Raw genomic sequence first — 69,516 nt, forward strand, 5'->3', positions numbered from 1 at the left:
ACGCGAATCATGGGCATGGCGATGATCAGCTTGGGGAACTGCTAGTAGTTCGTCAGAAAAACAAAATCAGGCCGGTGGTTGCGAATCATGGACATGGCGATGATCATCTACTCGTAGCAGTTGTTTAGTAGTACAAGGCTGCAAGCTAGCAAACACTAGGCTTGGAAAAATGCTTGGCCTTATAAAAAAAAAAGCAGCAGCTTATTAAGTTATTATCCTGTGGAGAAGAAAAGTCGCAGGAACGGGACCAAACCGGAAGCTTGGCCTTTATTGCAAGCGCTGTACCACTACTAGCAGCTAGCTACGGCATCCATGGAAATCACAACCACTCGAAACTGCAAGAACGGAAAGCTACTCCTACTAGTGATGAACTCGCATCAGTGCATACCCAGAGAGCGGCGGATGGGAGCTGAATCGGAGGCGGCGGAGACGACGCTGGGGATTACGGTGTTGCGCTGCTTCGAGGGTTCAGGTGCGGCTGGTCTGCGATGCTGGTATACTCTCGGGGCGGGACGGGGGGCGCCTATATATACACGAGCGAGCTACAAGAAGGAGGCCATGGAGGAGCACGAGTCCAAGTTGCGCGTTGCGGGGGCGTGCGGCCCGGAGACGACGACGACGACCGGTCGTTGCCGCGCGAGCGGAGACGACGGGGTGGGCCGACGAAGGCTCCGCGTCCCTGCCAGCCTGCCTGTGCCTGGACTCGCGCACGTACACACGTCAGCCGCTGCCCGCGGCTTGCGCGCGACGGGGACGCTCGGCGTTGGTTGGTCGGTTGAAGCGATCAACCACGGAAACATGGAGCGCACACGGACAGGGTGGTAGCGGTAGTCCTCCTCCTCCTCAAGGATGGACAAGTACACCGGCACCGCGATGTTTTGTTACCGCGGTCCAGTACATACAGTCAGTTTTTGTTTCTTCCGCTGGTCTCTTGCTTGGACCCAGAGACTCCAAGAGTTAGTTACCGCGTTGTCTCATACCGAGCTCGAACATTTACTCCCTCCGTCCAAAAAAACATGCAACTCTCATTTTCTCTGAGGAGTCCAAGAGTTACCGCGTTGTCTCAGACCGAGATTATTGATCATTTACTACCTATATGTCGTGAAATGAATACAAGTCTGACTAAAATTATGTAAAATAATATTAACATTTGTGTTAAAAATAAATATCATTAGGTTAACCATGTAATATATTTTCGTATTGAATTTATGTGGAGGTATAAATGTTAGTAATTTTTTTGTACAAATTTGATTAAATTTAAAATTGTTTGACTTCTCGGGAAGCAGGACCTGCATTCTTTTTTGGGACGTACCGTTAAAGCCAAGGTATAGTGTTCTTCTAGATCATGAATAAGCATTGTTTTCTTAGCGTGCACAAAAAACAACTTTGTTCATTAAGTTTAGTTTTCATGTATCTAGAGCGTTGAAAATAAATGTGGTCTGTGAGTTTCAGTGTCATTTAGACCGGTCATTAAGACATTTAGATTATGACGAAAAATTGTAGGGCTGCTTCTTTATTAGCAGAAGGAACCTTCTACTCCTAATTTACTATAGGATGTACTCCACCTGTTCTAAAATGGAGGTGGTTTTCTATTTTTTTTTATGCACTTACATATACTTTATATCTAAGTACATAACAAATACTATGTATCTAGAAAAGCTAAAACAACCTACATTTTGGAACAAAGAAAGTATTAAAAAAAGAGCAAAATATGCTCCATCTATCTCCCCTTAAACAAATAAATATATGTTTATTTAATCTAAATGTTGATATAGAGATAGTCCTGTTGTAGAGGATAAAGCTGACACAAAGAAACTGGAATTTTTCATTGTGTTTCTTTCGCTACATGTCAAATTCTGTATCATCTACTTTTACAATTATCTTTTCTTTCATGGATTGTTGACACGCCATAGCATCTATCAAAATATTCTTGTAATCTAGCTTAAGGCGGGCCAGCACAAAATCGTGACGTATTGTGTAAACTCTCAAACTTCTTTTATATTAGGCGCAGATCTTCTACGTATTCAAGAAACAACACATGATATTGTCGTTGCTATTATCTTAGATACTATCACTATCACGATGGCCCCTATGATGTGGCATTGATTTAGTTAATTTTATTTGCAATGTCATGCCGCGATGCTTTGACTCTCAACTTCTCTGGTACTACAATATTGTAGGCCTTCTGCACATGCTTCCTTTTGAGTGATCAAAAATATTTCCTAGAGGAGTGAAGCTTACATTTCTCTCCAGTAGAGACCGTCAAAGTTAACATATCAAACAAAATAGAACACGGGTTAAATACCAATAGTATGTGACAACATCACCACTAGTTATATACAAATGTTTTGTATTTAATTATACGGCATTAGTATCCTCACTAGAAGGTTTAGAGTCATTTACATTTTTAAAGGGTACTGAAGATATTTATAGAATTTATTTATAAGCTGATTCACAAGCTATGTACCTTTTATGTCTTACATTACTTTTCTATTCTATTTATTATTGTAGAACATGGTGATACCAATTGCTTAAAGTTTTACTATAGTATTGGGCCATATACGTGATAATTTGCATAAGTTAAATTCATCAGACAACATAAAATAGATAAGATATTATGTTTATCATTTAGTAAATCTTTCCAAGAAGTTAGGCACATCTTAGATTTATGTAATATTATTAATTCTACTCAGTAGGGATATTCCATGAGTCATTTTACAATCATAGTATTTAGGACCCTAAAAAATCTTTTATACTACGTTTTTTTCTGGGTTTGTGTAGAATGGTTTAGATACCAAGACCTAGTCATGGTAGATAGGCCATGTTCGTCACAAATTGAAATTAAGCAAAGCTATTTGTTACACCTAGCTGTATATTTTGATTACTTGCGCATAGGGAAATGCCATAGAATGATATGAATAGGGCTGCTGGTAAGATACTACGTCTATGTATGTTTATATTGACATATTCGTGCATACTCTTATGAGACATTAGATACCTGTAAGTGATAATGGAAGTGTTAATTGTGTCCCCATATTTTATACTGGCACACGAATAATTTACACAATTGATTCAAAGGCTATGTAACCATGAAGATTTATCAAATAAAAATGCAAGCATCACATATTTAATACAAGAAAAATAAATAAAATATGATACCAAAAGTTCATGTGAAAAGACAAATTAACAATCTCATATCATTTAGTTTGTAAGACTAGTGCATGGGAAATGAGAGCTTGACAACTCATTTAATTTTAAAAGTAATACAGGGGCTATATTATTCCAATACATTAAATGAAATTATGGATATGAAAATTTGGAGGTAATATATAAAATATAAGCATTTGATTTTGTATGCCCATATATGTAATAAACAGAAATTTCATTTATTGAGTGTTTGATATCACTTGTCAATAATATTGATACTAATCCCAATCGTTATGAATATTGTGTGAAGAAAAATGTAAACTCATCAATGATCCATGATGCTTGTGGAGGATACTAAGTGCCGAATCAAGTCCTTATACATTCCACATTTTTCACTCCGATCCATTTTGGCAGCATGTTTAAACCTGATTGCAGAGCTGAGCCTTGTTGTTTGACCATGAACCCGCGGTCCGTAGACGCATTTCCGATAGCAAAGCAAAGGAAATGACCAGCGGCCTCATTTAGTGAGGATGTTGATTGGATTAATGATGATAATGACCAGATGATTGATTGTTGGGTGTGAAGGAGGCTAGTTGCATCATATTAAAAAACTAGCTGACTTTGGCCCTGTTTAGTTCACACCCCATAAACGCAAAAAAGTTATAAACACAAAAAAGTGCAAAGGAATCTTGCTAATTTGAAGTACTAAATGAAGTCTATTTACAAAACTTTTTGTATGGTTGGGTTGTAAATCGCGAGACGAATCTAATGAGCCTACGCAATCCATGATTGCAACAGTGATGCTACAGTACCATCCTCTAATTATTGATTAATCATGGATTAATTAGCATTATTAGATTCGTCTCGCGATTTACAATCCATCTGTGCAAAAAGTTTTGTAAATAGACTTCATTTAGTACTTCAAATTGGCAAGATTCTCACGCAAAAATTTTTTGCGTTTACATATAAAACCAACTAAACAGGGCCTTTGTGTATCCATGGGGCCATTTGCGTGTGTTTTATCACACTAAAAACATAAGGTGCATTAGTTGAGAAAATGTACAACATTCTATTTAAAAATTGACTTTCACATGTTCTGGACGTGTTGGATTCGCTGGCACTGTCTGCCCCTTGGTTCTCTTGTCCCCTTCAGCTGCAGCTGCAGCTGCTGCTACCATTATTATTTCCCAATTCGTCTGATCCTACGCCCGAACTCCACTTGATCGATGGGCTGCTCCAGCAGAGTTGTCAGTCAACTAGACTATATGTTCTGCAGTCAACTTGGAGTTGGATCTGGAAATTTTGTGGAAATTAGTCGACGGCAAGCAGAAAGTTTGCATTGGTTTTCTTCTATTCAAAAAGAGGAAATCAGAGGACTTTTTAAAGCTTTATTTGTACAACTTGAGGTTGCATGCGTGCATGGCAGGGCAGGGCACTGGAAGCAGAAAGCACAGAGTTGTGCATGACCGGAAAGCCTGGAAGATGAGAACGGCTTCTCTTGACCTGAGCGGCCGGCCAACTCTGCTCCTCATTTCTGAGCAGCTTCATGCTGCAACTTTTAGCCATTTGATTTTGGCTTCTTCTTCTTCTTTTTTTCCTAGGAGATGGTAAGATTTCCGGACAAAAATTCTCTGACCCTTTTCTTATGCATGCATGGAGTACTACTAGGTAAAGTGCGCGCTGTGCCGCGCCCAGTTCAAAAGAACTCAACGTTCTCAGCTGTTTCGCCTTAAGAGACATTCCATCGAACACATTACCTGCATGGGCATGGCAGCCTGAACAATGGACGCCGTTGCCTTGCTTCATTACGGGGCTTCAGCTCGACGCTGTTCCCATGCTTCGCAGGAGGGCGCGTGCAGCCACACCGCCGCCAGCTGCCGGTCCACGGAGAGGGAGTTCAAGAGGCCCACGCGCCGCCACCCGTTGCTGCCTCCTGCAAAAGCCAGGGGCCACAATCTCTCTGCGCTCGAAGCCGGACGGCCACGCCGCCGCGTCTCTATGCCACCGCAACGCACGTGACTCCGCGGAGCCCCCGCACGGCGCGCGGGCCGGACGTGCCTATCGGCTCGTGCTCGATCAAGCCGTCGCCTGCGGGGCCGCGTGGCAGCAGGAAGGATCTGAGGAAGAGGGGAGGGGCGGGTAGGTGCGCTCCTCGCGCCCCGCTGGCTGCTGCTCCTGCGAGCTTGGTCCCCGCCACGGGCTGCTCCCTGCACGCACCTAGTTCCGTGAGGCGCGCCGTGCGCGCTTGCCGAGTCGGGGAGGAGGGCGAGGAGGGCGCAGTGGCCGGCAAGGTCCACCTTGGGGGCCTGGGGCCGGCATGGAGGCACCGTGAGAGAGAGCTCGGCAGCCGATGAAGCACGTGTCGGGGCAGCGAGGTTGGCAGGGAGGCGCGGCGTGTGGGAGGGCAGCTGAGCGGAGAGAGAAGAAAGCAGAGCAGATTGTGAGAGAGAGACCACAACGGCGGTGCGGCAGATGGCGCGGTCCCACTCACAGCAACAGCGCCGCGGGGCAACGACCGAGCCAGCAGCCCACGGCTCGCGTCGGACGTCTCCCTTCCGCCGCGTGTCGCTCAGAGAGCATCCGAATGCCCTCAGCTCTCCCTCCCCAGGGTGGATAGGAGTAAGAGTAAGTATGTGCCTCTTACCAGTTTCCGTGCCTACTGTGCTCTAGGATCCCAGTCAGTTTGACCTGCTGCCGCTGCAGAATTGTCAGTCAAACAGGATCCGTGTGGAGATCTGGACCATTTTTGGAAAGTGAGAGACTCAGAGAGATTGCCTATGGAGCGACGAGATTGATCCAAGGATCTGATTACGGGCTGCGGTTAATCGGATCCTCTCATATTTTTTAAACTTAACTTTGCTTTTAGTTGATTTGGCAGATTTGTATACGCAGTGACGGAAAGAGACGAAGCTGGTAGCTGAAACCGCTGGATGCGATGCTGCGGGTAGCCGTGGGAACGGAACGTATGGTGGACGACAACTGCAGGCACTGGCGGACCCAAAGGTAGGCCAGGGTATGCCACAGCATACCCTAAGCGGCCCACCCCGGCCCACCCAACAAGCAATCGGCCTGCTCCTTCCCACGAGAGGAGGCGCAAAGCAGGAAAAAAACACGACTCCCTTCCTCCCCCGACTCCCTCACGCCGCCTCGCGAGTCGCGAGCGCCCATGGGTCTCCTCCGCTCGATCTCGGCGTCGCGCCGTCGCCCAGCACTCCAGCAGCGCAGCCGCGCCCCGCGCAGGTCGCCGGAGGACGGACGCCGGCTCGCCGTGCCGGTCGCCGTCGCCCCCGCGCGGCCGCGCCTCGAGGCCCCCTCCCCAACCCGCTCAGTTTGCCGCGCCGTCAGCCACCGCGCGCCCACCGGCACCAGCCAACAGTAGTGCCAACCAGCGCCGGCCGTCGACCATCCTCGGCGCCCAGAGAGGACCAGACAGTCAGACCCTACTGGAGGAAGTATCCAGCCCGCAAAGGTAAATCCCGATTGAGAATTTCATATCCCCTTCTTAACCCATAACCCTAGTGGCCTAGTCAGTACTCAGTAGGTTAGTAGATTATTGATGTATTCTATTTTTCTATAGATCCTATGAACAATGAAGAGGGATGGGATCATCGCATCACTTTTTCAGAAGCATATAGCAAAGAAGCTTGCTGCTTCTTCATCATCTCCTTCACCTGTTCCGGCTGCAACAGTTGTGGAAGAGCAAATTCAAGAGCAAGAGAGAATAATTGAAGAAGATGTGAATCCTAGTCTTGTGGCGTCTAGTGTGCTTTCAGAATCAATTGAAATTGAAGATGATATCCTGCCACTAATTCCAGCGCCAATCCCACCACCAACTGAAGATGTTTTGCCACCACAATCACCGATTTATGATATCAATCGCCTTCCTCGTGATCCAGCTGAAAGGCTCCCCATTGCAAGTTATCCTTTTAATGATCAAGATGCAATTAGAAGGTCATATATTCTTAATGGTCCATACCAACCTTATTCACATGAATTTAAGAAAAGAGCAATTGGAGGTAGAGAGCGGGGTTTCAATTGTGTATGGTTTTACAAATATGATTGGGTTGAATATAGTACAAAAAAGAAAGCTGTGTTTTGCTTCTTATGCTACTTGTTCAAGGACAAACAAAGTAAGGGCAAGGGGACAGATGCATTTACAGCAAAGGGTTGAAACAATTGGAATATAGGAGAGAAATCACTTATGAAACATATGTGTTCTGTTGCACACAAGGCAGCTCAAGAGAAATATATTGGCTTTATGAATCCTAATGCAGCAATTGATGATAAAATTGAGAAGTGGAGTAATGAGGATCATCGTCTTTATATGATCAGATTGAGGTATTCACTGAGATGTTTGAAGTTTTTATTGCATCAAGGGTTGGCCTTCCGTGGACATAATGAAAGTGAAGACTCTAGCAATAGAGGGAATTTTATTGAGCTTCTGAAATTTCTTGCAGCCAATAGTGAAGAAGTCAATAAGTATGTTCTCAACAATGCTCCAGGTAATTGCCTCTTAACCAGCCCAAAGATACAAAAGCAATTTATTCAATGTTGTGCCATAGAAACAAGAAAGAAAATAATTGAAGAACTTGGTGAGGAGCCCTTTGCAATTCTAGCAGATGAGTCTAGTGACATATCACATAAGGAACAATTAGCTCTTTGCTTGCGTTATGTTGATAAATTGGGAAGGCCATGTGAGCATTTTCTTGGAGTTGTTCATCTAGATGATACAACTTCTTTATCACTTAATGAAGCAATTGAAGCTCTAATTGCTAGTCATGGCTTGAGCATCACTCGGATTCATGGTCAAGGTTATGATGGGGCTAGCAATATGAAAGGACATATTAAAGGGCTAAAAACATTGATTATGCAAGAATCATCTTCTGCTCATTATATCCATTGTTTTGCACATCAACTCCAATTAGTTCTTGTTGCTGTTGCTAAGGGAAATAATGATTGCGTGTGGTTTTTCGATCAAGTATCCCTCTTGCTGAATATTGTTGGAGTTTCTTGTAAGCGTCATGGCATGATTAGGAATTCTAGACTTGAAAGTGTCATGAAAGCAATTGAGTGTGAGGAACTAGAAACTGGGAGTGGATTAAATCAAGAGAGGGGATTACCTAGGCCTGGTGATACTCGGTGGGGCTCTCATTACAGAACTATTGTCAACATTATTTTTATGTATCCCACAATTCGAGACGTACTCATTACTCTTGGAGAAGATCCAACACAAAAGGGTGATTGGCCAAAAATACATGCTATAGTTGGAGTATTTGAGTCATTTGACTTTGTTTTTGTTGCACACCTAATGCTTATTATTCTTGGATACACAAATGAATTATCTGAGTGCTTACAAAGAAGAGAACAAGATATTCTTAATACAATATCACTTGTTCGTGTGGCAAAGGCTAGAATGCAAAAACTGAGGTCTAATGGGTGGGATCAATTTCTTCAACGGGTCACTTTGTTTTGCAATAAACATGGTGTCCAAGTTCCTGCAATGGATGGTCAGTATGTGCCTTATGGAAGATCTGCACGGTTTGCCCGAAACCAAACAATAGATGATCACTTTAGAAGAGAAGTATTTATTGGGGTTATTGATCATATCAGTCAAGAGCTTGACAATCGATTTGATGAGGTTAATTTGGAGCTGCTTTCTTGTATGTCAGCCTTCAGTCCTGCTGATTCTTTTGCTTCTTTTAAGGCACAAAAGTTACGTAGGCTTGCTGATTTCTACCCTAATGACTTCTTTGAGTCACATTTGGTCAAACTTGAATTGCAACTTGACAATTATATTGATGACATCAGACATGAGGATAGCTTCAAAGGTCTTAATAATCTTGTTGAACTCTCAACTAAACTAGTTCAAACTGGCAGGCATAAGATTTATGATATGGTTTATAATCTTCTCAAATTGGTCTTGCTTCTACCGGTGGCAACGGCAAGTGTTGAAAGGGTCTTCTCTTCATTGACTTTTGTGAAAACTAAGCTGAGAAATAAGATGGGAGATAGTCTTTTGGATGATTGTTTACACACATTCATCGAGCGAGATATCTTCTTTCAAGTGGATGAAGATTATATAATTAATACTTTCATGAGCTTTAGGAAGCGTAGGCCTGATAAGAAGACATAAGGTAATCTCTTTGAACTATTGTAGGTGTGTAAGCTTATTTTATGTAATTCTAAGACTTAATGTGCTTCTACTATTTATATTGTAATCAAGTGTATGCAAGTACTGAACCTAATTGCTTATATACTGAATTGCTCGTGGATTTTTTTATTGTGTACCGTTTTTTAGATTGTACCGAATACCGAATTGAATGTTGAAATTTTGACCCGGCATACCCTAAGTTTCAATGCTAGGTCCGCCACTGACCGCAGGTAGCCCCGGGGGAACGGTCAAGGGCGCGTGCGTGCGCCCCGCCGCGGACGACGACGGAGACCCGTTTTTGTTGAACGGCGCGGCCAAACTACTCCGAACGGAGCAAGAGACAAGGCACCGCTTTTTTCGCTGTGCTGTACCATCACCAAGGCTTGCCGACTTGCCGTGTCTCCGATCCACAGATCGAACTGCTCAGAGTATCTCCAAGAGTTCTGGTATCTCCATGAGTTATCTAAAAGAAGAAAAAACTCATCAAAACTCGGATTCAACAGGCTTTGTATTTTGCTATGCTAGCTATCTTGTTTTCTATTTCTCCCCCTTCACTGTTCAAAAAAAGAAGACTTGTATCGCTCTCCATCCTTCCTTGGCCCGCTCCCCCACGCACCTCCAGCAGTCTGCTCCCTACCGCGCCCGTGTGCTGCCGCGTCCCCCCGCCCGTGTGCTGCCGTGCGTCCATCCGTCGGAGTCTGCGATGGAGGTCGGCGACCCCATGGAGTCCGCCGCCGGATCTCCAGGAGAGCTGCCGCCCTAGAGCTTCCTCAGCGCCGCCGGGTCCCAAGTCGTTCGGATCGCCGCCGCCCACAAGTCGCCCTTGATTCGTCTGGCCCTCGTCCGCCCGTCCATGGAGCCGGGGACGGCGCGCCATGGCATGGATTTGGCGCCGCCCACCGTGATTTGGCGCCACCCACCGTGATTTGGTGCTGCCCACTTTGGCCGAGGGTGCTCGCCCTCGCCGTCCTGGGCCGCCGGCGAGCGCCGCCCTGCCCTGTCCCGGGCCGCCGCCGAGCGCCTACCCGCCGTCGAGCACTGCCCCTACCACCGCTGTCCCGGGCCGCCCCGGGCGCCGACGCCGCTGTCCCAGGCCGCCGGCGAGCGCCGCCCCCAACCTCGCCGTCCCGCGCCGCCGTCGAGCAGCGCCCCTGCCACCGCCGTCCCGAGCCGCCGTCGCGCGCCGCTTCCGCCCCCGCTATATTGGGCCGCCGCCAAGCTCCAGCCCCGCGGTGCAAGAGCGCCATTGAGCGCCGGCCTAGCCGTCGCCGCATGGAGGAGACCGTGAACCGGCCGTCCTCTCTCTCCCCTTCGCTCTTTCTTCTAGAGCAACCGGTCGGCTCGGCGCTGGCGCCGCGGTTGGCGGGGTGCTAACGCGATAGCTGGCGGGCCGCAAGCGCAGTTGCCAGCTTTGCCTCGTGCGTGCGCCGGCATCTGTGGTGTCGGGAGGGGGGAGGGGGCGCCACTCGGTGTTGTTGCTCGGCATCTGTGGTTGTTGCTCGGTGTCATCAGCGTGCCGCTCACGCCCTTGCACGTCTGCGCCGCCAAGCCGCTGCCACACTTCAGCATCAAGGGCACCCCCATTGTAAGGACCAAACTCCGCTGCTGCTTACTTCCTGCTATCGCTTGTGTGCGTGTTTCTTGCAATCTTGATCTAGATTGGGCTCAGTTGGGTGCTCGGTGAAAGTCCTGAGCTGAAAATTTATACGCTTTGCAGTTTGCATTACCGACGTCAAGATTTGAGTTTCTTGATAGCTGAATGTACCTCCCTTAGCTCGAATTGATGTCTTCTTCAATGCTTGATTCTTGAGCTGCCGCTACAGTTTACTGTGGGAGTTGTTTGATGTTTCCCTCGAAATTTATTCTAGAAAGTTTGTTGGCTCCATAGGGGAAGGGAAAGAAAAAGTCCGTCGTCGTCGAGGACATCGACTGCTCCCTCAGCCTCTCCGACCGCAACAAGAAGAAGAAAGGGCAGCGGCTGTGCCGACGAGGAGACCACGGTGCAGCTCGCCATGGTGTCACCTACCGCCGTCGTGACCATGGCGGTGGTGGGGCTGCTCCAACCACTCGGAGCGGCTGGTCCCGGCTCTGCGCCTCACGGGCCGCATGGACCCGCAAGACCCAGACGCGGTGAGCAGCCTCATGGCCACCCCTACTAATAGCATTTCTAGCTGCGAGAAGTAGGGGTGGGTACCGTATCCGCCTCTAGAAATGTGTTTTTACCTGCTTCTACAAACGGTTTTCGTAGTAGTGCACTGCCCCAACCATAACCAGCTACCTTACCGCTAGCAGCCTCCCTCTAGAGACGGCCATGCCGAAGGCTCGACAACTAGAATTCCAAAATCTCTAACCCTAACCCAGCATACTGTTGAAGTATTGGACAATAGCATGATTAAATTCCAAAATAAATAAATTATAAACATAACTAGATCTAGCATGAACAACTCTATCATACTAGCAATAAGACACAACATGATCATGATCTCAGAAAACATGTTTAAAGCTGGATTAAACAACAATGTATGTATTGAGTCTTTGCCTTTGTAAAGACGAATGGTGCAGATAGAGTGCAGTAAACTGTGTCGCAGATGACGATTCGCTGCAGCGCCTGACTTGGATGGAGGACGAGCCGTGATAAAGACCTTTGAGCAGTCGTGCTTGGTGCTTCCCGAAAACCTTATTCGCCCTCTGCCGATGCAGGATCACAAGAGCAAAAGGTTCTAGAGACCCGCTCTCCCATTCACCGGTGCACATCGGCGCTCGGGATGGGGCAGACTATAAAGACGACGCAACAGCGAGAATGAGGGAAACCCTAACTCGAGTTGATCTAATCTCTAGTGAAGGCCATCGGGTCATATATATAGGGAAGCCAAACCAACCTTACTGCAAAAGCGCAAGGTGAGAAGTCGGATTTCGGCAGACCATTCACACGGACGTCATACGCCCGCGCCTTTTGCCATGCCACGCCCGGCGCGGCGAGCGAACGCGCGTGTGAAACTTCCCTTCTCTCTCAACACACATAGCTTGGGGAGGTGTAGGCAATTTTCATATTTACGTTGGTCATCCTTCACTTTAACTAGCAAGGTGAATGTAAATAATTACACTACTAGCTCACTTTCTTGTACACGCACATGGACCGTTGAGATTTATTTGAAATTTTGAAATGTTCATTGAGTCAAGTCCAAATTCCAACACAGACGACCCCAAATTGGGGATGCAAATTGTGACGTACGAGCAGCGAAAGCTGCAAGGAAGGAAGAGGAAGAAGACGACTAGACGAGTTGGACCCAAAAAATCCTTTTAGACGACGGCTCGCGCTTCTATTACAAAAACTTTATATAGCTCTCGCGGGGAGTATGGCACTGGCGGCAGCAGGGGGGTGGCCGGGTGGGGTGGGTGCAGGGCCGGCTCACAGTTTTCAAAAGGCCTCAGGGCGAGCCATGTAACTAAAAAGAACATTTCAAAGGGCCTTTTAGGTTAGCTATTTTTTATTTGTGATAGTAACTAAAAAGAAGATATAAAATTCTAATAATATATGTAATTCATGAAAAATAATGTCAATATTACAAACAAAAAAGATAGAAACATAAACTAGAATTACCTACAACCTGCTAGAGCGCTAATACTAGCGTCTAGACAGCAGATGCTCGCGTGGGCTATGGTGCCGCCACGCCGGCCGGCCTGCGTTTGCGGGAGTGCGTTGGACTCCAATCTTCGGTGTCGGTGTCGGGTCGTGTGGAGAAGGAAAACATCCGACGTCGGGTCCGGGCGAAAGCAGATGAAAACGAAACAATAAACACCGAGTCGCGATCGCAGCGTGGGGCGGAAGTCCGTAAGATCGGACACTACTAAGACCCCAAATGAATCTATCACAGAAGGTATAATGAGCTATTTTCTTTTTAGATGAGCCAAAAATAAGAAGTTAGAGTTTGTTTGGCAGGGCTCCAGCTTCGGCTCCCTTTTTGCTGGAGCTCTACCAAACACTCTGGAAGTGGAGTAGCTCCATACTGTAGCATGTGAGAAGGTGAAGCAGCAGTTTTGCCTGCGAGAAGGTGGAGCCGGTGGAGCCACAAAAACCAGCTTCATCTGCTGTAGCTCTGGCTCCACCCTTTTTGCAAAAAGCCGGAGCCCTTCCAAATAGGCCCTTAGATTGATCCAACCGTCACCCCGCATCGGGTCCGGCTCGGTGGGAATGTGGGATGCCGCGCGTAGCCGCGGGGAACGGAACGTAAGACTGGAGCTGGCCGGCGACCGGTCAAGGCCGCGTGCGTACGTGCAACTGGCCTTTGCCGATTTGGTTGAACGGACAAAGGGGGACGAGACAACGAACCCTTTTCAAGCTGCACTATATATTATATATATACAACAACGGCCAATGTACTTTAAGCTAATTTTATTTATATTTATATATCCCTCAAGTGCCACCTTGTACTTTCTATAATCATACCAACAGGCGACTGTACTTCATCTTAATAATTTTATTTTACGCCCCATCAAGTACCACCTTGTACTAATTGATAATCTTTGATTGCAGGTCTACTGATACACTAAAGAGGTGTTTAGTTAGTAAAAATTTTTGGTTCAAAGATCACATCGATTGTTTGACCAGATGTCGGGAGGGTTTTTCGGGCACTAATTAAAAAACTAATTTCAAAACTCCCTTGGAAACCGCGAGACGAATCTTTTGAGACCTTTGACCACATCATTAGCACATATGTGTTACTATAGCACTTATGGCTAATTACGCACTAATTAGGCTCAAAAGATTCGTCTCATCGTGTACATCCAAACTGTGCAATTAATTTTGTTGTTTAACTATATTTAATGTTTCATGCATGTGTTCAAAGAGGAGACAAAAAATTTTAGAAACTAAACGGCCTCTAATATTGGCCTTTTTCTGTTATCATCACGCAAGTTGCTAGATATCTTTTTTCTTTTTTAGATAAAGAAGACTAGATATCTTTTGTCAAGACTATTTTCCTATTCCATCTTGACAAGTTTGTGTATACTATATACTACTAGCCACTCACTACAAGATATGAGTTTATTTGCATTGGCAAGTGCACACGTATCAAACGCCCGCGAGTATATATAGTATTTTAATCAAAAGTGATCTTGTCGGTGATTGCTGGTTGGTAAATTTTGGTCGCTAATGTATTATTATCACTCTCGGCAACAAATACATATTTTTAGTATATCTCTCTCGGCCATTAGCTAAAACAGTTAGTAGAGAATGTAATTCCGTTGGCCACCTCAAAGGAACCCTCGGCAAAAGTTATGTTTCTGGTTAGTGACTGATGACAGGCTATCCAGAGTAATCGTTCAAAAATAGAGTCCGTTCCATCTCACAGTCTGAAGCACCCATTGTTTTCAACCTGAAAAAAGAAAGAAAGAAGTTAAACATAAAAACAAACTCTTTGGAGTTACGATTCATACACGGTGCTGCTTCTTCAGATTTGGCATGGAAAACTAAGGTAAATTAGATTTTAGTTCGTCCAGTTGCGATGTCATTCAACAAAGATCACGTCATTAGTTTGAATTCCCACTAAGCTACTGCTTTTCCATTGGATTGCGCAAGTATAAAACTCATTGTGGGCCTGAGTTACTAAATGTAGATACTGATTTGTTGAGATGACAGTCATCGATCCCTTAGGACTTTCGACTTTGTTAGGACAACAACAGAATTGGAGGTTGTTTAATTAGAGGGTACAATTGACACTTAATCCTGTGAAATCAAACAACGATAAGTATTAAAATTTCGAACAAGCTACATAACGTACAAATAAGTTCATTGCTTGGCAAATAAATTGCTACACCAATAGACCAATCCATTTTGCAAACCAGACTGGACTGGTAAAAGCCCGATTGCTTTGCGGACTTAAATCTGTTCTAGGCCCACGTACTAGCTCCTTCAAACATTCAAACTCAGGCCCAGTTCAGGGCTCGACTAGCCCAGTTCGTGCCGATTTTTTTATATAATAAACAAAAACAGACATGATTTTATACTTTTGGATCGGCACGATTTTTTTTCCAATCACCAAAATCAGCGACAAGCTCCGGGGAAAAAAGATTAAGAAAAAACTGAACTAAACTAAAAACAAAACTATGCACTTGAGCTCAGCTTGTGTTTTCAGTCTCCATATGCTAATCTTTATGGAATTTGTATCAATTGGGATTGTGGTGCAGTTGCAACCGTTCAAGTATGACCCAACATTTCAAACATCGTGCATGTGTACAAACTACTCAGCGCATCTTTTTTTAAAAAAAATACCAGACAGACGGTATTATATATATCAGTATACGGTAATGTAAATTTGTAATGCAAACAAAGAACATATTTGCAAACAAGTTGGGTGGGAATCTTGTGCAGAGTAGGTATTTTACAAAGAACCATCGCGTGGGAACCGAACTTTTTATTGCGAATGAATAGCCTAGCTCTGTTTCTAGAGGTGGTAAAGAATCTAACTTTTTAATCTAGATAATTTAAAGATCGAATTTAAAAAACAGACTCTAATCTTATATAATTTTAAATTAAAAAAATTAAAAATCAATTAGGATTGTGAAAAACTTATTAAAGCTATAGCTCATTACCACTACCACCCCAACCCATGTCTGGTCGGCAGAGGTGACGCCAGGCGGTCGCCGGCGCCCGTGTCCATCCACCAAAGCAGTGGAGTACTGTGTACTCTCTCCGTTCTTTTTTACTTTTTTTCACGACACCGTTGACTTTTTTCTCCAACTTTAATCAATATTATTTAATTAATCAGTTAGTTAAATGAAGTAAAATGAGTATTTTTACTTCTATTATCAAGAGTATTTGTAGAAAAGATGAATAGTCAAATGAAGAAAAAAATCAATTGTGTCATATATTTAAGAACCTCGTAGATACTACGTAGACTACCCTACCAGAAAGCTCTTCCTGTTCCAACGTTTCGCACGTGGGAGTGGGCGGGCGGTCACCTCCCACTTCCTCTGGTGCCGTCCTTTACGAGCATCACCGCACACCCATCGCGTGACGCCCCCGCTCGGCCGCTTCCTCTTCTTCCGCGAAGCAGCGGCCCGGGGCAGAAGCACCCCTTACCTCCCCAAGCGCGTCGCGATTCTTTTGCCGGGATCCGGCGCGGATCGAATCCGCTGCCCGCCCAGCCACCGCCGCCGCCGCCGCCGCCGGGTCCTCCCCCGATCGGGTCCCCCTCCCGTTCGCTCCCCGCGCCCCGCGCATTTGATGAGTATTTCTCTCCCCGCCCCTTGGTGGATGCGAGGGAGTTGCCCGGGCTCGACCCGCCGACTCCACCCCGATCTCCCCGCCGCCGCGCCGCCCACCGCCATCCCCTGCTCCCGCCGCCCGTCCCCGGACCCATGGGCTAGGGGCCCCCCGTGCTTCGCCCTCGCACCGTCGCCCGCCCGCGGATCGGCTCCTTTTGATGCGGGTACTGTGCTGCGCTTCCCGGCGACGCGAGCGTGCTGCTGCTGCTGCTGCTCTCTGGGGATGTGAACGCTGCCCTGGGTGGGGATCCAGCTCGCGCTAGATTTTCACCCCTTTTTTGCCTTTCACTTTTCGCTCGCTCGGGGAGGGTAGAGATAGAGAGCGAGATAGACCGGGTTCCCCGGGTGATTAACGCCAATCGCCGAGAAGGATTATTCCGCCGTATGTTCTGATTTCCAGTTCCGTGCTGTTAATGCAAGTGCTGGGGAGGCAAAGTGGGGATTGTATTGCCGGTTTCGGGGACATATTCTTGGGACATTCCCGCCCTGTGCAAAGATATCCCCGGCTCCGGGTTTAATTAGTTTCATGTTCGTAGTGGTGGTGGGGAGGGCGCATATCACGCATTCCGGTTATTCCAGGCAGCTGGGGAGATGGGTTCCTCGCAGGAGTCCACCTTCTCGTCGGCCTCGGCCGCTGCACAGGTGGATGCTTCCGCGCTGGACTTGCTCCCGGTCTATGCCAAGGAGCTTATCGCAGGCGGCGCTGCTGGTGCATTCGCAAAGACTGCGGTGGCGCCGCTGGAGAGAGTCAAGATCTTATTACAGGTTCAGTACCGCTTGAGTGCTCGGACTCACAATTTCATTATCCACGGTGATTGTGTTGATACTTAGCTAACTTGCTGCACGTGTGCTGTTTGTTCTGTAGACGAGAACTGAAGGTTTCCAGTCCCTGGGGATCCTCCAGTCCTTGAGGAAGCTGTGGCAGTATGAGGGAGTTCGAGGCTTCTACAAGTGAGTGCTTTGCCGGAAATGCCCAAGGCTTCCACTATTGAATCAACTACACTGAATTATTGATTTTGATGCCCTGTTATTGCCCATGCAGAGGGAACGGTGCAAGTGTGCTTCGCATTGTTCCTTACGCGGCATTGCATTACATGACATACGAGCAGTATAGGTGCTGGATATTGAACAATTTCGCTTCATCAGTAGGTACAGGGCCCGTCGTTGATCTTTTTGCTGGCTCTGCTGCTGGTGGGACTGCAGTTTTGTGTACATACCCATTAGACTTGGCTAGGACCAAGCTGGCATACCAGGTATTGCATTAGCTTGTCCACTGATACATTTTCTTCTTTTTTTTTTTCATTTTGTTCCTTTGATTGTAGTGAAGGGTCTCCATCAATAGAAGCATTGCTGGGACAAGTCTCTTAGCAATATTTTTTCGATAAAAAAGTCTCTTAGCAATATTACTTGTTTACGCCATGTTGATTGTAGATAATATACTGTTGCTATCAGTGATTGATTCAAGGCTGCTTATACTAATTTCTTCATATTTGCTCCAAGGTTTCCAATGTGGGACAATCTGGCAATGCTTTGGGAAATTCTGGTCAACAACAAACATATAACGGCATAAAAGATGTCTTTAAGACTGTTTACAAGGAAGGTGGCGCACGATCTTTATATCGTGGAGTAGGTATGTATTATCCTCTTATAGCCTCGTTTCCTTTGCTGTGATTTGAACCAACGTGTTTATGGCTTCATCAGTGTGAGCGCAGCAAACTAGGCTTATCGAGTTAGTTTGATGCCAAACAGGCTTTCTTCAGTTCTATTTTGGTGTCATTGGGCTATCACTATTTAATTACTTTATAAATGTTAAATACTGGTTTTGGTGGTGATCTGAAACACAATTGTCAGGGCTAAACATATGAGTTAGAATGAGCCACTGCATGAATATCCTGAAACTTCTAAAATAAAATTACAGTATTTGAGTTAGGCTATGCTATTACAGTGCATGAGAGGAGGTTTCAAAATTCTTTTAATCAATTACAGGGCCAACTCTGATTGGTATTCTTCCATACGCTGGCTTGAAATTTTACATATATGAAGATCTGAAATCTCGAGTTCCAGAAGATTACAAGAAATCTGTTATACTGAAGCTCTCTTGTGGAGCTTTAGCTGGTCTATTTGGACAAACCCTTACTTATCCACTGGATGTTGTCCGGAGGCAAATGCAAGTAAGATTCTGTATTCCATCAGTCGCCAATATGCAAACTGTAGTTTTGACTGCATTGTCTGTTTGATCACTACTCACAAGACTTTCTATCTTCAGGTTCAGAGCAAGCAGCCTCAAAATTCAAGTGATGGCTTCCGAATAAGAGGAACTTTCCAGGGTCTCTCGCTCATCATTAGGTGCCAAGGATGGAGACAGCTCTTTGCCGGCTTGAGCCTTAACTATGTTAAGGTAATAAGTCAGTCCAAGATTTTCTTTTCAAAAGCCAAAATTTGAAAAATGAGGATTACTAATTGCAAATTTTGCAAGATGAAAAATAACATGATCTGTTTATGCAAGCACTCATGTTTAGTTGCTCCTTGTTTTCTTTTGCTTATTTGTAACGAGTGACAGCAAGAACAGGGAGGTTCATTTTGCACTAATACATTCAAGTTTTTGTCTTTGATCAAATAAATTTTCAGGTTGTCCCTTCGGTAGCAATCGGTTTCACAACATATGACATGATGAAGGCATTGCTAGGAGTTCCTCCCCGAGAGAGAGTCCATGCATCAGGTGCTAGCAAATGAAGCAATGTTCAGCTTCCTTGTGTTAGGACCAATGAGCTCGAGGAACTCCAGTCTGTGGCGTTATCGTTCTTGTTATGAATCATATCTTTATGTTGCATAGGATGGAAATCATTGTATATTGGTCGATTGGATCTGTGCATGTAACATTCTTATGAATTGCTCATAACATCAAGTATGGTACTTGTAATTTGTAACCGTAAATACAGTGACAACAAGAGATTGCTGTACATTAACTATACTAGATTGGTACCATGATTGGAGATTCTGATCAGGATTTTTTAACCCAGTATTACCACCTGTGCCTGAATGATGTTTTTGGAGCGAATGCGAAGGTGAAGCCTTGATGGTCTCCAAAACTTGATTTGATTTGAGTATTCTTTTAGGTATGGCACCAGAAGCACTGGAAACTTTCCCCCCTGAAGTTCATATATTCAGCTCTGTTTTTCGTGTTTGAAGTTATTCACCGAGCTTGACACCTCATAGGAACCAACCCAAGGATCGAAATTGCTACTTGAGCTGAGCCAACTTTTTACTTCACAATTAGCAAAATGGGTTCTTACATGTTCATGCTTCACATACAGGCACTACGATCTTAACCAAAAAAGAATGTTTGCAGCGCTTGAGGTACGCAAAGCTCTTAAAAATAAATCATTTGTTCATGTAAATAAAATCAATTCCACAAGGGTGACAAGAACTGCATCAAGTAAACCATATCCATGCATCCATCACCGTAGAACGGTAGAAGGTAGTAAAAACCAACGGCAGATTTGTCTGAAGAGAAAGCATACAACTGCAAACTGTACACTACCCGCAATCCATGCACTCCATTTACTTTCCAAAGTCCAAGATCACAAAACGAGAAATCCAGACCTGCATGTCACTTAATCTTTCTTCTTGTTGGCAGGGGAGCAGAACCTCTCAAACAGCATAGCGAAGAACCCAAGGAAATCGAGCCGCTTCTTCGGGTCATCTTTCTCCACCTCCCGGTTTGTTTCTTCAGGCTTCTCTCCTTCAGCTGAAGTTTCAGCAGTAGCAGCAGTCTCTGTTGGAGTTACAGTTCCAGTTTCGGCTGTGGGGGTGGTCTGTTGCTGCTGCACGGCTGCGACGACAGCCTGAATTTCTTCTACTGCTTGCTCCAGCACATTAGATTCTTCAGCCTTGTCGGCAGGGGCGCCGTTGTCGACGTTCTGCGTTGGCTCTGCTTTCGCTTCAGACTCAGGTTCTTTATCTTTAGATCCTGTTCAAGGAAAGGATGATGCAAATGTTCCAACAATCACCAATGCAACCAGGTATGCTGCCAGAGACAATCCCAGAAACAATGGAAGGACAGATGTTTTACCGTGGTGCCTGTGCAGATGAAGAGCATCAGCAAGGCTCTTGACCTCGTCCTTGACCTTCTCCACCACTTCTGGGTGGCTCTTCACCTTGTCCATCACTTTATTGAAAGCATCCATGTCCTTGTTTCCCTGTTCTTCGCTTCCTTGCTCTGCTAAATCGACGTGAATACTTCTCAGAGAAAATGATATGGTTTGAAGAGAGCTAGATAAAGAAAAAAAAGGACCTAATTTAGCATTTTCAGTCACAGGCAGCATCAAGTTTGGGGTCAAAATTGCTCCTTACAAGTCAGGAACGAGGAGATGAACAAGAACTGAAGTGTTTGTCCTTACAAGAACTGAAGTTTGGGGTCAAAATACTGATAAGTTTATAAGAATTACAAATCACGTTGACCAAGATCCTTGGGTTAATTACACTTTCCCCAATTTCCCATTCTAATAAATCCCTAGTTACTGTACGCATTCAGGTTACCCCAGTCAGTGAATTATCATTAACTAAGACACAAAGCAGGGGAAAGAAATTATCCTCTTGCAGTCTTGCTGACCAATTCGAGACGAAAGGATTCTTCTAGACAACAGGCAAGATGCCAAATCCCCAAACAAATTCATGCACCAAAATCATGCAACATATAGTAGCAAGGAAACAAATGCACACGAGCTTGCAAGAAACCGAGAAAACAAGGATCTGTCATCCTAGGTATCGGCCAAATCAAAACTTTTACAGTGAAAAGAAGAGACCTTACCAATTGAAGAAACTGCAGGTTTGAAGGGCGTTGAGGTTTGTAGTGAATGGGGAAAGCTGAACTGACGAAGACCAAAAGGTGCAGGCTTTTCGATGCGCACTATGCGAAGCTGAAGAATTCTGGGTTATGGCTCCAGCTGAGCCCCTTGTTATGGACTAAATTACTAACGCGGAGGCTAATGTTTTATGTGTTGTATACACACAAGCACCACTTGGCTGCTGGAGCATCATGCCTAATAATACTACATGGTAGGACAGTGCAGGAGAGCGACAGCGAAATGGACGCAGGCAAACTGCAGACATTCATGGTGGTTGGTCGAGGAGGAGGAGGATCCTGGACAGAGTGTCGCTGCTCCAGCTGGGTCGATCAAAGTCTGCTTTGTTTATTCTGAAACAGTACTGTATTTGTTATAGCTGCATTGATCCTAGAAGAATATACAGCCAATACAGGGCATAGCAATTGGATTCTTTTTTCTTGATGTTGATTATTGTTATTATCTGTGAATTCCTGGCTGGACAAATGGAGATGAATTATGGGATTTGGTTTGTGTGGTACGCATGTATTAGGGTCAGGTAATGGCCATCTGGCAGATGCAGGCCCACTAAGAGGACAAAGGAACATGGTGCTGGAGCTGTAACTGCCCCCCCCCCCCCCCCCCCCCCAAAAAAAATTCAGATATTTGTTGGGTCAGGATGATCTATAACGGACAGTTTCCTTAGTTTTTTTTTCTTCAGATTAGGAGTGGTCGAGTGGATCGTGGAGAAAAACAATCTAGAAAATTGTATCAGGTACTCCCTCAATCACACATGCTCAACATCCTAGAGAATCGTTGTGTGCATAAAGCTGCTTTTACTTGGAAGGAAAGCTAAGCAAACCTATTGGCTAGGAGACCTAATCCAAGGTAGGCCTATAAAGAAATACAGTTTTAATTAAAAAAATGCAGTTCTTCCAAGCTATGAAATGTTCACTAAACACAAAGCAATTTTTTCTTTACCAATTTCTAACTTTACTATATCTTGACATCACTAGAAAAAACTTGGCTTGTTTTCACATAACAAAAAAACCTAAGCCTGCGGGGGGACAAGCTGCCCCTCGGGCATTATCTTAAGAAGAAGGTCTTCTTCCACAGACCGAGAAAATCTCCGAATCACGTGGGCCACACACGGTCCTCAAGCGATGGCAAGCCAGTCTTGACCAATGCTTTGGCACACAAGCTCCCACCGGGAGTCGAACTCAGGAACAGAGGGATGACGCTGGAGTGACTAGACCAACTGACCTAGCACTCTTTGGTGGCTTGTTTTCACATCCTATGTGATATTTTCGTTGCATATGTCCGAATGGTCTGTTTCTCTATCAGGATCCAAACTGACCTACTCCACGATCATGACTGAAATCAAATCACGCTTTGCTCCATGCAGCGAATCACTGCTTTCTTAATCACATAGCTCGTGGTTATTTCCTTCAAAAATGTCATATCCGAGAAGATAGTTCACCTAATTAGGAAAAGGTTTCAACTGTTTCACGGTCCAGATGCATCCACGTTTTCGTTTCGATAAAAAAGCCTGGGCCTTTCTTTTCAAATTATATACACTGTAAGCGTTGTTTACTGCAGAATTATTATGGCTCACCCATGGCTGCTCATACTGAAGCAAACCAACTCTTCTTTATGTGCCATGTGCTGCAGATTCATCTAAGGATTGGTTTCACTTCATATCTCCTATGAATTATGATCTTAATTTAATTTGTACCGCAAGAAAGTATCTAACGTGGAAGTTGAACTGCACTAGCACAAATGTACACGAAGTGCTATCTTTTCTGAATGAAAACATCGGCAAGGACCACATCAACTCGATGCAAGAAAGTTCATGAAATGTTGCAAGCTGCAATCCTTTTTCCTTTAAAGCCACTCTAAATGAGTGCAGCTTACCTAGTTCCTTTGAACGGCTGGCCTCGGAGTGACCTCCGACTTCTTTCGCTTTCTCGGTCGCCGTCTCGGCATCTGTCCATTAACCCCAGAGGTCAGGGGAGCAGGAAAAATATTAAAAGTACATCGTGGTCGCCTGTTTATTAGCCATTAGGATTTAGGACAGCTCATGTTCAAGTAATATGCCAGGCACGATCTTGTATTATATTTAAATTCCGCTTGAAAGGTTCTGGGAATCAGACATTTAATTTCTTTGTGTTTCCATAATGTAGTATATCTATCAATTAAAAGAACCAGCCGTTCTATTTTCTTGACGTTGACCGAAAACGTGCACCATATAAATGAAGCCTTTCAGGTCCAAATCAAGGCAATTTCAAAACCGTCTAGGTAGACAATTAAAAGTCTATCTGCAACGATCAATCATCTATTTGCCGTGTTCTTATCTAACAATGACAACTTGAACTCCAAACCACAGGCTTCCTTGTTGTGATCAGAAGGGGGCACGCTACCAGTATCTTCCTATCTTGATAAGTACTTATAGGCTGAAGAACTCGGGAAGAATGGCATTCGTACATACAAAAGTTAGGCTAAGATATGAAGGCAAATAACTAACCATTCTTTGCTGATTGGAGGCTTCCTGCAAGGGCATCAAGCCCTCCCTTGGCACGATCAAAGAGGTCATTCTTCCCGCGGCTATCTTTTCCCTTCTTCTGCGATCCTTCAGAGTCCTTGACTTTCTTCGAGTTCTTCCTCTGGAAGAACATCTTGTTCTGTTCTTCCTCTTACACTGCGATAATCATATATATCTAATGAAAAAGCTTGTACCATAGAAGATTCAGGGAACATAAATGTAAACTTCGGTTAATCTTGACGAAGCAATCACCGCTATCAGCATATTCTGCCTCACAAGTTATTCTGAAAAGCACACATTAGTAATTTAATGCACCCTTTGATTCAGCAATCACCACCGCAGAAGGATATATATGTCAAAGACGACAACAAACACGGGCGTTTTGTATGTAACTTCGCAGTTCTGATCCATGGTGTTTCTCACAAAGGGACATGGTGAATGATACATGGTTTTCTAGAACATGATCCTGATTGTCCAACCAGTTCAATGGTATATAGGGAGATCCAAGAGGACAAAACCCAAACAAAATGTGATGAAGCTTGTTGGTAGAGAAGGGGAAAGAGCATAATCACACAAGAAAGCAGCAGGAAAGAGCCGATCTAACGAAGTGAACAAGAACAACCTGTGCCAACTAACTTCAAGCTAACAAGAACAGACTCCTTTAGCTTTCTATCAACAACACCCAATATCACCATTGGAGTAAAAGAAAAACATAAGCATGTAAAAATAGGATATGCGCGTACCTTACCGATCTTCCTTGAAATGATCAGGAAATGGAGAGTTGTTGCAGAGGAGACAAGAGAAGGGAACAAGCGTATTCAGGGGGACATGTAATGTAACGTGGCTCTCCTTTTATGGAGCCATCTATTAGTCGCTGCCACAATTTAAGCATGCCAACTGGTCGGCCTCCGGTAACCCCAGCCCGCAACCATTAGGCGCTGATAATCTGATTCTTATTTTATTTATTGAGAGTGAACAGTACTTCATTTCTTTATTGACCCAACAACATGGACACAAAACTATCTGTTTCTGTCCTTCCGATACGGCATGCAGTAGACAAAAATCTTCTTGGGTTTGACTTAACCAGAGCAATTCGTGGTTATCGGAGAGGAGTTTGTTGCACAAAAGAAAGGTGAACAGATGCATGGCAGGCATGTATAGTAGAATTGAGTAACTAGTTTTAAACTGGATCTGAAGTGTCACACAAGGAGACTCTTTTGGCCTATCTTGTACACTTTCTTTTGCGTATGGATCTAATCCTCATTTCATATGCCTTTCTTAGCCCGCATATGGGTCTAATTAATCTGAATTGCTTATGATTGTCTCTTGGACGACATATCACCAACACTATGTGAGGTTGAGATTGTTCATTAGTATTATCTAATAAGAGATGAAAATAAAGGTTCCTCGGTTGTTAGCTAAAAATTCTTGTAAGAAGAGTCATCAATTGTTTGGTTGCAACGGGCTCTAGACTTTGCTGCGCAAGCCGTTGCTGCCTATTGTAACCGTATTCTGAGTTAATAAAGCTCATTCTTCATAAGAAAGAAGAAGGAATGTAAGCAATCTATTAGCCGTATGTTCGAATCCATGCAGCGGCGTCTCACTCGATTTTCTGGGGTAGGCATGGCCGCATGAGCCAGGTGTGTCGTAAAGACTATTGCAGCCTCTGGTCCCTATACTGGTACTGATTCCCATAATTTTATTTGTTCTATTCTTCAGGCTATTGAAACTCTTTGAACTGAATCCTTAATAAAGGTTATTCATCTTTGTACAAGTTTGTCTTTAGATGGTGATGGATGCTGGCATAACTTAAATTAAAAAAATAGTTTAAGAAACTTTTTTACCATTTCAATGCATTTTCATCTCTTGAGGGTTATTATAATTGTATATGCTCCCAAACTGCGCGAATAATTTTTTCTCGAAAAAAAGTGCGCGAATAATCACGCAAAAGAAAAACAGTTTGACTTGTTTCCATAGCATCGTTCATGATGCTAATTGCCATTCAGCAGGATTTGATCACAGAACATAACCTGCTGTATCAGTCTGAGTAGAAGCAAAGAGCAGTTCCATTGAGGGGCGATTCAGTTAGAGCATTAAGGTGTGAGACGAGTTTCCCTCCAATCAGTTATATTAGCCGGCGGTGCTAGCTGGCTGGTGACATTGCTCAACCACGTCTATCGATGTCTGTTTTCTTCAGCATGAATCCAACCACGAACAGTAGGATGAGCTACCTGAGTTACCAGCTCCGATACACCGAATTGAATGAGCATCATATATAGTGGCAGTTCAACGAGGGCAATGTGTTTATCAGGAATGAGACTGACAGCGACGTCCGTCACCTCTGACCTGACCACATGATCGCTCGCTCCCCTCCGGCCGCGGATTCGTCGGAAAAAGGCAACAAGAACGAGCCCCTGCAGCGTGGGGAAGAGGGAAAGAAGAAGCTACATCACACTCGCTCGCTAGCTGAAAACACCAAATGGACTTTTGTGAGTCTTTGCACATGAACTCCGGCTAGCTGGAGAGAGATGACGCCATGGCGATCCCGTGAGCAAAGAGGATGTTTAGTTACAGGATGACGAGCACAACGCTGCCCTTCAGCCTTGCACGTGAAGTTTTGATAGCCACGAGTGTTTGGTTGGCTTGGCGACACGAGCTGATGATGACCTGGAGGCTGGGGCGTGCAAGGAAGGCTCATCCATGCACCTCCAAGGGACCAAGACTCCATCTACCTACTATTACTAATCGGATAATTATCAGGAAGGGGAGCCTAGCTAGCTAACTCACCGGCTTGCTTCTTGGATGGAACGTTTCATCCATTCCACCTAAGCAATGTGGTGCGGGAATATGCCGTGCCAGCTGGCCTCACCCGCGTTGACCGTTGACGCTGCCCACGACCCAGTCGTCAGCAGCAGCAGCGTGCCAGCAACGCCGGAATTTTCCTTCTTCTGGCTGGGCTGTTTCAGCAAAGCGGCAACAAAAAACAAAATGAAAACTATCACTCACCTGAATGATTTGAGGTATCTCCTCACTCGTTTTTTTAACCAAATCCTCCCTTTCTTCTCCAACTCCAGCAAGATTAGAGTTCGGGTAAGGGTTTCAGAGTTGACGGGGGGCGGTGCTCACCACCAATGTTCTCACGGCGCTGCGGCGACTCGTGGCGACCTACCCCCCTCACAACGACTAGGCGTATAAGGAGCGCGGCGAGGCGACGCCATAGACATATCCTAAATATACTATGATAGCAAAAAATTTAGTAGCATAAACATACCTTTGTTGAGCTGTTGTATCATATATTCTTCCCTTCCCAAATGCTCCTGCCATCCTTTCTCTTCTCCCAAGCAGCAAGCTACATAAAGAATGAGCAAGAAATCAATCAGCAAGACCAACAACAAACCTAATTAAGTGAAAGCTAGACATTAGCAACATAAATGCATGGGAATGACAATATAACTAATATCATTAGTTCAGTACTTCAGTCCACAAGCTTAGAATCTAGTGGGCATGATTAATAGGTCCTGGGAATTTGCAGTGGCAGCCCCTGAAGCCTCTTCTTGTACCACCTCCACCACATCTTCATCTTCCTCTTTATCTTTATCTTTATTGTTCTCGGCATTCTCTTGATCATCCAAGAACGCTGGTCTCGCCCTCTTGTTGCCATCCAAGTATGCTTTCATCCTTCTCCTTAACTCAGTGCTAGACCCTGGACATAGGATCACATCTCCATAACCACCAGCTAGATGTTGCTTAAACCTTTTAATTCCTCCTGGAATCCTCTTGTTGCACATCTTGCATGTCACTTTATCTCGGTCATTAGGATTTTTCCAATAGCCAAACTCCCATCCTGGATCTTTTGAGTTGGCAGGTCTTCTCTTTGGATCAGTCTTGGGATCATAATTGCATGCCACAGAAGCTAGACTTGCTGCTGTGTTGCTGGTGTTGCCCTGTTGGCTGTGTATAAAGAACAAGAGCATCATTAAATTATCAAGCACTAGCACAGCACAACTGAGAGAGGAATATAGTATTATCAAGCAAACATTATACTAATCCAATTGACAGTAATAAAGTATACATTAGCTAGTCCATAGCACAAAGCAACATCACATGGCTCAATTAGTAAACAAAAGAGACAAATTACACTGCCACTATCATACAGAGCCACGAACTACTAAAGCTACCAGTAGAGGCATAAAGCAGAGCAAAGTCTAGACAAGAGTAGAGGCATATAGCAGAGCAGCATACTAGCAGAGCAGAGGGAAGGAACACTGGAGAGCAGAGTAGAGGGAAGGAATTACCTGGCCATTGCAGTCTTGCAGGGGTCGCACGAGGAACCAGACCAGCAGAGGAGGTGCACGGAGGCGGAGCCGCACGGGGCCGTGGACCAGCAGAGGCGGCGCCGTGAGTCCGCGAGGAGGCGCAGAGACGGCGGAGATGCGCAGGGCCACGCGGGTCCTCGCAGACCGGCGGAGATGTGCAGGGCCGCTTTCCTCCTCGTGGACGGGGAGATGCGCGAGGCTGCGGGGTCGCCGTCGCTGCCTCTCCGAGATCCGCCCCGCCGCGTGAGTTCTTCTCCCGCGCTCTCTTCTCTGTCTCTTCTCTGTTTCGGTGTTTCCCGCGGTCGATTAAGCCAGCACCGGCTCGATTTCGCGCCCGATTCCCGCCCTCCCTTTGTTTCCCGCTCGATTTCCCGCCGCCCGCCCGCTCGATTTCCCTCTGTACCAGGATGGCGCCCGCCTTATCCTCCATGGCGTCCAGAGGACGCCTTTGGACGCCCAAGCAGACGCCTTGCCCCTGAGGCGGACACCATACGCATCCAGGCAAGGTGACGGGGACGCCTACCACCTCGAGGGCGCCTGGATGCCTAGTCGTCACCTAGGCGACGCCTTAAGAACATTGCTCACCACCGGTCTTAGAAAGAGGGCCGACGGCGGCGAGCCAGCTCGAGCGGTGGAGGAAGGCGGTCGCGAGCCAATGCCGGGGTTGGGGCGACGGCGGTGGGCGGCGGCGGGATGGGCAGTCGCGGCGCAGGCGAGCTAGGAATGCGCCGGAGGGGTGGCGGCGTGTGGTGGGCCGGTGCAGGGAAGAAGAAGGTGGGGGAGGGGAGGAGGAATAAGAAGTTGAAAGAGGTAAAATGTCTGGAGGTAGAAGATGAAGAACAATCGTTGGATTTTGATCCAGTCGAGTGAGAAGAGCCGAGATTTCATTCCGAAGCAAGGAGTTCGGATCGACAAAGCACCATTTCCTCCGCTGTGTCTCACTCTTCTATGTAGGTGGAGCAGCACAAACCTGTGATCTTTCACTGGATTCAGGAGGAGATAAGTGGAATGTGTTGCTGTGTTTCACTCGAGTGACATATAGAAAGAAAAGAAAAGAAGCCGGATCGCCCAACACGGCCCTTAGTTATTGGGCCTTACCAGCACCATCGTTCGGCCCATTGGAGATCCACAAGCACCATCGCGCCGCCGAGGGAGGAGAGGGAGAGAGCGGAGAAGAAGGCTAGGGTTTAAGGTTGCTCGGCGATGGCGTCGGCGGCGAAGGCCCTGGCGGCGCGGGCGGGATCCTCCCTCCTCGGCCGCCTCCTCGCGTCCCCGTCAACACCCCTCCTCGGCGCGGGGATGCCGCAGCTCGCCAGGCTGCAGGCGCACGTCCCGCCGGCGCCGGCGCCGTCTGTGGATGCCTACGAGGCGGAGGCGGTCGCGAGGCTCACCTCGCTCCCCGGAGAGATCTCGTTCCCCTGCGGCCTGCCCTCGCTCCGCTTCTTCATCGACGACGCTACTGCCGGTACTGCTTCTCTCTCGCGCGCAAGCTCATGGATTAGGCCGTGGTTAAGTTCTTCGATTGGGCTCGGATCAGGGGTGGTTTCTCAATGTACAAATGGGGGAAAATGTTATGGTACCTTACCATTCGTTGTATATACAATACAGATTATAGCAAGTACTCATACTCGCATGATTTCTGTTGTGGTGCGGGATGTATGTAATATGTAGTTATACCAATTTGCGATTAATCGATTATAGATAGATCAAGCCTTGGGTTTGTGCGTGCTTGGGAAGAATTTAATGATTTTTGATAGTGTGCTTCATTTTTTCCCCATCTATGCATGATTGTTTTATGGAATTCCATGATAGTCTCGGTGAATGGTGATGTGCTAATATTACTTGCCTTAGGTGATGGTGTTTGTTTGTTGCTTGAGTCTTTTAGCAGATACACCTGACTCGTTTGTGCAATGTTTTTGAATATGTGCTGGACGAGTGTTTAGTGGCCATGCTTTTGTCTAGGTGATTTACAAGCAGTAGGTCTTTTAAATCTCTGTTATTCATATGTTAAAAAGTAGAGTGGTGGCTGACCATATTTTTCTCGAGAAAAGTTCTTGTAGTTTGATCACTGTTGTGCATTGAAGCTCGCATGCTTTGTACTGCCTCACTATTTCAATTTTATGGTATGCCTTTTTGTACAGGAATATCGATTGGTAGTAGAACTCAAATATTGGTACAGTGCACAGCTAGATGTGGAATCATTTGTAAGCCTAAATTTTAATTGGGGTTGGGTGGAGCTTGAGAACTTCTCCTAGCTCATAAACATGTGGTTTATGTTGAATTAAATACAAGGTTTGGTAGAAAGTGGTTGAGAAATACTCAAGCACACAGGTTTCCTTTTGCTATTCTGGATTGTTTACATACATGGTGCCAAATGGTGACTGCCCCTTGTTACTTCTCCTGCTGATTGTCCTAAAATTGGGTAGAAAGTGTCTTGAGTAATAAGTACACAAGCGTTCCTTTTGCTATGCTGGATTGTTTACTTCCATAGTGCCAAACTGTGGCAATTCCTTGTTTCTTCTGCTGCTGAAAATCGTGTCAGGTGAATTGTGATCTGGGAGCAGATCAAATGATTTTTTCCCCATCAACTGCAATGCCTTCTGTGTCTACTAATCTGTTGCTTATCTTTTCCTATTTGCAGTGGAGAATCCTGTCGCTAATGAACCCCTTCTGCTAATAAAGAGAACTTACCAGCCCAGTACCATCAAGCGGAAGAGAACCCATGGATTTCTTACACGGTAGGGTCCTTCTTTACCCGCCCTGATCCAGTTCAACCGTGTGCTACTTACTAGAATTCTGCGTATATTTGCTCATGGTTCCTCGAGTTATAAATGATCCACTCTAGTACTGTACGTGTTTCTGCTACATGTTGACCCTGTTCACACCTATCGATTACAGACGGGTTTTAGTTTGGCTGGCTTTGGCATGATATACAATTCTCGTTCCATGCTTTTGTGTTCCTGATACAGCCCCTATTGTGCTGCTTTTGCAGTAAGTCGACCAAGGGTGGGCGCAAGGTGATCGCACGGAGGATCGCCAAAGGCAGGCACAGGCTTTCCGTGTAGCGAGATCCCGTAGCAGCTCGGAACACTTTTTTCTTCACAGCAGATTTGTACTGTTCTTTGTACGAAACCTTAGAGTTCAACGTCTATGTATGCTTAACGAGTAACGAACCCTCTGAGTAACGAACCCTCTGCTAAAGGCGAGCCCCAGCAAAAAGCAGCAGACCGTGTGTGGATTTTCTTGTCAAAACAACTGTTCCGCGAAATAAACTCAAGTTTATCTGCACCGACTGATAACAGTCCATTTTGTTTGCGCAGCCGCTGCGGCTGCTGCACTTGTTCGTTGTCTTACCAGACCAGCTGTTTATATGCAACACCTTGGGTGTGGCTGTTGTTGTGACTGTTCTTGCTGGACAATTGGGGGGTTGTTTCAGTTCCCTGTTACTCTATTAGGTGGCTCCATCACTGGTCCTAGCGAAGTAGATGGACCTGTAAACATTTTCTTTTGCGACGCAGTGATGAACTGATGAGGCTGCCCGCAGTGGGCTCTGTAAAGCGCTCTGTACGTGATTTGCAGTGTGAATTTAGAGAGAAAAACGCTGCAGCGGCGCGCGCTACACGGCTCTCTATCGTTGCGGGCGAGACTCCGCTCTCCAAACCGAGCGCAGATAGCGGCCGCGCGCTACGCCGCCACCGTGGCGCGGGTCCCGCACCGTCCAACGGCCTCGCGCCGAGAGAGAGGGGGGTGGAGGCGTCCGCCGCCGCCGCCGCGAGGAGGAGGGAGGAGGAGGATGCGCCGGCGCAAGGGAGGAGGGGGCCTCGCCGTGGGACAGAGAGGAGGAGGCCGCCGCCGGGGATGGGGCCACGCCACGCGCTCGCCGCCGTGCCGCTGTCCCGAGCTCGAGGAGGTTGACGGCGCCCCGCCGTCGTGCCGCCATCCCCGCGCGAGGTGAGGAGGACGGCCGCGAGGTGAGGGGGTGGCGCGGCGCTCGCCCATGGCCCGCCGCCGCTCGAGCAGGGTCAGGGGAGGAGAGGGAAGGCTCAGCCGGCCGAGCTCGCGGCGGAGGGAGAGCAGAGGGAGGAAGGGAGGGGGAGAAAGGCCGCCGGAGCTCGTGGAGGGGGAGGGGCCGCCGAGATCCAGAGGCCCGCCATGGCCCGCAAGGCCCGCCGCAGCTCGCGGCGGAGGGAGAGCGGAGGGAGGAAGGGAGGGGGAGGAAGGCCGCCGGAACGGAGGGAGGAAGGGAGGGGGAGGAAGGCCGCCACAGCTCGCGGCGGAGGGAGAGCGGAGCTCGCCTGCGGGCTGCTGCGGCGCCGAGCTCGCCCGCGCGGGGGGAGCTCAAGGCCGCCGCGCCATGGCCGCGAGGGAGCAGGGGCTGCGGAGGGGTGCGCTCGGCCGGCGTGGGAGGAGGGAGGAGGAGGGGTGCCGGCGGAGGAGGGAGGAGGAGGGGTGCCGGCGGAGGAGGGAGGAGGAGGGGTGCCGCCCCGCGCCGCGCGAGCTCCGGTCCGTGGGCGCCGCCACGGGGCAGCGAGCGCGGAATGGCTCGCCGCCGTCCGGCCCCGCGCCGGCGCAGCAGGGGAGGGGGAAGGGGGGCGGCCGGCGCGCGCAGGGGAGGGGGAAGGGGGGCGGCCGGCGCGCGCAGGGGAGGTGGAAGGAGGATGGCCGGCGCGCACGCGAGCCTCGCCATGGCCGCCGGCGGAGGCCGGGGGAGGAGGGGCGCGGTGGCGGAGGGAGAGAGGAGGGGGAGAGAGAGAGGGGCGCGGGGGAGAGAGAGCGGGGAGGGAGGGCGGGGGGTAAAAAAGAAAAAAAATTACCGACACGTGGGCCCCACGGTGTGGTAGTTGGTATAGAGAGTGATATAGAGAGTGAATGAACGCGGAGAAATTGAATATGGAGAGGAGAATCTCGATGACCAGGCAGGAATATTCCTTTTAGAGAGTGAATTTAGAGAGTGACGAGTGCGGAGAGCCGCTGTCTATCATTGTAGGCTGGGACGCGTTGCCTTCGCTTGCCCCGCCCGGCGCGGTGCCGTGGCGGCCGCTCATCGGGCCGTGTTCCCTGCCCTGCGCGACGTGGTCCGAGCCTCCGTGTACGTGGACGCCCGTGCGCTCTCCTGGCAGATGCGTAGGGCCTGGGATACCTTAAACTATCCTCGGCAAAGGAAGGAAGACGTTCATGAATTCATCGGTCGTGTACACGCCTTTGGAGCTTGGACGCATGTGGCTCCATGCTTTCCAACGGGGCTGGCACTTGGCACACAGCGCTGGAGCCGTGGCCCTGAGCTCGCACGTGTTGCGGTTAGGTCCCAAAGTCCCCAACTCCGCTCTCTGCTGCTCGTATGCGCTAGTACTTCCTTCAACCAGTGTACTTTGTTGTGCTTTGTTCTAGGAAACGGCATGGTCCTTAACACGCAGCGCAAGTTTTGCATCCGCTACATGGAGAGGGAATCCTAGTAGAAAACCAGTACCCAGCATTCCGTCAGGCTAAAAGAACTTACATTTTGGATAAGAAAAAAGGCGCCCTAAGCTTTGACACTGTTGCCTATTTGAAATATAATTACAATAATATTATCATGCAAGTGCATTCCAAGGCTTGATTTTTCACATTTTAATCTACATATTTAATTAAAGATAGTGATGATCCTAAATTCTCGAAATCTCGAGTACGTCAGTGGAATTAATCGTGTTCTGGTATGATTGCATAGTTTCGTCCCTTCAGAGGTGATATGCGCACAATAAAAATAGCATGAATAAACTTGGTGCAAAGAATGTGAGCCTGTTATTTCCACTTAAACCGGGCACAAAGCTGCTAACCAAATATCAATATTTCAGAGGACAAAACGCAAATTTAAAGTTTTTTTGGCTCTCTAAAACGCAATAATATATGGAAAAAAGGGGAAAAACTTAAGCTTGGTACAATTGTAAACGCAAAACATGTGTAGGAATGTCGGTTTATATTGAAATGAAAAACACCACGCTCATGGAAGAAATACCCCACCTTATATTAAATTTTTTCCATAGTTCCTATAAACAAGCCGTTCTACATCGATTTAATTTTAGGAGAGGCATTCAAAATGCTTCACCGGAAGTTCCTTTTTAGGTGTGCTCTAATTCTTTTCAAACTTCTCTATTTTCATTCGCTACACAATTACAAATAAGCCCTTAGTCGCTGGCCGCTTCCGCTTGTTTAAAATGTCGAAACCCCAACACCTCACACGGTCACACACACCGCACCGCCCACCGCGCAGGCTCAGATGGCCTCCTCTTCCTCCTCGTCCCCGCTCGCCCGCAGGCCAAGCTGTAGCGGCGGCTCGGAGCCCGGGACGACGCGCGCCAGCGGCGGCGGGCTTGGGATCGGGCTCGGAGGCGAAGCAATGGCGCGGGCCGCCGCGGCGGTGAAGCGGGAGCCGAAGCCGGAGCCGTTGGCGGCGGAACCGGAGTCGGGGCCGGCGGTGGTGCTGCCGCGGCCGGTGGAGGGGCCGCCGATGCCCGCGCCGTTCGTGGCGAAGACGTACGAGATGGTGGCGGACGCGGCCACGGACGCGGTGGTGTCGTGGGCGCCCGGCGGCGCGGGGAACAGCTTCGTGGTGTGGGACCCGCGGGCGCTCGCCGTCGGCATCCTCCCCCGCTTCTTCAAGCACGCCAACTTCGCCTCCTTCATCAGGCAGCTCAACATCTACGTACGTATCTCCCACACGCACGCTCACATGCTCTTCCAGCTTAGGAGCCCCGTTCGTTCGATTCGAATTGCTTGGTGTATGATTTAATTAGTAGTGGATGCGTCGTGCTGGGAGCGGTGCTTTTTGCGGCGAAGGGTTTATTATCCCGTATGCTTTCTTCCTGCGAGAACCGTTTCTAGCGATTCATCGGCCTCGGTTTTTTACCCCGTTACCAGTTGTTGTCTGGTCAATGTTGGTCATAGTTATCTGTGTTGGAGAAGGCAATAGATGAAAATCTTATCAAACAAATGCACAGTATGTATGAGCTGCATGAATTATTTGGCTGGACCGTGTCAGCAAATTCGTGCACATCGGAACACTGGTAATTGAGTGGTTCTGATTTCTGAACCATCCCGCTATGCTGATCCATTTTGTTTATTTTGGGCTGTTGGGTGTAGCACTATTTTAGTGTCCTCATCAAAAATTAAATCATCAGCAATATATATAGCCAAAATTTAACAGTGATGTGTCTGGATTTGTGTATACAACCTAAATGTTAGTTTAATCATGCCACTCAGCTATGTTCATCTAGAACCTTGATGAGGGATTTAATCTTTTTGTGATGAGTTAAATGTGCTTAGGTTTCATCTGCTCCACTATGTCTGTGCTTCATTTATGTCTAGTTTCTCATGTTATATAGTATTCACAGTAGGTTTCTCCTGGCACAACAAGTGTCTAAGCAGTTGGTATGTCGTAATCGAATTCTATTCCAACGCTCATCAGGAGTGAACCTCATGAGCTGTCTGACTTTTAACAGCTTAAAAGCAAAAGATGATGGAACATGATCTAACTAAAATTTGTACTTTCGTTTGTCTTTTAGACGATGTGGAGGTCCGCAATTTTCTAGTATGTATCTGACCTTTTGTTCCATGGCCTAAATGACTCACTGTTTTCTTTTTTTATGGCAATTAATTACATGTTGCAATGTATTTGGTTTATCTGTGTGCTAAATAGCAATACCATTTTCACTTCTTTTTTCTTATTCTTTTTAGCACAGTTGGTATTGCAAAATACATAATCAGTGAGCAGAAATGTTTGAGGAAAACTTGAAAAACATCATATTCGGATCTCTACTCGTATAACTTTTGACCTTGCGCTGGTCCAATGCTGATGTGGGGTAGCGATAGGTTGATTGTGTAACCATTTGTCCAAATGCTAATGACTCTGTTCCTGTTGTGCAGGGATTCCGGAAGGTGAATCCGGATCGTTGGGAGTTTGCACATGAATCCTTCTTATCAGGCCAGAAGCATTTGCTGAGAAACATCAAGAGACGGCGCGCTCCCAAGCCTCAGATGGAAGCACAGCCAGCTAGCGGAGCGAGCGTTTGTTTTGGACAGCCCAATGATTCCAGCGAGGTCGAGAGGTTGAAGAGAGACCGTGCAGCCCTCAAGGCCGAAGTCCTCACGCTGAAGCAGCAGTACATCAGCTGCAAATCTCAACTCATTGCCTTGGAGGAGAGGATCCTGAACAACGAGAGGAATCAGCAGCATGCCATCGCCTTCTTCGCAAAGGTGCTCAGCAACCCAGCTTTCGTGCGGCAGTTCCTGCTCAATTATGCCGTGAACAAAAAGCTGTGTAGCACTGCGAAAAGGCAGCGACTGATGGAAAATGAAGAGCAGCATGTTGATACGCCACTGAAGAATGGTAAGGAACCTGCATTGGCTACGGATGCTAATGCTTCTGCTGCTAGCAGTGATGGTGGTGCCGTTCCAAAACATGAGCCCATGGCCGAGTGGAATTATCAGGAGATGGACAACATTTGGGAGGATGTGTGGGACGACCTGGACGCCATACCTGGTGCTGAAATGGACCAAGAAGACAAGGCCGCAGCAAGGTTCGACGTCGAGGAGTTCACTGGACGGCCTTGTGGTTGGGTTGATGACGGCCCATATCTGGTGGAGCAAATGCAGTTTGTGGAGCACTAGAGGTGCAAGCCTGCAAGGATAGCTTGATCTGGAGCGGAATAGTGGGATTGTTCATATTAGGATTCTTCCACCTTAATGTCGTATGTAAATCAGCCAACTAGCCCAATTCAAGTGGCGTACCTACTGTTGGGCCGCTCACTTTACTGTCCATATATAACGTCAGTTCTGAGAACATCTAGCTCGAATAGTGCCAGCTCTCTAGCTCTGCAAGGCGGTAGTTTGAAAAAAGTTTGGTGCTGGTTTCTTTTTTTTTTCTTCTCAGAACTTGTTTGTTGGAGGTGAAGTACAGTATCATGTTGTTCTGCTGCCTGTTCAATGGCGCCGAGGGAAGAACTACTCTACATAGGTAACTGAATCTAGCCTGTTCTATCTTTTTGTCAGATTGTGTATACACCAGGAGAAAACGGGCACCCCTCACAACAGAAGGGGAAAGTGAGAGCTGCTGTTTTGTCGCTTTGTCACGCTATTTGGATTTTTCTTACATGTTTACGAATCTACATGGATCGTTTTAGTTTCAATGGCAAATGGTCTGTTAAACTGTTGTTAGTATATTTAGCAGTAAAAAGATACTTTTATTTTTGAAAGAAGGGACAGCGCCTTCGGCCTTCCAGCCTCTTGATCACTGAGGTCAACGGCACTTTGGCCCTGTTTGTTTGAGTCGCGATTGAAAAAAAAAGCAACATGTATAATTCGGATTGTAGAAAGATGAATTGTGAAAAGGTGAGGGTTCAAAAAGGATTCAGGAAAACAGATGGTATAGTATATTTTAGATCGTCTAAAGCTGAACTGTGAAAAGGGCGAGGGTCCAAAAGCTAATGGATTTTTTCCCCGCGATAAAAAGCTAATGTTTGTTTGGTAATGTGGATGGTGCCTTGTGGCCTCTTTCTCTATTTCTCTCGCTTATGTGTGCCACTCGGTAAAAAATTGGTGTAGGGTTGTGTTGATGACTGCCCATATCTAGTGGTTGAAATATCGAATCGGGTGCTCTAGCTTAAGAGGGGGAGATGATGAATTAGACAACTTAAAATCTAGATCTATGGCTCCAACTAATTTGTACAATATTAAACTAAAACATGCTATCTATATTTGCAATTAAAGTTGTTCTAGAGTGAAACCCCTATCCCAAAAGAGTTTAGCAATCTATAGCCTTTCCTATCAAGATACTACTCTAGAAAGTAAAGGCACACAAGAATTGCTAGTAAGAAATACGGAAGCTTAAAGAGGGGGATAGGAAGAAGCAAACTCTTGACGCGGGTGTTTATCCCGTGGTTCGGTTAGCCACAAAGGCACACCTACATCCACGTTGTTGAAGCACTCACTAAGAGTATCGTTTCTCGACAATAAAAACTCTTCCGCGGACTCAACCACGGTCACCTTGATTCCGGGTTCCACTAAGGAGCTTCTCCACAAAGAATGAGGTCTCCACGTCCCCCGCACAAGGTTGTCGTCGCCACTCCACACCAAATCGGAGGGTCGATGACGTTGCCGGCGAACCACAAAACTCTAAGGGGCCGGCGCTCCAAAATATCTTCTTGGTTCAACAAAGAACCACAGCACAAAGGCTCAAGGCCTTGCTTTCTCACTCACTAAGAGCTAACCTAGCATTAACACTATCAAAAATGTGTTAAGGGCTAAAGATATGATCACTATGCTTTTGGATGGCTTGGAGATGTTCTTGGGTGTGGGTGTGATGTTCTTGAACTCCAGCAATCTTCAAATGACCGGGGGTTGGCATATATATAGGCCACCAAGTGGAAAGAGCTGTTGAGAGCCGTTACCCAACTTTTCTGCGTAGCGTCGGATAGACCGACGATGGGGCACCGGTTCATCCGGTCACACTGAGCCACGGGGTAGCCGTTGGGTCTCTGACAGCGCGACGCAGGAGGCACCGGATAAACCGATGGTGTGGTGTCGGTTCATCCGGTGCGCGTCGGATCTTCTAGTGCTGAAGGAATCTTCAGCTGTGGCCTGACGTCATTACTCCGACGCTATATTCCGGTGCCCGTCGGATCATCCGGTGCTGAAGTCTTTGTTTCCACGCGCTCAACATGCTCTCTGGTACATGCTTGTAACATCTCGAAAAAAATTCACCCAAATAAGTTACTCGCTAAAAATGAATTTCAAAATTTGGTTTCGTTGCTGAGCTCAAATCGTTTCGAATTCCATTCTGTTCGAACTCCAAATTCCCCGAAACCTTTTCCAGCGATCCACCGTCGCAACACCAGTACCAATTACCATTTCGTCTCCCTCTTCTCCTCGTTCCACGTGCGTCAATGTCCGACCAGATGCCGCAGCGCGCGCGTGGCCGACCGCCGCCGCGAATCGCACCGACGCCCCCTCTCTTCTCTTTTTCTTCTCCCCTTTTTCTTTTTCACTTTTCTATTTTTCTTTTCTTCTTTTTTCTTCTCCTTTCTTCCTTCTTCTCCCTCCTGCTCTCTGCTCACGCGCTGCCCTGCCCACGCGCGGCACGCGCCGTGCCCTGTGCGCCCACGCACTCCACGCGGTCGGGATGCTCGCCGCTGCCCGACCCGTCTCATCACCCTGTGGCCGCCTCGCCGCTCGTGCCGCCTCGGCGAGGCCGAGCCGCACTGCTTGCGAGTAGAGCTCGATGACGAGCACAGCAACCCGGCCCCCCTCCACCCTCCTCCACTTGCGCCGCTCCCCCACCTCGCTGCAGCCTTGCTTGCCGTCATGCCCGCCCTCGTCGCTCGCGCCGCTCTAGGACGCCCGCAAGCTGCCGCCCTCGTCGCTCGCGCCATGGCAAGTGGGCACGGGCCACAGTCGCCGGCATTCAAAGCAGCCGGTGGAGCGTTGGCACAGCTCGCTGCCGCTCGCCTTTAAAAGGCACCTCAAGCGGCTGCCCATCATCGTCCCAAGTTCGCCAAGCCGTCCCGCTCCGCCGCTCATCTTCCTCCTCGTTCTAATTTCATTTCCCCCTATTTTCGAACAGAGGACAGACCACCCATCAATCTCCCTCGTCGGGGCCGTCTTGGTTGGATTCCTTCTACGGTGAGCACCCCCATACCCTCCTATACAAGGCCCAAGTCATGCCCTTCCCTATCGCTGCTCGAGCAGAGCTCCCCACGAGCTCCCATGGCCGCGGCCATGGCTGCTCGGGGCAGGCCATCTTGCAGCCCTTCTCTCATGCTCGTAGTCGCCGGAACGGAACACCCTCATCCTCCTCTCTCTCCCCATGTCCTCGGATTTGGAAACTGTGGGCCACAGCTCGATTCCGGCGACGCTCCAGCGAGCTGCCACCGTGAGTGCCGGCGGCGCCGCCGCTGGACGTCGTACTCCTCCCCTGTCCTCTTTTTCGCGAGCTGATGAGAGCTTATGGGTCTTGCGGTCCCGTACAGCACTTCTGGCCCAACAAAAACAATAACCCAACCAGCCCAGTAGCAACACACAGAGAATAAAACCCATCACGTGCAAGCCTGAATCCAAATTCTTTTATTTTCGAAATTAATTAAGCCATCAATCTTGTTATCTCGACCATCCAAGCTCCGATTGAGCTGATTCTTCTTTCTAAATTCCTATAAAATCATATACTATCTATTCATCCTATTTTCATTTCTTTTTGAACCCCGATTTAACCCTGAAACGCCTCTTTTACCTATCATTTCATGCGCCAAAAATCCTCCGATTACTCCAAAACTTTACCACGCCATTTCTAGCATAATTTCGGCCGTGCCATTAGAAAACCACCCAGAAATATTGCTCCGGTCTCCACATCTTAATTGTTTCCGAATCGAGCTCAGCGATAAAACTTTTATTTCTTTTTCTTGATTGTGTGTTTGTTTGTATGCGTCATAGATCACGGCGTGAACGAGGGAGAACCCGTCGACGAGCAGTACTGCGAGCAAGTGAACGAGGACCAGTTCCGCGACCCCAAACCCGAAGGACAGTACCTCGATCAGGACTTCCCGGAAGGCTTTGAAGACGGCAAGTTCAATCCCACCCTTTGATGCATGTTTTATCCTAGTTTTTATAAACACAACCTATTGGCCTGTTTTATAAAACTGCATATGTTTTGCCTGCTGAAAACATGGTTTGATAGCCACCTCTTGATTTGTTATAACCATTCCTTGACCACCTAGATTAATGTCTGAATGCAAATTGTTTGGACGTTAATCGCTGCTAGAACGCTTAGGACCTTGAACACGATACAAATTGTTTTATAAAAGGAAAATGCGTGAGTGTTTGGGAAGGTTAAAATGTGGAATTTTCAAAAAAATAAGTTTAGACGGGATGGATGGCACTTCTGTGTGATTTGCCAAATGGTGTGCTCTAACCTGTGTGGTAGAGCAAGGAAGGGAGATATCCATGTTGTCACAATTATGGACCGAGTTGGTGGGTTATCTCACCTAACTCCACTATCGTGCAAACCACTCGACCATTGTATGGGCAACGTCTTAGCATAAACTCCACTAGTTAGTCTAATAGCCATCAGGAGAGCTGAGAGCAACGGGTGACTGAGGAGAAGGGATAAGCTATGTGTGACTTATGCCCCAGTTAAACCTAGGTGAAAGGTCGATGACCCCTTGGTGGATCCCGTGGTGGCTAGTCAGGTCTAGCTAAGGTGGGTAATGGCTTTGTTGGGATCTGCACCGACACTAAGGTGATCGTGCTGTGGTACCCCGCTTGTGGGTAAAGTTGCACACCTCTGCAGAGTTAAAATCTATTCGAATAGCCGTGCCCACGGTACTGGGCAAGTTACGGTATGGTCACAAAACTAGTGTTTCTTCTGGGAATCGTTGGGCTGGTGTGACTTGTTTTGGAAAGTGTCCGGCAGCTGTGCCGTGTGCTACGGCGGACGAGGAGTCCGGTAGCAATTTAAAACTTAGATCCTGTGTGGATCAACTCTGCGTGGTACTCAGTACAAGATAATTGCCTTTGAAAACCCCATTTCTTACAAATAAACCCATGCATAAAAATTAGCTTTCTGCAAATTAAACCCTAGCCTTATCCTTGATTTACCCTGTGCATTATATTCTGTTTATACCCCTCCGTGGGTGTGGTTGGACTTGCTGAGTACGTTTGTACTCATCCCATTCTTAATTTTTATAGATGAAGATCCAGACTTCGTTCCCGAAGACGTTGAGTAGAGGTTCTATCTTGCACCCAACCTTGCATGTGGATAGGGTCACCCGCAGGAAGCTCCGTATGGTGTAAGACTCTGATGACCCCCTCTTCGTAGTTAATATCGTTGTGTGGGTGTTAGTTGTTATCCTCGCGATAGTGGCGCTTCACTGCCCACTTCCGCATAGAATTGTACGGTGATGTACCATCTAATGTAATAAAAGTGTTATCAGCCTCCTGGGACTGATATTGTATCACTTTTAAGTCTTCTCTTATGAGGGGGCGCTTCAATGCTCCAGTGATTGCTCCGACGCTTCATTTTGACCCCGTCGGATCATCCGGTGCCACTTGGCTTTTCTTCCTCCAGTGCAGCAAATTGTACCGATGCTAAGGCGTCGGTTTATCTGATGGCAACCGGATACTCCGGTGCCCCTGCTTCGGATCATCCGGTGCAACTGGTTTCTGCAGAACTCGTTCATTTCAATCTTTCTTTGAGTTCTTTCTTCGTGTTTTGCTTTGCTTGGCCCTTTTTATTATCCCTGGGATCTATTAAAGTTCACTTGACAAATTCATTAGTCCCATTGATTGCGTTGTTACTCAATCACCAAAATCACAAAACAATGGCCTAATGGGGTCATTTTCCTTACAATCTCCCCCTTTTTGGTGATTGATGACAACACAATCAAAGCAAGCATAAATTTTGCAAACATTGACAAATTGAACCACTTACACTTGATTGGATGCTTACCATCATCCAATGATGATTTGGCCTCCCCCTAAATCCAACATCCCCCTTTGTTTCTCCCCATTTTTGCTACTTCTTCTTTTCTCCCCCTTTGGAATCAAAGTTGCTCCCCCTTAGGAAGATACTCATTGTCACCTTGTTTTGATCCAAACTTCTCCCCCCTCTGGAATCAAATCACCTAAAAAGGCTTGGCAAACCTAAATAGCTCAAAGGGAAAAGTTAGTAACTTAGAGAGTTAGTTCCATGAATCATGATCCAATTGTATGATATTAATGAAGATACCAATTGATTTATTACTAAGGTGGATCACAAAAACACAAAACTAGCATGACATGAGCTAAGCATTCCACAAAGTGTGTGCACAAAATGATACTGTGAAAATCAAGTACACAACTAGACATTGAATGAGAAAGTTTAGATCATATCATGCACGGAGGTAGCCCTAAAATAACATAGAATTGACAAGAATACCAATTGAATGAGTTATAGATCATGCATACCTCCGGGGGAAGTAGTTACCTTGCATGTACCAATTTAAAAGTGACTTGTTTCAAATAATACCAATTAAAGTTGAATATCAATTGAAAGTCTTTGAAGTCAAAAAACACTTGGTACACCAAGGTGAGCACATGCATGAGCACATAGTCTAGGAACTTAGATATAGAAGTTTTGTTCAATAGATCATGACTCAATCTGAGACTACAAAAGATAAGGTTGAAAACACGTTAGTCTCCAAAATCACAAACCATAAGATGAACTCCCCCTAAATATGTGCATTTAGTGTTTGAATCACAACCAAATGTATGCATATTATTTTTGACAACAATGGGAAGTTTACGCTATAGCTTGTGCTCATGGTACACAAATGAAACACATACATCATGAAATCCATGTACCATGAAGGTTAACTTTGTGTAGTTTTCTACACACTTATCAAACCATGTAGGTTGCTCATGGGTTAAAATCATGACACAAGCAACCCACCATATATAATACTAGGTGATGCAATACAAGCAAACAACATAGCAAGAGTAATAGAGCTACATGATACATTAATTGAAATCTAGCTACCATTACCTTATGGGGACTTGGGCAACAAATATCCAAAATGCGAGCTTAGCTTCTTTAGCTTGAATCCTTCATCCTCTAGGTAGCCAAGCCTCCAAATCCCCCGTAGCCTTTCTTGGGCTTCAAGTCTCCTTTGGAACCCACACTATTTGAGGCCCCTTCATATTGGTGATGACATCCTTGGGCACCCAAATAGAGTGATTCCAACTCCTTTCTTGCTTCCCAACCTTGTGAGCAACCACCTTGCCATTGGTTTTCTTCTTGATCATATAGGTGGTGCTATTGGATTTGTTTCTCCGGTTGGGCTTGATATAGATGAGAGAACTCTTGATTGTGAGTTTCTTCTTGTTCTTCTCATCCGAAAGCTTCTTCTTTGGTTGAGAATACTTGTTGGACTTGTGGCCTCTTTGGTGGCACTTTGAGCAAGTCACGGTGGACCTCTTCTCAAGCTTCTTCACCATGTCTTCACGGTTATCTTGAGAAGGTTGGACATTGCTCTCTATACTTTTGCCCTTTAATCTAGCCAAGTCCTTCATGAGTCTTTGTACTTCTTGCTTGAGTTCATCATTCTTCTTGGCAATGAGATTATCACATAATTCTACAATAATATTCTCATAGCATTTCTCATTGCAAGGATTAGACTTATCAATTGAATCAAAACACGAAGTTGAAGCACTATTAGTATCATTAATGCTCTCAAATTTCAACTTGAGCTCTTCATGCTCTACGCTAAGCAATTCGAATTTACATAACAAACTTTCATAGTTTGTAGCGAAGATAGCATTAAGATCATTAAGAGCATTAATGTTTTTAATTTCATTTAATTGCTTCTTAATTACTTTTTGGTGTTCATGAACTAGTTCAAGGAGTTCTTCATAAGAAGGAGAATCGGAGTCATCATCACTTATATCGCTTTCTATATCTTGGGCCATAAGACAAGTGTTTGATGATGTTCCCATGTTGGTACGGGTGGTGAATTTCTTGCTTGATTCATCGCTTGAGCTAGCACTTGATTCTTCACCACCACTTACTCATTCACCAAATATTGCAAATGATTCATGTTTGGGCTTTTTCTCCTTCTTTTATTTCTTCTTCTTGAACCTCTTCTCAACTTTCATAAGTTGGTGATAAGGCCCATCTTTGAAGAAGACCATATACCCATTGAGTTGATTTTTTGCAAGCATTTGTTCATCTTTTTGACTTGCATGTAGAGGTTGGGGTCTATTGGCTCTTTTTCATCATTTGAGGAGTTTTGGCATTCCTCCTCTTCTTCCTCTTCACTTGAGCTACCTTTGATGGCCAACTTCTTGACTTGCTTGCAAGTAAGTGCGCTATGAGTTGGTGAAGAAGGTGGCACTCTTGTCTTGATATCATGATGTAACTCATGGGCAATCACCTTGTTGAGGACTTGATTTGGTGTCAAAGTGTTGATTTCCTTCTCATAAAGAATTGTGATCACCAAATCATATTCCGGCCTTCGGAGAGAGTGAAAGATCTTGCGAATGAGCTCCAAATCATCAATTTTCTTCACATCTAAAGAATTAATCTCATTCACAAGAATATTCAACCATGAGTACATAGTTTCGGCATATTCATCATCAAGTTGCTTGAAGCTATTAAATTTATCAATGAGAACATGATATTTTTCATTTGCAACATCTTTTGTGCCTTTATGGTTCTCACTAATAGTTTTCCAAAGATCCTTGGTATTTTTACAAGCAAACATACGGTTGAACACATTGTCACCAAGAGAGCTTAAAATAGCACATTTGGCTATAGCATCATGTTGCTTCTCTTGTTGACTGTTGCCCTTCATTCCCTCACTAGTTACCCTCCAAACATTTAGACCCTTTGCTTGGAGGTGAGCTTCCATTAAAATCTTCCAACGTTGGAAGCCTGTGCCGTCGAACCGTGGAGGATGTCCTAATGAATCCATCCTTTCCCCCAAAGAGCTAACTCACTAGGCGGTGAAGCCTAACCGATCAAGTGAGCCAGTAAACACAAATTGCCAATGGAATTGGCTTTTTTGTGAGAGAAGTGAGTCCCGGCTCTGATACCAATTGAAAGATCGGATCGGTGCTCTAGCCTAAGAGGGGGAGGGGGTGAATTAGGCAACTTAAAATCTAGACCTATGGCTCCAACTAATTTGCACGACATTAAACTAAAACATGCTATATATATATGTGTAACTAAGGTTGTTCTAGAGTGAAACCCCTATCCCAAAAGAGTTTAGCAACCTATAGCCTTTTCTATAAAGATACTACTCTAGAAAGTAAAGGCACACAAGAATTGCTAGTAAGAAATGTGGAAGCTTAAAGAGCGGGATAGGAGGAAGCAAACTATTGACATGGGTGTTTATCCCGTGGTTCGGTTAGCCACAAAGGCATACCTACATCCACATTGTTGAAGCACTCACTAAGAGTATCGCTTCTCGGCAATCAAGTCTCTTCCGCGGACTCCACCACGGTCACATTGATCCCGGGTTCCACTAAGGAGCTTCTCCACAAAGGATGGGGGTTTCCACGTCCCCCGCACAAGGTTGTCGTCGCCACTCCACACCAAGTCGGAGGGTCGATGACGTTGCCGGCGAGCCACAAAGCTCCAAGGGGCCGACGCTCCAAGATATCTTTTTGGTTCAACAAAAAACCACAGCACAAAGGCTCAAGGCCTTGCTTTCTCACTCACTAAGAGCTAACCTAGCACTAACATGCTCAAGAATGTGCTAAGGGCTAAAGATATTATCACTATGCTTTTGGATGGCTTGGAGATGTTCTTGGGTGTGGGTGTGATGTTCTTGAACTCCAGCAATCTTCAAATGACCGGGGGTTGGCATATATATAACCACCAAGTGGAAAGAGCCGTTGAGAGCCATTATCCAACTTTTCTGTGTAGCGTCGGATAGACCGACGGTGGGGCACCAGTTCATCCGGTCACACTGAACCATGGGGTAGTCGTTGGGTTTCTGACAGCGTGACGCAGGAGGCACCAGATAAACCAATAGTCTGGCGTCGGTTCATCCGATGCGCGTCGGATCTTCTGGTGCTGAAGGAGTCTTCAGCTGTGGCCTGACGTCATTACTCCGGTGCCAGTCGGATCATCCGGTGCTGAAGGCTTTGCTTCCACGCGCTCGACATGCTCTCTGGTACATGCTCTGGTGATTGCTCCGACGCTTTATTTTGACCCCATCGGATCATCCGGTGCCACTTGGCTTTTCTTCCTCCAGTGCAGCAAATTGCACCGACGCTAAGGCGTCAGTTTATTCGATGGCAACCGGATACTTCGGTGACCCTGCTTCGGATCATCCGGTGCAACTGGTTTCTGCAGAACTCGTTCATTTCAATCTTTCTTTGAGTTCTTTCTTCGTGTTTTGCTTTGCTTGGCCTTTTTGTATTATCTCTGGGATCTATTAAAGTTCACTTGACAAACTCATTAGTTCCATTGATTGCGTTGTTACTCAATCACCAAAATCACAAAACAATGGCCTAATGGGACTATTTTCCTTACAGTGGTGCAACTGTGCAAATGCAGTTTCTACTTTCTAGAGTAGTAGAGCACAAGACTATAGATGCACGAAAGATAAAGCTTGGTCGGGAGACGAATAGAGGAATAGCTGTGAGAACCAAGAGTTTGTGAAAAAAAAGGCCCCTTGACAAATTGGAGTTTAAAAGAGTTTCTCCACAGTTTGTGTTTTTATTTTTTTTCTTCAGGGCTTCAGGCGAAGCACAACATCGTGTTTACTATAGTTCAGTTAATCCATATAATAGGCCTCGAATCGTTGAGAACACTTTTAGGCTTAGTTTGGAAGTAAAGGGTTAATAACCCAAGAAACGTAACCCGTCAGCGGGATTATTGTGGTTAGTTGCTTCCCCTGCGCTTCTCTGGGTGCCGCACCCCACCTCCCCCGTTGCTGTTTGGTAGCATTCAGACGCTCCAACTCCTCCGCCTCCTCTATTATTGTTTTGCAGCATTCAGACACCATTTGCTATATAATATTCTCTAGCATATATGCTATCTACTCATATAATTGCAGCACAGACACTATTTGCAGTTCACATTTTTCTAAACAATTCCATGTGTAGGAACATTAGAGAGATTCAGAAAAAAAATTCAGGGGATAAACAGAGCAACAAAATAATCATGTGGCCTTCAGAATAGCAGGATATACTATCCAACCAAGATGAATGGATATATGGTCATGTCCATGCACATACGCAGATAGATAATACAAAATACAATGAGACATGAGCTATTTATTTAACAATTTTCGAACTGGAACAAAATTAAGACAGTAGGAAGAACTCTAGCACTAATATCTGCGATTTCAAAGTAACGAGCAACACAATAATAAACTTTCACCAATCTGCATTTGCTCCACTCCTGGCACAAAATAATCTCTACCTTCTATGCACCATTTCCAGCAAGTGCGCTGCAAAGTAACACAAAGAAAGTTTACTTTAATAACAAAAGCACTGGTGAAGAACTAATGACACAGCTTCAAACCACCAAGATGCCTGCCAATATTACTTCCCTATACACAAAATCTAATGGTTATGTATTCAACTAATTAAAACAACACTAAACATTAAAAGCATGATCGGCTAATGCTATATCATTCATGCTAACATGAAGACAAGAACTGATAGAAGCTGCTCCAAACTGCAACTGAATTGTTATCAAAAGAAGAAGAAAAATACGACTGAACTGAATATGTACAAATAAGCTTTATCACTACAACCGAACAGAATGTGTATAAAGAAGCTTTACCATGGAGATAAATGAAAAAGTACATATAAATACTAACAGACTCTAAGCTAGCTAGTAACAGATTTCATTTATAATACAATTAATCAATGATCAATGGATCAAAAAAATAGATACCTAAAAAAATGATTGCACTGGCTAGCTAACTACCACTAGTAGCAGTCCCTATTTTTTCGTGCAATGAGATGAAAAAAGTAGCAAGATTACGAAATGCAGCTACAAAAAGCACTAGTGTTTTAAGACCTGATTCAATGGATTGAGACAATGCAAACAAACAAAGGGGGAACAAGCACTAGCATACTACATGATACCGTCCTTGCATGTTCTACTTTGATGATAAAGCACCACCTTGTGGATCTTGATGACCCGCTGCTGAAGTGATAGAGCCGGATAAGATCCTCAATCAGAGAGCCCACCTGCATGGCCTGCCTCCACGGGGAAAAGGCCGGGAACTCGACGGGAACGAGCGAGTTTCCAAACGAGCCCTTAGGGGTTTCGCATGTAATCAAACCTTATTTCCTCTATTTAATACTTTTGAAGATGTGCAGTTCTCCTACATATTAGAAAAACATCTTGAAGCACATAGATTTCGCTCATTATGTTGTTGCCAATTCATGGTTGGAGTTCTATCACGCCACTGGCAGCACGAAGTACAGCGCTTACACAGCCAACCTTATAGGGCGTGTTTAGTTCGCAAATTTTTTTGAATTCGGCTACTGTAGCACTTTCGTTTTTATTTGTTAATTAGTGTCCAATCATGAATTATTTAGACTTAAAAGATTCATCTCATCATTTACAGTTAAATTGTGCAATTGGTTATTCTTTTAAACTACATTTAATACTCCATGCATGTGTTCAAAAATTCGATGTGATGGGGAATCTTTAAAATTTATTGGAACTAAACATGGCCATAGTTAAGTTTGAAATAATTTGATGGTGTCAACCGAATTGTTGTCTACTACTCTAGTCCAATGTGTTAACAAAGGAGCCGCACCCATACTCCAGGTCTCCAGCCCACCCTCTCCTAGTTCTCACCTCTGCCTCCCTTCCATAGCCCCCTTGTCGAGCTTCCGGCGCCGCCACTGAGCTCTTGCCAATGAGGCAAGCCGCCGTCTCGAACCCTAAACCCTAGTTCCTTAGCCGGACCCTAAAATAATGCCGAGTACCCAATATTTTTGACAAATTTTTATATGTAATATGTCCTATGTAAAATATTAAAAAATAAAAACAACACAAAAAAATAAGAACAATAAACAGTTGTTTCAGTATCATTCATTATTATTAAACCACTCATAACCAAACTAAAGCAGATAAGCAAACTACCCAGCAATAAAGATATGGATAACAAAAGGATAAATAAATAGACCTAAATGCTACTCCCTCTGTCCCTATATATGTGTCGTTCTCACTTCCCAAGATATAAGTTTGATTAATTTTCTATAATAAAAGATTAATATTTATAATACATAATTGATATCATTAAATAGATATTTGAATCTAGTTTTTTAATAAATTTATTTAGAGATGTAAATGTTGCACATATTTCCTACAAATCTAGTCAAAATAGTGGCACGAAAACAAAAAAACGACACTTAATAAGGGACGGAGGGAAGACATCGAGAGCCCCTCTAGTTACTTCCTTTAGCACATCCCTTGCAACAGCAGAAAGTAGCAACCGAGGTAAAAAAAGTAACAAAACTATGGATGTAGCTCCGACGGTCTTCTCCGGCGATGGTCGGGTGGGAGGTGGGAGGGGCGGTCGGCGGTGAGGTCGCCACCAACTGCGGGTGGCGGTGAGATTGACCGGGGCGAAGGAGCGATTCAGGTTAGGGTTTCTGGGGTGAATGACCGGTTAGACGGGAGGTGGGCGGGGTGGTCGGCGGCGGGGTTGCCACGGCCACGGGTGGCGGTGGAGGTCTGCGGTCTTAGAGTTAGGGTTTGGGATTTGGGGGTTCAAGGTTGGTTTCCATAGCCAGTGGCATAGAGGGATGGCCGTGGGCGGCTTCCGGCCCGGCGGAGGAGGCGGGGTGTGGCTGTGAGGCCGACGGTAATGGTGCCGCCGGTCGATTGGTGGAGGATCCCCGGTGGTCGGGGTTGGTGGCGGGGGCGAGCGGTGGAGGCGAACCGGGTTTGAGCGGAGGGTTTGAGTGGAGAGTAGGGGAGGGAAATGGATTGGAGTGGTGGAATAAAAAATAATAGGGGAGGGAAAGGGATTGGAGCGGTGGAATTAAAAGATAATGCACGATGGTTCAAACAGAATAAAATGGATTTTAATAAGGTAGCAAATCAATTAAACCCCCACTGGTTCGACCAACCATATCGCGACATCTGTCACCTTAGGGCGCGTTTGGTTCATTATTGTGCCGAGCCTGGCCCGTATCTAGCATCTAGGCTGCGCTGGAACAGGCTCAAAACATGGAACACCTCATTGTTTGGTTGCCAGCATATACCCAGTTAGGATGAATACAGATCATGTTTGGTTGCCTACATATGATATGAACACATTTCATTTTCTGGCCGCCATCACCCGCCCTCGCACCTCGCGAGCCTAGCTTCCAAGAAACAGAGTCGACATGCGTTTTTCCAGATGCAGGCGGAGGGGGTAGAAATGCATGATAGAGCCCAGGGTCCAGGCAACCAAAAGCAGCTGTGCTGCACCCTTGGGGGCCTGGTTCGATCATGTGCACCAAACCAAACGCCTGTATTGTTGAAGCAGTCCACTCCTCTCTCCCGCCCGCAGTAATCTCTATAGATGGCCATTCGGCCCACGGCCCAAAGGCCCGGCTCGAGCACGGCGGCCCGATCCAAACCGTGTCCGGGCTAGCCTGGCCCTCACCCCGTGCCCCGGCTTGGGCCGCACCCCCCGCCTGTGGGCCGGCACGGCCCGGCACGGAAGTTGAAGGCCGGCCTGTAGGCGGCCCGGTAACTCCAACAGTGCCACAGCCCACAGCCCAGCCAGGGCGCCCCCCACGGCCCACCCTAGCCTCCAAACCCTAGGTCCACGGCCGGGCGCTCACCCCTGCACACCGCCGCCGCGTCCACGGCCGCTGTGTCGCCTCCGTCCCGAACGCCGTCTCCGGCCGGCCCCCGCCTCCCTGCCCCGACCGCCGTCCCCATCAGTTGCCGCTCTGCCGGTGTAACATCCCAAAATTCACCAAGTCAAATCACACGCTAAAAATAATTTTCAAAATTATTTTTCATCGTTGAGCTCAAATCTTTTCTAAAACCCTTCCCGTCCGAACTCCTAATCTCTCGAAATTCCCTGGCGATCCGCCGTCCCGACACCCGTATCAGTCACCATCTAATCTTTTCCCTGTTCTTCTCGTTTCTCATGCGCGTCATTTCGCGTCGACGCCACGCCCGGCTCGCGACTATCGCCGCGAATCCCGCCGGTGCCTCCTCTTCTTTTTCTCCTCTTTCCTTTTTCCTTTTTCCTTTTCCCCTTTTTTCTCCCTTTTTCCTTTTTCTCTTTCTCATTTTTCCTTTTCCTTCTCCTTCCTTCTCTTCCCTGCTTCCTGCTCACGCACGGACAAGGCCTCCCCTGTGCCACGCGCTGCTGCACCCCCGTGCCCACGCGTTCCACGCGCCGCGGGATGCCCGGTGCGCCACTCGCCGTTGCCTGAGCCATCTCGTCGTCCTGTACGCCGCCGCGAATCGCGCCGCCGCTCCGCGACACCCCGACGAGGCCAAACCACCATTAATGCCGCCGAGCTCGGCCACCGGCGCCCCCCCTCTCCACCGCCTTCCAGCGCCTATAAAAAGGCCTCCACGAGCAGAGCTCCCCGCGAGCCAACCATGGCCGCCCGTGGCCCCCTCCTTTTTCAGCAGCAACCCCCGTCGGGAAGCCCCAAGATTGAACCCCCTTGTCCTCCTCTCTCTCACCATACCCTTGGCTTCGAGAATGGAGGCCGGTAGCGCCGTTCCCGTGGAGCTCAGAGAGCTCGGGAATGCTGCCATGGCGGCACTGGTTCCTAATTTGCTTAATAGGCTTGCTAGTCTAAACAAAATAGGGTGGGAGAGAGGGTCACGGGACCGAGTTGGTGTGTCATCTCACCTAACTCTACTATCGTGCAAACCACTCGACCGTTGAATGGGCAACGGCTTAGCATAAACCCCACTAGTTAGTCTGATAGCCATCAGGAGAGCTGAGAGCAACGGGTGATCAAGGAGAAGGATTAGCTCTGTGTGACTTATGCCCCGGTTAAAACCTTTGTGATAGGTCAATGACCCCTTGGTGCATCCCGTGATGGCTAGTCAGGTCTAGCTAAGGTGGGTAATGGCTTTGTTGGGATCTGCACCGACACTAAGGTGATCGAGTTGCGGTACCCCGCTTATGGGTAAAGTTGCACACCTCTGCAGAGTTAAGAATCTATTCGAATAGCCGTGCCCACGGTACTGGGCGAGTTACGGTGTGGTCACATAACTAGTGTTTACTTTGGGATGGGTTGGCGTGAGTTGTTTTGGAATCGAGTCCGGCAGTTGTGCCGTGTGCTACGGTGGATGAGGAGTCCGGTAGCAGCTTAAAACTTGGATCCTGTGTGGATCAAACCCTCGTGTTACTCGGTACAAGAAAACTGGTTTTGGAAAATGCTTTCTTTCAAATGAACCCCTGCATAAAATATTGCTTTCCGCAAAATAAACCCTAGCCTTATCCTTGATTTACCCTGTGCATTATATTCTGTTTATACCCCCTCCGTGGGTGTGGTTGGACTTGCTGAGTACGTTTGTACTCACCCCATTTCTTAATTTTTCAGAGGAAGATCCAGACTTTGTTCCAGAAGACGTCGAGTAGGGTACAGTCCTGCACCCAGCCTTGCCTGTGGATTAGGGTCACCCGCAGGAGATACCGCATGGCGCAAGACTCTGATGACCCCCTTTTTATAATTAATATCGCTGTGTGGGTGTGGGTTGTAATTCTCGCGATAGTGGCGCTTCTCTGCTCACTACCGCGTAGAGTTGTACGGTAATGAACCATCTGATGTAATAAATGTGTCATCAGCCTCCTGGGACTGATGTTTGTATCACATTTAAGTCTTCTCTTATGAGAGGACGCTTCAGGTGGTATCAGAGCCATAGGTTGGCCGTAGGACGTCACCTTAGGAGCGAGAGCCCTTTTTCAAGCCTTTCCCATTAGGTCCAACCCTGTTTAACTTCACAGACCGTTTTTATTCAAAACGGATTCACCTAATCTTTGTTTTCAGATGGCTGAGGAAGGATGGACCCAGGGCAATTGCCAAGCTGCACCTGGCTTCCCCAGCCTGTTGATCAATGCCCTGGAAATCCTTGGCGTCACGAAACGCCCAAGGTACTACAGCAGAGAGTACGAGCACCATGGTACCCTCCGCTGCAGGGTGATCCTGGTCATCGCCAGGAGTAATCGCTACCCCGACATCCAGCCGTGGCGAGTGACCGCTATAGGATTTAGGCACCAAGACACCTACCCCTTGGCCATCAGAAATGCACTCCATTACCTGTGCCGGATTTTTGAAAGAAACCTCGCCTCCACGCCAATGAGGTTCTTCCCGCCGGCCATCAGAACCCCAGTTTGGGAAGCTCGAATAAGGAGTCTGGAACGGCGGCGCCATGAAGAAGATCCTCTGTATCAAGTGGCCACTTACCTAGCCGCCTTGGATCAACTCTTTGACGAGCAAGCCAATATTCTGAGGGAGCAGACCCATCGAGCCGAGCAAGCAGAGCCCGCGGTGAGACTACAACAGATACGAGCAGCCCAAGCCGAGGCAAGAGCCGCAGCTGCGGTCAGCAGTGAAGCAGTTGCCCAGGAGAGCCTCAGGCAAGCCCGAGACCGGCGTATGCAAGAATGGACCAGAAGTGGAACACCAGTCCCAGCAATTGGAGAAGACCAAGTTCTACTCGGAACGCCTGTCATAGGATGGGGACCACTCGTGATAACTCCACAAGCTCCACCCGAGAACCCTGAAAAGTGTACTGCCGCCGATGAAGGAGAAGCTGCTACGCAACCCTTAGCAAATGGAAACCTAGAGGATGGCGAGCAAGGACTACTCGCACACCCCGCCCCAGAAGAAGGCTCGTCCCGCGAGTAGAAAGCCCGACGCCACCCTAGTGTTGTACTTCCCAGCCCCACTGGCTTAAGTTGTACCCTTAAGTATGAACCTGTACCCGGACGTGTAGTACGCGTTCTAGTCTTACCCCGTGTTGTACCCTCCCTTGCGATAATAAAGTTGTGTGTGCTTGTTGTTGCCATGTTTGTGTGTTTGTTAGTTGTGTGCTTATTGGCAGAAGGTAGATTCTGCCTTTTCAAAAATACGAATTAAACAACTTAAACATCACTTAATCCCAATCTCACAAATACTCTACCCAATTTACAGATGGCTTCCCGAAGCGTTACGAGGGCCTCCCGCATTCGGAACCCTGCAGTCGCTGATACGGGAGTGCAGCCTAATGGACAGAACCCTCCTCAGGATGAACAAGAAGTGAGCCAGAACCGAGGAGAAAATCAAGAAGTGCCACTGCCACCACCACCACCCCTCGGAGACCTGGCACAAATAATCCACAATCAGACCCTCATCCTAGAAACATTAGCCAATGCTCTTGTAAACAAGCGGCCCCGAGAGCAAACCATGAATGACAAGCTGATGGCTTTTCTGAGGACCAAGCCGACCTTTGCCGGATCTAGCAACCCCTTAGACGTAGATGACTGGCTACGAGTAATTCAGAGGAAGCTCGAGCCGTTCGAGTGCCAGGACCGAGACAAAGTCCTTCTGGCAGCACACCAACTCACCGGGACTGCCTTAGCCTGGTGGGAAAACTACTGTGCCGCCGCCGAAGATGCCTCCACCATCACATGGAAAGAGTTTATGAAGGAATTCCGCCGATATCATATTCCCTCGGCCACCATGAAGCGTAAGGCGGATGAGTTCCGCGCTCTGCAGCAAGGAAGCATGTCGGTGGAAGAGTACACCCATCAGTTCATGGAGCTGGCCCGATATGCACCAGAAGAAGTGAATGACGATGAGAAGAAGCAGGATATGTTCAAGAAGGGACTGAACCCAGAACTTCGGACCTTACTTACCCCGTAGATCTACCCGGATTTCAACACCGTGATGAACAAGGCGATTCTTATAGAAAGAGCCAAAATTGATGAAAGAAAAGATAACAAGCGCAAGTTTCTGGAAAGCAAGTCCCGCCAGCAGGATCGCTTCCAGAAACCAAGAAGCTTCAGCTATACTGCACCAAGGTATCAGGCCCCAATGCAGTATAGGACTCAATCTCAAGTGATAGGCCCACAGGCCTCCAACACGCAGTTCCGGAGCCAGAACACCATGAAGGCCCCGCAGAGCAATGCCAGTCAAGTCACCACCAACAACGGCAATGCTAGGGTCTGTTTCAACTGCCGAGAGACAGGGCATTTCATCGCCAACTGCCCCTATGCCAAGAACAAGCCTGCTACATCAGCCTTCTCCAACACGGTGAATGGACCAAGGCCAGTTCTGTCAGGTGCTAACCGAGCGCCCATCCGCAACAACAACACCACCACCAACAACAGTCAGCAGATGAGGCAGCCACATCAGTCTTTTGGACGAGCCCGCGTCAACCACATCAACGCGCAAGAGGCTCAAGGAGCTCAGGGCGTAGTGCTCGGTGAGTACCTAGTCAGATCAGCTCTTGCAACGGTATTATTTGATTCTGGAGCATCACAATCATTCATATCCTCGAGTTTTGTGGAAAAGCACAACATACCTACAGTACTACTAAAAACACCCCTAATAACTCGGACGCCTAGAGGTGACATCAAATGTCAACTAGGTTGTCTACGGATAAGGATCAATTTAAGTGGGGTAGAATTTTTAGCAGACTTAGTAGTACTTAAGTCTAAGGGAATAGACGTGATCCTTGGAATGGACTGGTTAAGCCGACACAATGGTCTCATAGGTTGTACCGACAAGGTGGTACACCTAACAAACCCGGAAGGAGTGCGAGTGACCTGCCATACCCGAGTAAGTGGATCAGACCCAATGGTGTTTAGCATGGAAGCCAAGTCCTTAGAAGAAGTCCCAGTAGTAAATGAGTACCCAGATGTTTTTCCGGAGGAACTCCCTGGAATGCCACCAGATAGGGATATAGAGTTTGTCATCGACCTTGTCCCTGGAACCGCCCCTATAGCCAAGAGACCCTATAGGATGGCAGCCTCCGAATTGGCAGAATTAAAGAAGCAACTAGAAGAGTTACAACGAATCGGCTTCATCAGACCAAGCTCGTCACCTTGGGGAGCCCAGTACTATTCGTCAAGAAGAAGGATGGGAGTATGAGGTTGTGCGTAGACTATCGGGCACTGAACGAAGTTACCATCAAGAATAAGTACCCCCTTCCCAGGATTGATGACCTTTTCGATCAATTGAAAGGAGAGTACTTCTCCAAGATTGATCTAAGGTCAGGATATTTTCAGCTTAAGATCAGAGAAAGTGATATTCCAAAGACAGCTTTTGCCACCCGCTACGGATAGTTTGAGTTCACTGTAATGTCCTTTGGACTCACAAATGCTCTTGCCTATTTCATGAAAAAGATATTTATGGATGAGTTAGATAAGTTTGTCGTAGTCTTCATCGACGACATACTTATTTACTCGAAGAGTGTCCAGGAGCACGAGCAACATCTGAGAGTGGTTTTGGAAAACATTAAGAGTACATAGGCTATATGCCAAATTCAGCAAATGTGAATTCTGGCTGGAGAAAGTAGCTTTCCTTGGTCATACTCTGACCGCAGAAGGAGTAGCAGTGGACCCCGAGAAGGTCGAAGCAGTTTCCAACTGGCGGCAACCGACCAACGTCAGTGAGATCAGAAGTTTTCTCGGATTAGCTGGGTATTATCGGAGATTCATTGAAGGATTTTCCAAGATAGCCCGGCCCATGACAGAGCTGCTCAAAAAGGAGAATAAATTCACCTGGACAGAGTCATGTGAGAGAAGTTTTCAAGAATTGAAGAATAGGTTGACGACCGCCTCAGTGCTGACCCTACTGGACATTCATCGGGATTTTGTCATCTATTGTGATGCATCCCGACAAGGATTGGGTTGTGTACTCATGCAAGACGGGAAAGTCGTCGCATATGCTTCCCGCCAACTCAGACCTCATGAGCAGAATTATCCAACCCATGATTTGGAATTGGTAGCCGTAGTGCATGCCCTTAAAATTTGGAGACACTATTTGATTGGAAATAAGTGTGAAATTTACACCGACCACAAGAGTTTGAAGTACATTTTCACCCAGCCATATTTGAATTTGAGGCAAAGCAGGTGGTTAGAACTGGTTAAGGATTATAATGTGGAAATTTATTACCACCCTGGCAAGGCTAACGTGGTAGCCGATGCCCTGAGTCGGAAATCCTATGGACCCAAGGATGATCATCTGCGAGAGGATATGGCACGATTGAATGTGCACATTGTCCCTCGAGGCTCCAGCCACGTGCTGAACGTCCAATCCACACTAGAGGACAGAATCAGAAAGGCCCAAGGTTTAGATAAGGACTTAATGAAGATCCGCAAACATACTAGAGAAAATAAGACACCAGATTTTAGAGTGGATAATGAGGGAACCTTATGGTATAAAGATAGAATTTGTGTGCCCCGGAAAGGAGACTCCCGACAAGTAATTATGGACGAGGATCATAACTCAGCATATTCCATTCACCCAGGATCCACCAAGATGTATATGGACTTAAGACAAAAATATTGGTGGAAAGGAATGAAGGCGGATATTGCACGATTTGTCACCCATTGTGATACTTGTCAAAGGATCAAGACCGAACATCAGAAGCTAGCAGGGCTGTTGCAACCCCTACCCATCCCGGTTTGGAAGTGGGACGAGATAGTAATGGATTTTGTAGTGGGTTTGCCCAAAACACAGAAAGGACACGATTCCATATGGGTAATAGTGGACCGACTTACTAAATCAGCTCATTTCATACCCTTAGGAACCAACTACGACGGGGAAAAGCTAGCCAAATTCTATGTGGAAAACATAGTAAGGCTGCATGGTGTGCCCAACCGAATTGTCTCAGACAGAGGAACCCAATTCACATCTAGATTTTGGAAAAGCCTGCATAAAGCCATGGGCACCAAATTGGATTTTAGCTCCGCTTATCACCCGCAAACGGATGGCCAGACAGAAAGGGTGAATCAAATTATGGAGGATATGTTGAGAGCATGTGTCCTTACCTACGGCAAAGATTGGGAGCAGAGTTTACCCTATGCCGAGTTTTCATACAACAACAGTTATCAAGCGAGTTTAGGCATGTCACCATTTGAAACTCTTTATGGCAAAAAATGCAGGACACCCCTGATGTGGTCAGAGGTTGGAGAACGCGCCCTAGTCGGACCCGCACTCATAAAGGAAGCAGAAGAAAGAGTTGCCGAGATTAGAGAAAAGCTGAAAGCAGCACAGTCTCGACAGAAGAGCTACGCGGATAAGAAAAGACGGGAAATAAGTTTCAACCCAGGAGATTTCGTGTATCTCAAGGTTTCACCCATCCGAGGAACTCGAAGATTTCAGGTACAAGGAAAGTTGGCCCCTCGGTACATTGGACCGTACAAAGTTCTGAAGAAAGTCGGAGCCGTAGCGTACCAACTGGAGCTACCAGAAGGAATGTCGGATATACACCCGGTGTTCCATGTGTTCCAGTTAAGGAGATGTTTGAGAGTACCAGAGAAAGAGCTTGTGCAAGAAGAAGAGATAGATCTGCAGACAGACCTTCGGTACCAGGAAGTACATGTCAAGATCTTGGACACCGCTACTAGGAGAACAAGAAACTCCAAAGTACGGATTTGCAGAGTTCAATGGAGCAGACACGGCGTAGAAGAAGCTACGTGGGAACGTGAAGATGCCCTGAAGGAGTTTCCCCACCTCTTTAGGAACCAGCCGAATCTCGAGGACGAGATTCATTTTAAGTGGGGTAGGTTTGTAACATCCCAAAATTCACCAAGTCAAATCACACGCTAAAAATAATTTTCAAAATTATTTTTCATCATTGAGCTCAAATCTTTTCTAAAACCCTTCCCGTCCGAACTCCTAATCTCCCGAAATTCCCTGGCGAACCGCCGTCCCGACACCCATATCAGTCACCATCTAATCTTTTCCTTGTTCTTCTCATTTCTCATGCGCGTCGCTTCGCGTCGACGCCACGCCCGGCTCGCGACCATCGTCGCGAATCCCGCCGGCGCCTCCTCTTCTTTTTCTCCTCTTTCCTTTTTCCTTTTCCCCTTTTTTTCTTTTTCTCCCTTTTTCCTTTTTCTCTTTCTCATTTTTCCTTTTCCTTCTCCTTCCTTCTCTTCCCTGCTTCCTGCTCACGCACGGACAAGGCCTCCCCTGTGCCACGCGCTGCTGCGCCCCCGTGCCCACGCGTTCCACGCGCCGCGGGATGCCCGGCGCGCCGCTCGCCGTTGCCTGAGCCATCTCGTCGTCCTGTACGCCGCCGCGAATCGCGCCGCCGCTCCGCGACACCCCGACGAGGCCAAACCACCATTAATGCCGCCGAGCTCGGCCATCGGCGCCCCCCTCTCCACCGCCTTCCAGCGCCTATAAAAAGGCCTCCACGAGCTCGCCTCGCCACCACCAAGCACGCCGAGCTACGCAGCTCCGCCGCTCGTCTTCCTGGCTGCTCCAATTTCCCGTACCTCTGTTTTTCCCCAAGAACAGACCTCCCCGTCGATCTCCTGTCCTGGGCCATCTCGGTCCTATTCCTCTCGAGGTGAGCACCCCAAACCCTCCTCAACCTGCCCCAAGCCGCGCCTATCCCTCTCGTTGCCCGAGCAGAGCTCCCCGCGAGCTCCCCGGCCGCCAACCATGGCCGCCCCGTGGTCCCCTCCTTTTTCAGCAGCAACCCCGTCGGGAAGCCCCAAGATTGAACCCCCTTGCACTCCTCTCTCTCACCATACCCTTGGCTTCGAGAATGGAGGCCGGTAGCGCCGTTCCCGTGGAGCTGAGAGCTCGGGCATGCTGCCATGGCGGCACTGGGAAAACGGGGACGAAGTCCCTGTTCGTTCCCGTGACCCTCACTCCCACCCTATTTTGTTTAGACTAGCAAGCCTATTAAGCAAATTAGGAACCAGCCCACTAAACGCAAAGCCCAAACCAGCAGCCCATGCGCCAATTCGAGAGGCACAAGCAAAACCAAAACCCACTCCGGCCAATCCCGTGCAAGCTGGGCTCCAAATCATTTTCGGAATTTAATTAGTAGTCAACCATTGCAAAGCCATATCTCACTCATCCAAACTCTGATTCACACGATTCTTCTTTCTAAATTTCTATGAAATCATATACAATCCATTCATACTATTTTCATCTCTCCGTGAACCCCGGTCTAGCCCTTGAGCATCTGTTTAACTTATCATTTCATGCGCCAAAAATCCTCCGATTGACCTGAAATTCGACCACGTCATTTCCAATATAATTTTAGCCATGCCATTAGAAAATCTCATAAAAATATTCTTCCTATCTTTCTATCTTAATTTTTCCCGATTCGAGCTCAGCAATAAAACCTTTATTTCGTTTTCTTGATTGTGTGTTTGCTTGTGTGCGTCGTAGATCACGGTGTGAACGAGGGAGAACCCATCGACGAGCATTACTACGAGCAAGTGAACGAGGACCAGTTCCGCGACCCCGAACCCGAAGGACAGTACCTCGATCAGGACATCCCGGAAGGCTTTGAGAACGGCAAGTTCAATCCCGCCCTTTGATGCATATTTTGTCCTAGTTTTTATAAACACAACCTATTGGCCTGTATTACAAAATTGCATGTGTTTTGTCTGCTGAAAACATGGTTGGATAGCCACCCCTTGATTTGTTATACCCATTCCTTGACCACCTAGATTAATGTCTGAATGTGTTTTGTTTGGACGTTAATCGCTGCTAGAACGCTTAGGATCTTATACACAATACCACTTGTTTTTATAAAGAAAATGTGTGCGTGTGTGGGAAGGGATAAAAGTGGAATTTTCGAAAGATGAGTCTAGACGGGATGGATGGCATTTCTGTGTGATTTGCCGTTTGGTGTGCTTGTGTCTGTGTGGCAGAGCAAGGAAGGGAGATATCCATCTTGTCACCATTAAAGACCGAGTTGGTGTGTCATCTCACCTACCTCTACTATCGTGCAAACCACTCGACCGTTGAATGGGCAACGGCTTAGCATAAACCCCACTAGTTAGTCTGATAGCCATCAGGAGAGCTGAGAGCAACGGGTGATCAAGGAGAAGGGATTAGCTCTGTGTGACTTATGCTCCGGTTAAAACCTCTGTGATAGGTCAATGACCCCTTGGTGCATCCCGTGATGGCTAGTCAGGTCTAGCTAAGGTGGGTAATGGCTTTGTTGGAATCTGCACCGACACTAAGGTGATCGAGTTGCGGTACCCCGCTTGTGGGTAAAGTTGCACACCTCTGCAGAGTTAAGAATCTATTCGAATAGCCGTACCCACGGTACTGGGCGAGTTACGGTGTGGTCACATAACTAGTGTTTACTTTGGGATGGGTTGGCGTGAGTTGTTTTGGAATCGATTCCGTCAGTTGTGCCGTGTGCTACGGCGGATAAGGAGTCCGGTAGCAGCTTAAAACTTGGATCCTGTGTGGATCAACCCCTCGTGTTACTCGGTACAAGAAAACTGGTTTTGGAAAATGATTTCTTTCAAATGAACCCCTGCATAAAATATTGCTTTCCGCAAAATAAACCCTAGCCTTATCCTTGATTTACCCTGTGCATTATATTCTGTTTATACCCCATCCGTGGGTGTGGTTGGACTTGCTGAGTACGTTTGTACTCACCCCATTTCTTAATTTTTCAGAGGAAGATCCAGACTTTGTTCCAGAAGACGTCGAGTAGGGTACCGTCCTGCACCCAGCCTTGCCTATGGATTAGGGTCACCCGCAGGAGATACCGCGTGGCGCAAGACTCTGATGACCCCCTTTTTATAATTAATATCGCTGTGTGGGTGTGGGTTGTAATTCTCGCGATAGTGGCGCTTCTCTGCTCACTACCGCGTAGAGTTGTACGGTAATGAACCATCTGATGTAATAAATGTGTCATCAGCCTCCTGGGACTGATTTTTGTATCACATTTAAATCTTCTCTTATGAGGGGACGTTTCAGCCGGGCCCGAATGACCATCTATAGTAATCTCTGCCACTCATTTTCGTTCTGCACGAATCTTCGGGGCTGATTGGTTGCCTGGTTTTACCCCATCCAGGCTCCCGAGATTCGACAGACGCGTGTTTGGTTGGCTGGAGCAGCCCCACAGCCTGGTCCTCGCGATGCAAAATGGCTGTCCGAGCCTGGCTCTCCACGGATGGAGCAAGCCGACCTTCCATCTCCCCACCGCCGGTCCACCCAGGCCTAGACGGCCCAAAATCAAGTCATCCAGACCGACGCCCCCCTCCCCCCGACTCCTGTCTCCGGATTGCCCCCGCCCGGCCGCGCCGACTCGCCGTGGGCCCGTCTCGCCCTAGCCGCCCGTCCTGCCGGGCGCCGCCGCCTTGCCCCGGCTGTCTCGCTCCCAGCGCCCGGACGCCCGGCGCTAGCCGCCCCCGGGCCCCGCGCGCGCCGCGCCCAGGCCGCGCTCGCGCAGGGGCCAGGCTCTGGCCGCCTGCCGCGCGCCCACGCCGCGCCGGGGTGCCGCCGCCGAGCTGCGCAGGACCGCCGTGCACGCGCCGTCGCGCACGCGCAGAGCAGGAAGCCATCCAGAGGCGGCAACGCGACGGCCGACGGACCGCAGCGACCACCGAGGCACCGACCGGCGACCAGGCAGCGGGCATCGTCCTCGTACAAAGCCAGTGAAGTGAACCAAGGTGAGGATTGACGAATTTATCCATATTTCGTGAAAATGTGTCATTGCAATTTGTGATTACTTATGAATTTGTTAAAAATTAGCAGCAATACAGTGAGGAATTTTTTTTCTGAAACTTGAATACTTGCAATTTGTAGGTCTGAACTTTGGGCTGTCTTGCACCATTTGAAATTTTGAATACCCACCTCTCAAATCAACCCGCCCCTGCCATGGAGGATGCCCTCGCTGCATCTCCCGTGGTGCCTCCTCCTGCCCCCCTCGCCGCCGCTGCCGTCCTAACTCGCCGGCGGTCGCACCTCGACAGTGCCTCCTACCGCACGCTCTCCCGCCTCTTCTCCCACCGCCTCCACCTCCAGCCTTCTTCCCGAGTGGGCACTGCACCGATCGAGGGCGAGCCCGCCGTCGCGAACCCTACCGGCGGGCACTCCGGTGATTCTGCACAGGTGCCTGAAGGCGCCGATTTTGATTGGCTGAAGGATGTGGAGAAAGAGGTGGCTGATGCGGGAGGCCCTTCACTCCACGAGACCGTCTCACTAGCGAGGGAGCAACTGGCCACGGCGAACCCTACAGGTGACCCTTGTGAGGCTGAGGCTCCGCAACACTCACATGATGATGTGGATGAGGTAGTTGCTGTAGAAAGCACCTGTGGTAACACCGGCGCCGTGATTGAGGAGTTAAAGATTGGAGCTGGAACGCTGGTGGTGGAGGACGATGCTCTGAAGTTGGTGAAGGCTTGCTTGGAGACTACTGAGGTTGACGAATCAGTAGATGGAGCATTGGGTAATGACGATGGGCAGCTGCTGCTTGACGCGATGATGACCAACTTCACTGGGCTGATTGATGATGTTGGTGCTGGCGTGATACCAGTGCAGACTTGTGTGGTTTCTGGAGGTGAGCTGCAGAATAGTAAAGCATCTGAGGATTTGAAACAATCAGGAGGTGGGATTGAAGATGGAGAACCTGTGAACAATTTAGATCGTGAACTGAATGAAGATGGTGGTTTCGAGGAAGGAGAGATTGATGGTGAGTTTCAGGATTTGGATTCAGAAGAATCTGGAGATTCTGAGCTTGTTGATGATGATAATGCTGAAGATGAGAAATTGGGAGGTGATTCCGTTAGCAGGGGCTCAGGGGCCTGTGACCATGGCATACAGTCTGTAAATTTGCACCCGAAACCTGAAATTGTAGGAAATGGTCATCTTACACTGAACAAGGATGCTAATTTCAGGGGTGATGAACAAATATCTGTTACTAGGGCTCAAGCTGTCAGTTATGATGAAGTTGTGGATTGGAATGAGACGCCGCTGCCTGGCAATGAGGTATTGAATACATGTCTTTTTTTATATATATATAAACTGATCAGTTTCAAAGATTACCTATTGTTTCTTCTTCTGTGTAATAATGTATTAATGTATTTTCCAGTTTGTTTACCTAGTGAGGTTCAATGTTTCATGTGATGCCAATGTTTCCCAATATTGAATTCAGTAGGGTTTTGTTTTTTTTCCAAATCATACATGTCTAGATTTTAAATTCCACACCTTACAAGTTACAATGATACAACATTTACACTCTGTAATACAAGCACAAAGCTCCATGCCAGAGATGGCTATCTTTGTGCCATGATTACAATACATTCTTCTCTGCTGATATTGTTTTGACTGGATATACTGATTTTCAATATCTCCCCTTCAAATCTATTACAGGCTACCAACCCTGGAAAGAAGAGAAAACGCTCTTTGACAGAAGAGAGGAAGGCTAAAAAGACAGTATGTTATGGTCTTGGCACCTTTTGAATTCCATCGCTGTTATCTGAACTGTGTTTTCTGAAGTGTGAAATTTGCTTTCCAATGTTATGGACAATTGTTGCACAGGAAAATAAAAGAAAGAAGCGGGCAAAGCAACGGATAGCTGATGGAGTAAAAAGACCAAAACTTCAACATGTTACAAAGCCAAAAAAACCTTGCCACTTCTATGACCATGGGAAGTGCCAGCAGGTAAATTTTATCTGGCCACCTAACTTATTTCACTGGGACCACATTGTGTTTTTCATCTAGTGCTACTTTTCTTTTTACATTTTCTGCTATCCTTTGGGCTGAAAGTTCATCTATGCTGCTAGTTCCTTTGTATTGTGATGTAGTCATAGATTGCTAGGTATCATGATCAAGCCTTATGAAATGAAGAAGATGTTAACCTAAGTTGTTTCGTGTGTATTATTTTCTATTTCATGCTGAGTGGATTTTTCTATTGTTGATAGTTAGAGAATCTGATTTCCCTTTTCTCTTTTGCAGGGAAGTAAGTGCAAGTTCTCCCATGATTTTACACCATCAACAAAATCTAAGGTATCTATGATATCAAATTTATCATTTGATTGTTGTGTTTCTTGTGCATTATAATTATACTGTTATGAGTAGTGGGTTTCTGTACAGGGGCTTATCCTTCAAATAGACCTATTTTATCCAATGCCATCCCTCAGTCTATGTTGAGTTATGGTCCTATATGTAGTAATAGGATACCAAGACCACTCACTCAAAAAGAAAAGGAAAACATGAGCACATTTCGTCCACATTTGCCCATACTCTATATTTCAGTAAAGTTCCATTTCGAACTTGAGCAAGATGGTAAAGCAAAATGTCCCTACTGATGCTTATTTAGGTTTTGCACAAAATTATGAGTGCTCACATGATACATCAAAATGCATCTAACTACTATTACTTGTTTTGATGCATGCCATGTTTTTCTAATACATTTTTCTTTCTTGCAGCCCTGCAAGCATTTTGCTTGTGGTTCTTGTTTGAAAGGAGATGATTGTCCATATGATCATGAGTTGTCAAAGTATGAATGCCATAACTATAAGAACAATGGCATGTGCATCAGAGGTGATAGATGCAAATTCTCTCATGTGGTACGTAATTGACCTAATGTTTTTCTGCCTTTTCCTTATTTATAAGAGGAGTTTTTTTGGCAACCCGTTAAATGATTGATTAATTATACACAGATGCGAACTACGGAAGGTACTCCCACACAAGATGCAAAGCCATCTGATGCTTCACTGGCATATGAGAAAACCAACCGCAGAGAGCATACAAGCAGCCAGAAAACCTCAACAGTTCACAGTGGTGAACCTGTGACCTCTGCTTCTACCAAACAACAGTGTTCCATCCTGAAAAATCTGTCTGGCTTCTCTATCAATTCTCAAAATGTGTCTAATCGTATTCCAAAGGGTGTGCAGTTTCTTCCGTTTGGTAAAAGTGGATCAAATTCGAGCAGCCCGCACCTGGATGCTTTGTCCATTGAGAAGCCTAGGAATGCTAATGCCACTCAACATCAGTACATTGGAGGACATGAAGCAGAGAAGCAAAAAAATGCCAAGAAAAATGATCAGGAATCACTGCTAGATGAGAAGAATTCATCAAAGGAAGCTACCATGCTTCCATTTTCAGACCTGAAAAAAGCTAGTTTACCTATTAATTCTGCTGCAACATCAGTACATACTCAGCCGGAAATCTCCGAGGCCTCTAGGATTTTTCAGGAGTTCTTGTTTGGTGCTGGCAGTTAGTGTAAGAGAGGTAGGAGAGAATAATGACTTGTATTACTCAAAACCCTAGAAGGGTGGGATATATAGATCCTATACATGGGCCTCTATACATGGGCTCACATATACACCAACATTCCCCCGCAGTCTGAACAACCGGCACAGCGGTGTTCAAGACTGGACAACAAGAAAGCCAACACCCCCCCCGCAGTCTGAACAACCGGCGCAGCGGTGTTCAAGACTGGACAAGAAGAGAGTACAAAAGGCAAATACCCCCCCCCCCCCCCCCCGACAGCAACAACTAGCCACCTGCTACGTTGAGGCTGGAGCGAAACTCCGAGAAGGTTGAGGAGGGTAGTCCCTTAGTGAAGATGTCGGCAAACTGGGAGGTAGTCGGGACATGGAGTACCCGAACATCGCCGATGGCGACCCTGTCGCGCACGAAGTGTAGGTCGATCCCCACATGCTTCGTCCGCTGATGCTGGACGGGGTTGATGGAGAGATACACGGCGTTGACGTTGTCGCAATAGACGAGCGTGCTGTTGGCGAGCGGGCTGTGTAGCTCCGCCAAGAGCTGTTGTAGCCAGGACGCCTCCGCCACGCTGTTGGCGACAGCCCGGTACTCCGCCTCGGCACTAGAGCGGAAGACAACCGGCTGCCACTTGGACGACCAGGAGACCAGGTTGCCGCCCAAAAAGACGGCGTAGCCGGAAGTGGAGTGACGAGTGTCCGGACAGCCAGCCCAGTCAGCGTCGGTGTAGACCACCAGCTCAGCAGAGGACGAGCGGTGAAGCACCTGGCCGAGGTCCACAGTACCACGGACGTAGCGGAGACGCTTCAGCGCAGCAAGGTGTGACTCCCGGGGATCATGCATATAGAGACAGACCTGCTGAACAGCGTATGTGAGGTTCGGCCTGGTGAATGTGAGGTACTGCAAAGCGCCGGCTAGACTCTGGTAGGCAGTAGGATCAGCCACCAGATCACCCAGATCAGCAGACAGCTTCGCCTGAGTGTCGACAGGAGTGGAGCAGGGCTTGCAATCAGTCATCCCAGCCCGCTCTAGAATATCAAGTGCGTACTGCCGCTGGTGAAGGAGAAGATCAGACGGGCGAGGCTCAACAGTGACGCCCAAGAAGTGGTGGAGCTGACACAGATCCTTCATAGCAAACTCCTGCTGCAGAGAGGAGATGACACTCTGAAGCAACTGCTGACTGGAGGCTGTGAGCACAATGTCATCGATATAGAGCAGCAGATATGCAGTCTCACCCCCCGGCGGTAGATGAAGAGAGACGTGTCAGACTTGGCCTCGGTGAACCCCAATGTCAGCAAGAACGTGGCGAACCGAGAGTACCAAGCCCGAGGAGCCTGCTTCAGACCATAGAGAGACTTGTTGAGCCGGCAGACCATATCCGGATGACTCGAGTCCACAAATCCCGCTGGCTGAGAGCAGTAGACAGTCTCTGACAGAGTGCCGTGAAGAAAAGCATTCTTCACGTCCAGCTGGTGCACAGGTCAAGAGCGCGAGAGCGCAAGCGAGAGGACCGTGTGCACCGTAGCGGGCTTCACCACTGGACTGAAGGTCTCATCATAGTCCACCCCAGACCGCTGGGTGAAACCCCGGAGGACGCGGCGAGAGGTGAGGTCAAAGCATCGGTACCCCTTGTGGTTAGGGGAGTAACCAAGAAACACAACGAGACGAGCGGGGCGCCAGCTTGTGAGGAGCAGTGGCGGAGATGTTAGGATAACATGTACACCCGAAGACCCGAAGGTGGTCGTAGCGAGGAGGGGTATCAAAGAGTGCGTGGTGTGGAGTGGGAGCAGGAGAAGAAGTGGACGGAAGACGGTTAAGCAAGTAGGTGGCGGTGTGGAGGCTCTCGGCCCAGAAGCGCGGGGGCAGAGAGGCCTGGATCAGAAGGATGCGCATGACGTCGTTCGTCATGCGAATCATCCGCTCAGCCTTGCCGTTCTGGGGAGAGGTATACGGACAAGACATACGCAGCTGAACACCCCGAGAGAGGAAGAAAGAACGGGAGGTGGAGTTGTCGAACTCACGCCCGTTGTCACACTGGACGGCCTTAATGGTGAGGCCGAACTGAGTGGACACCCAGGCAAAAAAGTGGAGGAGGGTGGGGAAGGTCTCAGACTTGGCGCGCAAAGGAAAAGTCCAAGAGTAGTGTGAGAAATCATCGACCACCACCAGATAGTATTTGTAGCCAGAGGCTGAGAACAGGAGAGGTCCACAAGTCACAGTGAACAAGATCGAAGGCATGTGTCGCATGCGAAGAAGAAGAGGAAAAAGAAAGCCGAACATGACGACTAATCTGGCACGCATGGCAGAGGTGCTCAGCAAGAGCCCTAGTACACGGAACATCGGTACTACGACTGAGCTGAGCCAGAACGTCGCGGCCAGGGTGACCAAGACGGCGGTGCCAGGTGGTGGAAGACGGCGTCGCGACAAAAGCGGCAGACGAAGAAGGCGAGAGTGGTGCAGCGGAAGACGGAAGACGAAGGGTGTAAATGGGCCCCGTGCTGTCACACCTGAGTAGTGGACGCCGGGAGGCCGAAGCCTTTACAGTGAGGCCAGAAGAATCAAACTTGATGGAACAAGAGTTGTCAGCTGTAAACTGACGAATAGAAA

General features: G+C 47.3%; 6 protein-coding genes across 15 annotated transcripts in view; 4 read left to right on the top strand and 2 right to left on the bottom strand.

Moving 5' to 3' along the window:
* Positions 1 to 600, bottom strand: part of LOC120674248 (IQ domain-containing protein IQM1-like) — a 2,898-nt gene extending 2,298 nt beyond the window's left edge. Inside the window, exon 1 of one of the 2 annotated variants that reach the window (XM_039955395.1) lies at positions 389 to 600. The gene's annotated coding sequence lies outside the window, so the exon portion shown is untranslated. Of the gene's footprint in view, positions 365 to 388 lie in introns of those variants that run through there. The other variant, XM_039955396.1, reaches the window with a different exon arrangement.
* Positions 601 to 16,323: 15,723 nt separating this feature from the next.
* Positions 16,324 to 19,586, top strand: LOC120672331 (mitochondrial carrier protein CoAc1-like). The gene is made up of 7 exons (XM_039952666.1): positions 16,324 to 17,329; positions 17,430 to 17,515; positions 17,607 to 17,817; positions 18,065 to 18,194; positions 18,551 to 18,735; positions 18,831 to 18,962; positions 19,193 to 19,586. The coding sequence occupies exons 1-7, from the start codon at positions 17,156 to 17,158 to the stop codon at positions 19,295 to 19,297; spliced, it is 1,023 nt and encodes a 340-aa protein (XP_039808600.1). The 5' UTR covers positions 16,324 to 17,155; the 3' UTR covers positions 19,298 to 19,586.
* Positions 19,587 to 19,922: 336 nt separating this feature from the next.
* Positions 19,923 to 24,804, bottom strand: LOC120672332. 4 transcript variants are annotated; one of them, XM_039952669.1, is made up of 5 exons: positions 24,673 to 24,804; positions 23,912 to 24,085; positions 23,302 to 23,373; positions 20,637 to 20,783; positions 19,923 to 20,534 (listed from the first exon to the last, which is right to left on the bottom strand). In XM_039952669.1, the coding sequence occupies exons 2-5, from the start codon at positions 24,060 to 24,062 to the stop codon at positions 20,179 to 20,181; spliced, it is 726 nt and encodes a 241-aa protein (XP_039808603.1). In that variant the 5' UTR covers positions 24,063 to 24,085; positions 24,673 to 24,804; the 3' UTR covers positions 19,923 to 20,178. The 4 variants fall into 4 exon arrangements, with proteins under 4 accessions (XP_039808603.1, XP_039808601.1, XP_039808604.1 ...); XM_039952667.1 differs by having other exon boundaries at positions 20,637 to 20,786; XM_039952670.1 differs by having other exon boundaries at positions 24,678 to 24,744.
* A 4,563-nt stretch (positions 24,805 to 29,367) lies between these two features.
* LOC120676278 lies at positions 29,368 to 31,584 on the top strand. The gene is made up of 3 exons (XM_039957513.1): positions 29,368 to 29,710; positions 30,887 to 30,983; positions 31,238 to 31,584. Exons 1-3 carry the CDS (start codon positions 29,449 to 29,451, stop codon positions 31,308 to 31,310), a joined length of 432 nt encoding a protein of 143 aa, XP_039813447.1. The 5' UTR covers positions 29,368 to 29,448; the 3' UTR covers positions 31,311 to 31,584.
* Positions 31,585 to 34,471: 2,887 nt separating this feature from the next.
* On the top strand, positions 34,472 to 37,434 carry LOC120672067 (heat stress transcription factor A-6a-like). The gene is made up of 2 exons (XM_039952358.1): positions 34,472 to 34,924; positions 36,145 to 37,434. The coding sequence occupies exons 1-2, from the start codon at positions 34,499 to 34,501 to the stop codon at positions 36,886 to 36,888; spliced, it is 1,170 nt and encodes a 389-aa protein (XP_039808292.1). The 5' UTR covers positions 34,472 to 34,498; the 3' UTR covers positions 36,889 to 37,434.
* Positions 37,435 to 63,126: 25,692 nt separating this feature from the next.
* The window catches only part of LOC120672260 (zinc finger CCCH domain-containing protein 7-like), a 12,278-nt gene continuing 5,888 nt past the window's right edge, over positions 63,127 to 69,516 (top strand). For 4 of the 6 annotated variants that reach the window (XR_005674028.1, XR_005674030.1, XR_005674029.1 and 1 more), the window contains exons 1-7: positions 63,128 to 63,347; positions 63,484 to 64,665; positions 65,050 to 65,112; positions 65,218 to 65,340; positions 65,635 to 65,685; positions 66,108 to 66,248; positions 66,342 to 66,912. Coding sequence is in view for 1 of the 6 variants with exons in the window: in XM_039952578.1 (XP_039808512.1) it covers positions 63,556 to 64,665; positions 65,050 to 65,112; positions 65,218 to 65,340; positions 65,635 to 65,685; positions 66,108 to 66,248; positions 66,342 to 66,902 (2,049 nt within the window). In the remaining 5 variants the exon portion in view is untranslated. Of the gene's footprint in view, positions 63,348 to 63,483; positions 64,666 to 65,049; positions 65,113 to 65,217; positions 65,341 to 65,634; positions 65,686 to 66,107; positions 66,249 to 66,341; positions 67,007 to 69,516 lie in introns of those variants that run through there. The other 2 variants (XR_005674031.1, XM_039952578.1) reach the window with 2 other exon arrangements.

The sequence above is a fragment of the Panicum virgatum genome, chromosome 5N, assembly GCF_016808335.1.
Source record: "Panicum virgatum strain AP13 chromosome 5N, P.virgatum_v5, whole genome shotgun sequence".
Taxonomy (NCBI): Eukaryota; Viridiplantae; Streptophyta; class Magnoliopsida; order Poales; family Poaceae; genus Panicum; species Panicum virgatum.

Excerpts from the sequence above, each read along its gene's own strand:
- LOC120672331 (XM_039952666.1), top strand. The coding sequence starts at position 17,156 with ATGGGTTCCTCGCAGGAGTCCACCTTCTCGTCGGCCTCGGCCGCTGCA. Across the intron at positions 17,516-17,606 it reads GGAGTTCGAGGCTTCTACAA|AGGGAACGGTGCAAGTGTGC; the intron begins GTGAGTGCTTTG and ends TTGCCCATGCAG. Across the intron at positions 18,963-19,192 it reads TGAGCCTTAACTATGTTAAG|GTTGTCCCTTCGGTAGCAAT; the intron begins GTAATAAGTCAG and ends ATAAATTTTCAG.
- LOC120672332 (XM_039952667.1), bottom strand. The coding sequence starts at position 24,062 with ATGTTCTTCCAGAGGAAGAACTCGAAGAAAGTCAAGGACTCTGAAGGA. Across the intron at positions 23,374-23,911 it reads CCTCCAATCAGCAAAGAATG|ATGCCGAGACGGCGACCGAG; the intron begins GTTAGTTATTTG and ends GTTAATGGACAG. Across the intron at positions 20,787-23,301 it reads CAGCCGTTCAAAGGAACTAG|CAGAGCAAGGAAGCGAAGAA; the intron begins GTAAGCTGCACT and ends ACGTCGATTTAG.
- LOC120676278 (XM_039957513.1), top strand. The coding sequence starts at position 29,449 with ATGGCGTCGGCGGCGAAGGCCCTGGCGGCGCGGGCGGGATCCTCCCTC. Across the intron at positions 29,711-30,886 it reads CATCGACGACGCTACTGCCG|TGGAGAATCCTGTCGCTAAT; the intron begins GTACTGCTTCTC and ends TCCTATTTGCAG. Across the intron at positions 30,984-31,237 it reads ACCCATGGATTTCTTACACG|TAAGTCGACCAAGGGTGGGC; the intron begins GTAGGGTCCTTC and ends CTGCTTTTGCAG.
- LOC120672067 (XM_039952358.1), top strand. The coding sequence starts at position 34,499 with ATGGCCTCCTCTTCCTCCTCGTCCCCGCTCGCCCGCAGGCCAAGCTGT. Across the intron at positions 34,925-36,144 it reads TCAGGCAGCTCAACATCTAC|GGATTCCGGAAGGTGAATCC; the intron begins GTACGTATCTCC and ends CCTGTTGTGCAG.